The 72,089-nt window shown below is 38.1% G+C and overlaps 2 protein-coding genes across 5 annotated transcripts; both read right to left on the bottom strand.

Moving 5' to 3' along the window:
• Positions 1–18,558: 18,558 nt before the first annotated feature.
• On the bottom strand, positions 18,559–19,870 carry LOC110617857 (nucleolar and coiled-body phosphoprotein 1-like). Its single transcript, XM_021760863.1, has 2 exons — positions 19,813–19,870; positions 18,559–19,433 (listed from the first exon to the last, which is right to left on the bottom strand). The coding sequence occupies exons 1-2, from the start codon at positions 19,868–19,870 to the stop codon at positions 18,559–18,561; spliced, it is 933 nt and encodes a 310-aa protein (XP_021616555.1).
• A 6,138-nt stretch (positions 19,871–26,008) lies between these two features.
• LOC110616897 (N-alpha-acetyltransferase 35, NatC auxiliary subunit) lies at positions 26,009–39,172 on the bottom strand. 4 transcript variants are annotated; one of them, XM_021759414.2, is made up of 16 exons: positions 38,944–39,171; positions 38,180–38,247; positions 37,642–37,797; positions 36,713–36,880; positions 36,323–36,503; positions 34,705–34,784; positions 33,601–33,873; positions 33,359–33,502; positions 31,941–32,075; positions 31,545–31,643; positions 31,005–31,061; positions 28,108–28,312; positions 27,584–27,702; positions 27,212–27,280; positions 26,526–26,624; positions 26,009–26,442 (listed from the first exon to the last, which is right to left on the bottom strand). In XM_021759414.2, exons 1-16 carry the CDS (start codon positions 39,068–39,070, stop codon positions 26,203–26,205), a joined length of 2,220 nt encoding a protein of 739 aa, XP_021615106.1. In that variant the 5' UTR covers positions 39,071–39,171; the 3' UTR covers positions 26,009–26,202. The 4 variants fall into 4 exon arrangements, with proteins under 4 accessions (XP_021615106.1, XP_021615107.1, XP_021615108.1 ...); XM_021759415.2 differs by having other exon boundaries at positions 36,353–36,503; XM_021759416.2 differs by having other exon boundaries at positions 37,642–37,772; positions 38,944–38,994.
• Positions 39,173–72,089: the final 32,917 nt, after the last annotated feature.

Here is a 72,089-nt window from a genome sequence, read left to right as displayed (position 1 = left end):
CTTCCAAACAAGAGATCAAGTGATCCTAACGTGGAGATATGGAGAAATCTCCTCACAACTCTCCAAACTTCAAAACTTGGTTCTTTTGCTCAAAACTCTCAAAACCTTCAAAAACACATGAAAACTCTTCAAAACCTTACGAGATTTGAGCAAGATCATGAAAGTCAACGAGGGAGGGTGTTGGACTCACCTCTGGCTGAAGATGGAAGCAAAATATCATCCTTCCACCGACTTAGCGCCCTTTTATAGGTGGCTGGCCAGACCACCTTCGGCGGCCAAACGTGAATCCGAAACCATGCAAGGTTCGGTGGCCGAAAGTCACCTTCGGCGGCCGAACTTGCCATTTTCTCCCTTCACTCTTTTCTTTCACAAACTCATTTTCCTTTATCCTTAACACCTGAAAACAAGTCAAAATACATTAGAAAACATATAGATTACCCTTCTCGAGGGTTTCGACACCAGGGATTCCGATGCCGGACTCGAGCCGGGTATTACAAAAGCAGCCGACTCGTTTATAAAGAATCTTCACTAGCTGATAGGTCGGAAATTCAGTGCGTGGAAATCTGCTAGATTGTAATTATTCTTGATAACTTTCTTATGGAGCGGTGAAGTTATAAGGGTGAGTCTTATTCGACTTGAAACAGACCTATCATGAAGCATCTAGTCTCTCTCTTTGAATTTGGATACCATAGTCATCCGAATCTTTTTTTTTATGAGTGAAACTGCGTATTAATTTATTATATTCTTATTGTATGGCCCAATTTTATGATATCTGCATACTTTGAGTGAATCTCATCAATTACATTCAAATAAAAATATTGAACTAATTCATTTAAAATTTAAATATTTAAAATAAAATATAAAATCATATAAATATTGACATTTTCAGTCATTTAATTATATAATAATAATAATAATAACTATATAATAATAATAATAATAATATCAATATCGTATATCATGTTAGTTAAATTATCAAATTGTCATATAAATGATTAAATTTATAAATTTATAAATAAATTAAAATTGCACTAAAACCTAAAAATTAGGCTTAAATTAAAATTTTAAAAATATTAAATTAAAATATAAATACACACAATTATTAGAATTTTTGAATCAATTCGTCTTATAATTTGTACTTAGCATATAACAAAAATTAATGATATAAAAAATGAAGGAATATTTACTAGCTCTATTTTCTCCAATTTTGTAGCTTAGCTTTTGGAATCTCATTTGCAAGAAGAGAAATAAATGCAAAATTGTATTTATATGAATTATTATTGATAATGAAAAGGCATACAAGTCTTAAGGTTACTCGTTGTTTTTATGAAAACTTGAACAACAATAGAAAGTGAAAGTCCCTTGGAATCATGTAATAATGGCATTGCCAACCAAACATAAAAGAGTAAAGGACACAAATTTTGTATTTTTTTTTTCTTATTAGTATCTTGTTTTCTGTAATATTACCAAACTGCTCTTATAGTTTTTTTAAAACAAATTTTCACTTACCCATATTCTTTTATTTTTTGCAAATATTATTATTCTAGTTTATTGATTTTAAAAAATATATAAATGAGTTGCACTCTAAATCATATGATTGGATAGTTAAAATAAATTTAGATCAATGGATCTGATCACACGATGGTGGATAAAGATATGGCGTGATGACAACAAACATGTCTGAATCTATGAATGACATGATGAAAGGATTTCAAGCGTTACCTATAACGGCAATGGTTGAGAAAATATTCTTCTAATGTGTCTATTATTTTGATACGCGACGAATAATATTTTTTTATCAGCAAATCAAGGGATTTGTTTTCACTTAGACTTGCAGTGAAACTCTTCGTGCTAATGCAATTAAAGCGAACAAATATAGAGTGAGAAAGTTCAACAGTCAAATAATGGTTGGTTTGTGAAATAATTACTGTTCGGGGTAGGTAAAAGCAAGTGGTTAAATTTATAGATCAAACGTACACATGTGGCAAATTTCAAGAGACGAGGATATAATGTTCACATAATATTGCTGCATGCATATCCCATTCAACTGAATATGAGCAGTTTGTCTCTGATTATTATAAATTGGAGCGTACCATTCAATATTATGCATACACATTCTATCCTTTTAAACATCCTGACTATTGGCTTGCAGTAGATGAAGTTCTCTTTGTGCCTGATATTTTTATAACAAGAAAAAAAGAACGACTGAAGTCTTTTAGAATTTATAATGAAATGGACTGGAGGTTGAGCAAAATAAAAAAAAAAAATTTAGAGTCCATTGTTCAATATGTGGTGGGACAGGGCATAATACTAAAACCTGTGTGGGTTGGGAAGCAAATAGATAAATGTTGATATTTATACTTATAGTCAATTGTGTTTTTTATATTTATTATAAACGTAATGTATTATTTAGTGTTTATTTATTTTTATTGGTGTATTATATTTATGTTTAATTGCAAGCTCATTATCATATGTATATGTTAATATGGCCGATCGCATTATTAAAAAGAATAAGTCACACAAGGCATTAAGATCAAGTACATCTAAGAGTAGTTCAATTACAATAGTCGAAAAGTACATTAATCTTAATGGCATAACATAGCATAGAAAAAAAAGACCATTTATAAATGCGCCAGATTACTCATGCCTTAATAATCCTGATAATGCACCACATATTTTTATTTCTATTCAAATTCGTTACAAGATTTTGGACAAGTAATTGTATCCGACATTGAACCTCCATGGGGGAGACTATGGGAGATACGTTGTGAGCTGGAAGCATACCGTAAATTTCATGATTTGTCCGTACCTAAAGTTAGATATGCTAACTTACAAAGATATTCTATTGATGATATAGAAAAAGATAAAAACTTAGTTAATTAGAGAGATAAATATCATGGAGAGAAGACTCGAAGAATATTATCAAAGGCATTGTCCTTGTTTTAATATTTACAACAGTCTTACTCAAGACTCATGCGGTAACTGAAAATGCTGGGGATGTTTCTGATTTTAGTGATAACGATAATTGTGACTTTGTAAAATTTTTGCCTAATTCTTTACCTTCGTATTATTAGTACTAAAATCTTGATTATCTTCAATTCCCTCGAGCTATCAGGGAAAGCCCATCCTGCAAATTTATTAGCAAACTCCTCCCAGGTTAAACTGTCCAATCTTGGGTCCACATAGTTTTTAAACCACTCACGGGCCTTTTTGCATTTGAGTGTGAACCCCGCCATCTGAATGGCTCTACTGTCATCAGCCCCTAACTCATCTGTAATCATTTTCAAGTATTCAAATGGGTCATCTCCCGTTTTGAACTTGGGAGCATCCAGCTTCAGGTAGTCTGTCATTTTAACTCTGCTCCCTCCAGATGAGCTAGGTTTAGGTATTTGGACTTCAGGAGCTACAGGTTCAGGGGGTGGTGGAGGAGGTGCAACATTCCCTTGATTAGGGTTTGTTACATTTGGATAGAAAGGTGAGGGTGGATACATTGGGTATTGGGGGTATGGTGGATAGAAAGGAGGGTAAGGCATGAAAGAGGGGTAAGGGCTAGGGTAATCCGATGTACCTCCCATCGAATACCCGGGGCCCTGTGGAAAGGGTTGATATTGGGGTGGTTGAGCAAACCCTGAGGCCTGAGTGCCTCCTTGAGATTCTCCCATGCCCTCCTCAGACATGCTTACACCTAAGCTTCCATCCCTTCTGTAACAGCCCGGACGTGAACCCCGGCACTGTTACCGTTCACACCCAGGGCTATCCCTCGCCTGGCCTCTTGCCACCTCGGGCTTTCCACTGGCGTATGAACAGCTCTTAACATCCCTTCACCCTCACGGGTTCCAGGCAGGATTTGTCCCTCGGGGGAGCCATTACGGCCCGCCCTAGCCCGAGTGGATTTGGCCCAATTCCTTCCTCTGGGAATTTGGTCGCCTCCCCCACTGCTCGAACCCTTGACCTCCCACTTTAAGGGAATAGTCTGGTGAGAGTGAGTACCAATTGTTCCAACTCTCACCAGACTATTCCCTTAAAGTGGGAGGTCAAGGGTTCGAGCAGTGGGGGAGGCGACCAAATTCCCAGAGGAAGGAATTGGGCCAAATCCACTCGGGCTAGGGCGGGCCGTAATGGCTCCCCCGAGGGACAAATCCTGCCTGGAACCCGTGAGGGTGAAGGGATGTTAAGAGCTGTTCATACGCCAGTGGAAAGCCCGAGGTGGCAAGAGGCCAGGCGAGGGATAGCCCTGGGTGTGAACGGTAACAGTGCCGGGGTTCACGTCCGGGCTGTTACATAAAAAGGCGCCTTTTTATGTAACAGCCCGGCCCGTACGCACGGCACTGTTACCACTCACGGCCCAGGGCTATCCCTCGCCTGGCCTCTTGCCACCTCGGGCTTTCCACTGGCGTCGTGAGCAGCTCTTAACATCCTCTCACCCTCACGGGCTCTTGAGGCAGGATTTGTCCCTCGGGGGAGCCACTACGGCCCACCCTAGCCCAAGGGTTTTGGCTTATGGCACTTTTCCACCATAAGTCGCCTCCCCCACTACTCGAACCCTTGACCTCCCACTTTAAGGGAATAGTCTGGTGAGAGTGAGTACCAATTGTTCCAATAGAGGAACATTCGGGGACGAATGTTCTTAAGGGGGGGAGAATGTAATACCCGGCTAGACCCCGGTATCGGAATTCCTACGTTCCGGCGGATTTTCCGTTGGAAGTCGGGATTCGAGGATGTCGGAGCTTGCCCTAAGGGTATAAGAAAGGTTTTTAAGATGTTTTTAAGTGTTTTTATCATGTTTGCATGTTTTGAGTTAAGAAAATTGAGTTTTGAAATGAAAAGGCCAAGGGGACAAAAGCCAGGTTCGGCCGCCGAAGGTGAAGTTCGGCCGCCGAAAGTTGCATGGTTTCGCATGCACGTTAGGCCGCCGAAGGAAGGGTCGGTTGGCCACTACAAAAGCCCCTTTTGCCCGAGACTTGAGTGTTAAACACTCTGTTTTTGGGTCAAAGGTAGGTTCAAGCTCTCCTTGGTGTGATTTCTCATGTTTTCCTCAAATCTTGCATGTTTTAACTTGATTTGAGCTTTGTTTTAGAGATTTGAGCAAAAGGAAGCAAAGTTGAGCACTTGGAGAGTTTGAGTGAGTTTTTCCCCATCTCCAAGCTTGGATCATCAATCCTCTAGTTCTGCAAGAGGTAAGCATGGATCCTCACCTCCCCTTATGTTTAAAGCAAGTTTTAGAAGTTTTGGAGAGGTTTATGGCATGTTTTGGGGTATAAGCATGAGTTTGAGCATATGTTGCTCATATGCGTTTTGTTGTGGTTTTTGGGGCTTGAACTAGTTTTTAGGCCTCTATATGCATGAGTTATGTTATATGTTAGTTGAGAAGTGTTGGTATGCATGTTATGGGTGTTTGCTAGGAGTTTGGAGGCTGAGAGCATGAGATGTGCTCGGATTCTACCTTTCTGGAGAATCCAGGTTCGGCCGCCGAAGCAAGGTTCGGCCGCCGAACCCCTTGTGGAGGCAGTTTCGGCTGCCAAACCTTGCCCCCGAAAGCTAGGCTTTTGGGTGAGAAAGAGACTTTCGGCCGCCGAAAGAGGAAGTTCGGCCGCCGAAAGTGCATGAGTTTCGTCTCTGGACGAGACTTTCGGCCGCCGAAGGTGCCGCCGAACATGCATGAGTTTCGTCTCTGGAGGGAGGTTTCGGCCGCCGAACCAGCCGCCGAAAGTGCCCAGTCCAGCCTTCTTTTGCCCATTTTCCATGCATGCCTATGATGTTTTAGAGGGGTTTTGGGGAGATAATAAGAGGTATGTGTAAGTAAGTTTGGTCCTCATTTGAGTCCACCTGTGTAGGTACGGACCCGAGAGACCAAGGAGGCCCACAGAGTTAGGGTTTCAGAGACTGCTCAGCAGTTGACAGAGGTGAGTGGAACAGAACTTTATTTTAACAGTTACGAACTGTTTTAGCATGATTCATGCATCATTCATGCCATGTTTATGTAGGATGCTTTGCATTAGTACTCACCAAGTTGATGCATTGCATTATTACTTGTATATGTGGTTTGGACCGAGGCGATCTCAATAGCCCATAAGTCTGTCATTATTGTATGGCCTGTGTGAGCTCCTTTGGGGCCGGGCATTTATCTTGGATGAGTCCTGTGTGAGCCCTTATAGGGTCGGGCACCATGAGTAGTTAGTGAAAGACCTGTGTGAGCTCCTTTGGGGGCCGGGCACTGACAGAGGGAGTTTTGGGATCATGTCCAATCCGAGATGTGAAATGTTTGTGCAGTGATCGCATCATATGACAGCATGTTTTAAATGTGAATTTTATAGATTCCGCTCACTGGGCTTTAGCAGCTCATCCCTCTCCCTAACCCCATTTTACAGGGCCTCAGAGAAGAGAAAGAGAAAGAGATAGCAAGGGTAAAAGGCATATGTAATAGTATAGAGTAGTGGACATGATAATGATGTACAGTACACAGTTTATGTTATGTAGAGAAATGATGTAATAGTAAGATATGTGCTGAGTTATAGAATTGTGCTTGGCCCTAGTGCTTGTTATTCCTTTATACATGATCCTTTTATGTTATGTATGTTTGAGATAATGTTGTTATGAGAGCGAGGCTTGGTGCATGGTAGTATCTCTATCTCTGTAGTTACTGTATGGTACCATAGTAGGTATCACTCTTCGAGTGCATACAGACAGAGCATGCATAGTCCAGGCTTAGTCGATTCAGTGATATAGATAGTCAAGCAAAGACAAAGAAAATAATAGAGAAGAGTAAGTAACAGTTTTAAGCTTAAGTATGCTCATGTATGGGTTTTATCAGGTACTTAGAGTTGACAGTAGGCTTACTACGGGTCCCGGCGGCCTTAAGCCGATCTGGATCCTAGTGCCGGTGATGGTCCGGTAAGCGGGCTGTTACAGATTGGTATCAGAGCATAGGGCCTCTAAAGTACGGTGTGCTGAGCTAAGATGCTCAGGGATTAGAGATATCTCACATCGGAAAGAGGTTGTTTTAGAGGGCAAGCACAATAGGAAGATCATGTCCACTAGGATAGGATGTTGAGTCCTGTCTTGCTGTGTTATGCCATGACTTTATGCATGTGCATTTAATGATATGCTATGATATGTTATGTTATGAGTTGCGGGTTCATGTTGTTACATGGATCCTATGATGCTAAAGTTTATGTTATGTTTTCAGAAGCTAAGATGAGAGGAACCCGTCGATCAGCTAGATTGACTGGAGCTCCGCCCGAGAATGAGGGTATGGAAGGGCGTCCCCCTGCTTTGCCTAGAGCTATGTCCCAAAGGGTAGGCAGAGAAAGATCATCAAGGGACCCTAGAAGGTCTTTTGATGAAAGCAGGAGGGAGACAGAACAGAGAAGAAGATCTAGTGATACAAGGGAAGAGATGGATGTGGATCCAAGAAGGGATGGAGGGTTAGGTGTTGGCACTATGGAGGAGGATGTGGGATCATCACAGGGAGGCGGTCAGGCCTCGGGGTATGGTTATCCACCCCACTATCAGCCCTACCCACAGGGCCCAGGATATTCGATGGGAGGTACATCGGATTATCCTAGTTTTCACCCATATCCCACATATATGCCTTATCCACCGTATTACCCCCCATATCCACCATATCCCATGTATCCACCCTCACCTTTTTACCCCAGTCCAGCATACTCTACACCAGAAAGTTCTGCACCTCCCCCACCACCACCAGTGGTACAACCAGAAGCCCCAGTTATCCAAACACCTCAACCTGGCCCATCTGTGAGGAGCAAGGTAAAGATGACTGATTACCTAAAGTTAGATGCTCCTAAATATCAATCAGGAGATGATCCGTTTGAGTATATTAAAGCAGTCAAGATGATAGCAGATGAGCTAGGGGCAGATGATACCAGAGCTATTCAGATGGCAGGGTTCACGTTAAAATGTAAGAAGGCGAAGGAATGGTTTGGCGTCTATGTGGACCCTAGGTTGGATAACATGTCTTGGGAGGAGTTTGCTAATGAGTTTGCCGGATGGGCATTTCCAGATAGTTCGAAAGAGCTAAAGATGATAGAGTTTGAGCAGCTCAAGCAGACAGAGGATATGAGTATTGATGAGTTTACTGACAGGTTTCTGGAGTTGCTGCGGTATGCAGGACAGGCCTATGATACGGAACAGAAAAAGGCTAGGAGGTATGCTATGAAACTGCATTCCAGGTATTCCTCTTTGATCCATGCAGCCGAGAGGGAGAGTTTCCACACCGTGGTGGATTTAGCACGAAGAATGGAGGCTAGTGCCATTATACAGGGTACAGTGAAACAGCAGCCGGCACAGTCTTCTGGTTCTAAGACCCCAGGTAGGGGTAAGTCAGATCCCTCTTCACAGGGTGCAGCAACTTCCAGTGGGAAGAAGTGGAGTGGTTCCACGCAGAAGTCGAAGAAGAATAAGTTCTGGAATAAGATTAAAACAGGTCTGGGATTAGGCAGTGGCATGAGTTCAGGTTCAGAGGTTCCAGTGTGTAATAGGTGCGGGAAAGCGCACAGAGGAGTTTGTCGCTTTGGGATTACAGGATGTTACAGGTGTGGCCAGGAGGGACACATGGCTCGTGAGTGCCCTCAGGCATCTTTCACGGCACCATCCCATCAGACAGCTCCAGCTAGCATGCCACAGCCACCAGTTTCAGGTATGACGCAGGGCAGAGGCAGAGGGAGAGGGTCAGCCTCTTCATCTGCGGGTCCCCGAGGTGGAGGTCCGTCAGCTCCGGCGCGGATTTTCACGATGACACAGCAGGAGGCAAACACTTCTAACACCGTGGTGTCAGGTAATCTCCTCATTGGGTGTTCTGAGGTGTATACTTTGTTAGACCCTGGTGCTTCGCATTCCTTTGTTGCTCCCAGAGCCATAGAGAGGGTGGGTTTGATGACGTCTGGGTTAGAGTGTCCCCTATGGGTCAGTGGTCCTAAGTGTGATCCATCGTTGGCAGAGACAGTCTGTCGACATAGTCCAGTATTTATAGATGGTAGATGCCTTCCAGCTGACCTTGTGGTTCTAGAGTTGACAGATTTTGACGTCATTCTAGGGATGGATTGGCTATCTGCATATGGTGCTACCTTGGACTGCAGAGACAAGGTAGTTCAGTTCAGAGATGAGGATGGATCTGAGTTTGTCTTCAGAGGAGACAGGAGGGGCACGCCTAGAGGTCTGATATCAGCCCTACAGGCTCGTAGGTTGCTCAGGAGGGGATGTCAGGGGTATCTAGCTCATGTGAGAGAGCTAGACAGTCAGGTTAGGGACCCCAGTTCAGTGCCCGTAGTCAGAGAGTTCCCAGATGTGTTTCCAGATGAGCTTCCAGGACTACCACCTGATAGGGAAATAGAGTTCGAGATCGAGTTAGTGCCTGGTACCAGACCGATCTCTATTCCTCCCTACAGGATGGCACCAGCAGAGCTTAAGGAGTTGAAAGAGCAGCTACAGGAGTTGGTAGATAAGGGTTTCATCCGTCCAAGTACCTCACCCTGGGGTGCTCCAGTGTTGTTTGTCAAGAAAAAGGATGGATCCCTTAGACTTTGTATCGACTACAGGCAGTTGAACAAAGTCACTACCAAGAATAAGTATCCTCTACCCAGGATCGATGATCTATTCGACCAGCTAGCAGGAGCAGGTTGTTTTTCTAAGATAGATCTGAGATCGGGCTATCATCAGCTGAGAATCAGGGAAGAGGATGTACCTAAGACAGCTTTCAGGACCAGATATGGGCATTATGAGTTCTTAGTGATGCCGTTCGGGTTGACTAACGCCCCTGCAGCATTCATGGATCTCATGAACCGAGTTTTCAGAGAATACCTGGATCACTTTGTTATTGTCTTCATAGATGATATCTTGGTGTATTCCAGGAATGTAGAGGAGCATGCCCATCATCTGAGGATAGTCCTGCAGACCTTGAGAGAGCATGGTTTATATGCCAAGTTCTCCAAGTGTGAGTTCTGGCTAAGGAGCATTTCATTCTTGGGGCATGTAGTGTCAGATCAAGGTATAGCAGTGGACCCCAAAAAGATAGAAGCTGTAGCCAATTGGCCTAGACCCACCACAGTGACAGAGGTCAAGAGTTTCTTGGGTTTGGCAGGCTACTACAGGAGGTTCGTTCAGGACTTCTCTAAGATAGCGGCTCCTATGACCAGATTAACCAGAAAGAACCAGAGAGTCACATGGTCTGACCAATGTGAAGAGAGCTTTGAAGAGTTAAAGAGAAGATTAACTTCAGCACCGGTGTTAGCTCTGCCTACTAGTGATGAAGACTTCACAGTGTTCTGTGATGCGTCCCGAGTGGGATTGGGTTGTGTGTTAATGCAGAATGACAGAGTAATAGCTTATGCTTCTAGACAGCTGAAGAAGCACGAGCTGAACTATCCAACACACGATCTTGAGATGGCAGCTATTATATTTGCACTCAAGATGTGGAGGCATTACCTCTATGGGGTGAAATGTGAGATCTTTACCGATCATAAGAGCCTACAGCACATCCTGAGTCAGAGAGAGTTAAACTTGAGGCAGAGACGGTGGGTAGAATTGCTTAGTGATTATGATTGCAGGATCCAGTATCATCCGGGAAAGGCAAATGTTGTAGCCGATGCCTTAAGCCGGAAATCACTAGGCAGTTTATCTCACATTATCGCAGAAAGGAGGCCGGTGGTGAAGGACTTCTACAGGTTAGTTGAGGAAGGGCTACAGTTAGAGTTAACTGGTACAGGTGTTTTGATTGCACAGATGAAAGTTACACCCGTGTTTCTGGAGCAAGTGGCTCAGAAACAACATGAGGATCCAGCGTTGATCAAGATTGCCAGGACTGTTCAGTCAGGCAAGAGCGAAGAGTTCAGATTCGACGACCAAGGGGTTCTCCGATACGGGCATAGACTATGTGTACCAGACGACATCAGTTTGAAAGGAGACATTATGAGGGAAGCTCATAATGCGAGATATAGCATTCACCCTGGAGCCACCAAGATGTATCAAGATTTGAAGAAAGTGTATTGGTGGCCAGCAATGAAGAGAGAAGTGGCACAGTTTGTGTCAGCCTGCGAGATATGTCAAAGAGTGAAGCTAGAGCACCAGAAGCCGGCTGGAATGCTTAACCCACTGCCGATTCCAGAATGGAAATGGGAGAATATAGCCATGGATTTTGTAGTGGGGTTACCGGCGACGTCCAACAGACTAGACTCTATATGGGTGATTGTGGATAGACTGACTAAATCTGCTCACTTCATTCCTGTCAGGAGTGGCTACTCTGTGGACAAGCTAGCGCAGGTATATGTTGAGGAAGTTGTGAGGTTACATGGGGCTCCTGTTTCTATAGTGTCTGACAGAGGACCCCAGTTTACCTCCAGGTTTTGGCGAAGTCTGCAAGAGGCTATGGGCACAAGATTAGACTTTAGCACTGCTTTCCATCCACAGACTGACGGACAGTCAGAGAGGACCATCCAGACCATAGAAGATATGCTTCGAATGTGTGTGCTAGATTTTGGCGAATCTTGGAGGCAACATCTACCCTTAGTGGAGTTTGCCTACAACAATAGTCATCATGCTAGCATAGGGATGGCCCCATATGAAGCTCTGTATGGGAGGAAGTGCAGGTCACCAGTTTGTTGGGAAGAGGTTGGAGAAGGGTCCCTAGCAGGGCCTGAGTTAGTAGAGATCACGAACAGGGTGGTACCCATCATCAGAGAGAGGCTCAAGACTGCTGTTAGTCGGCAGAAGAGCTATGCAGACATTCGCAGAAAGCACATAGAGTTTGAGGAGGGGGATCTGGTCTTGTTGAAGGTGTCTCCAATGAAAGGGGTGGTTCGTTTTGGGAGGAAAGGTAAACTGGCTCCGCGGTACATTGGACCTTTTGAGATTTTGCAGAAGGTCGGAAATGTGTCGTATAAGCTTGATTTGCCTAGGTCTATGGAAAGAATCCATCCAGTCTTCCATGTTTCGATGCTAAGAAAGTTTGTGTCAGATCCGAATAAGGTTCTCAGCGAACCAGATGTGGAGATCCTAGGTGATCTCACGTATGTAGAACAACCAGTGCGGATCATTGACACCCAGATCAGAAAGCTAAGGAACAAGGAGATCCCGATGGTAAAAGTCCTCTGGAACCACCATCATATCGAAGAGTGCACCTGGGAGACAAGGGAGTCTATGCTCCGACAGTACCCCCATCTCTTTTGAGGTTAGTTCGAGTTTCTTTTGTTCTTCATGTACCTTATGTTATGTTTGGAGTATGTTTGAGTTCGAGAGGAACATTCGGGGACGAATGTTCTTAAGGGGGGGAGAATGTAATACCCGGCTAGACCCCGGTATCGGAATTCCTACGTTCCGGCGGATTTTCCGTTGGAAGTCGGGATTCGAGGATGTCGGAGCTTGCCCTAAGGGTATAAGAAAGGTTTTTAAGATGTTTTTAAGTGTTTTTATCATGTTTGCATGTTTTGAGTTAAGAAAATTGAGTTTTGAAATGAAAAGGCCAAGGGGACAAAAGCCAGGTTCGGCCGCCGAAGGTGAAGTTCGGCCGCCGAAAGTTGCATGGTTTCGCATGCACGTTAGGCCGCCGAAGGAAGGGTCGGTTGGCCACTACAAAAGCCCCTTTTGCCCGAGACTTGAGTGTTAAACACTCTGTTTTTGGGTCAAAGGTAGGTTCAAGCTCTCCTTGGTGTGATTTCTCATGTTTTCCTCAAATCTTGCATGTTTTAACTTGATTTGAGCTTTGTTTTAGAGATTTGAGCAAAAGGAAGCAAAGTTGAGCACTTGGAGAGTTTGAGTGAGTTTTTCCCCATCTCCAAGCTTGGATCATCAATCCTCTAGTTCTGCAAGAGGTAAGCATGGATCCTCACCTCCCCTTATGTTTAAAGCAAGTTTTAGAAGTTTTGGAGAGGTTTATGGCATGTTTTGGGGTATAAGCATGAGTTTGAGCATATGTTGCTCATATGCGTTTTGTTGTGGTTTTTGGGGCTTGAACTAGTTTTTAGGCCTCTATATGCATGAGTTATGTTATATGTTAGTTGAGAAGTGTTGGTATGCATGTTATGGGTGTTTGCTAGGAGTTTGGAGGCTGAGAGCATGAGATGTGCTCGGATTCTACCTTTCTGGAGAATCCAGGTTCGGCCGCCGAAGCAAGGTTCGGCCGCCGAACCCCTTGTGGAGGCAGTTTCGGCTGCCAAACCTTGCCCCCGAAAGCTAGGCTTTTGGGTGAGAAAGAGACTTTCGGCCGCCGAAAGAGGAAGTTCGGCCGCCGAAAGTGCATGAGTTTCGTCTCTGGACGAGACTTTCGGCCGCCGAAGGTGCCGCCGAACATGCATGAGTTTCGTCTCTGGAGGGAGGTTTCGGCCGCCGAACCAGCCGCCGAAAGTGCCCAGTCCAGCCTTCTTTTGCCCATTTTCCATGCATGCCTATGATGTTTTAGAGGGGTTTTGGGGAGATAATAAGAGGTATGTGTAAGTAAGTTTGGTCCTCATTTGAGTCCACCTGTGTAGGTACGGACCCGAGAGACCAAGGAGGCCCACAGAGTTAGGGTTTCAGAGACTGCTCAGCAGTTGACAGAGGTGAGTGGAACAGAACTTTATTTTAACAGTTACGAACTGTTTTAGCATGATTCATGCATCATTCATGCCATGTTTATGTAGGATGCTTTGCATTAGTACTCACCAAGTTGATGCATTGCATTATTACTTGTATATGTGGTTTGGACCGAGGCGATCTCAATAGCCCATAAGTCTGTCATTATTGTATGGCCTGTGTGAGCTCCTTTGGGGCCGGGCATTTATCTTGGATGAGTCCTGTGTGAGCCCTTATAGGGTCGGGCACCATGAGTAGTTAGTGAAAGACCTGTGTGAGCTCCTTTGGGGGCCGGGCACTGACAGAGGGAGTTTTGGGATCATGTCCAATCCGAGATGTGAAATGTTTGTGCAGTGATCGCATCATATGACAGCATGTTTTAAATGTGAATTTTATAGATTCCGCTCACTGGGCTTTAGCAGCTCATCCCTCTCCCTAACCCCATTTTACAGGGCCTCAGAGAAGAGAAAGAGAAAGAGATAGCAAGGGTAAAAGGCATATGTAATAGTATAGAGTAGTGGACATGATAATGATGTACAGTACACAGTTTATGTTATGTAGAGAAATGATGTAATAGTAAGATATGTGCTGAGTTATAGAATTGTGCTTGGCCCTAGTGCTTGTTATTCCTTTATACATGATCCTTTTATGTTATGTATGTTTGAGATAATGTTGTTATGAGAGCGAGGCTTGGTGCATGGTAGTATCTCTATCTCTGTAGTTACTGTATGGTACCATAGTAGGTATCACTCTTCGAGTGCATACAGACAGAGCATGCATAGTCCAGGCTTAGTCGATTCAGTGATATAGATAGTCAAGCAAAGACAAAGAAAATAATAGAGAAGAGTAAGTAACAGTTTTAAGCTTAAGTATGCTCATGTATGGGTTTTATCAGGTACTTAGAGTTGACAGTAGGCTTACTACGGGTCCCGGCGGCCTTAAGCCGATCTGGATCCTAGTGCCGGTGATGGTCCGGTAAGCGGGCTGTTACACCTTCTCTACTCAACATCCATTTCATCCCCCTCAGCTGACACTCCTCCCTGAACTGCTCCCCTTCTGCTTGCATCAAAAGACCTTCTAGGGTTCCTTGACACTCTCTCCCTACTAGACCTGCAGGACATTGCCCTTGGCAATGCAGGTGGACGGGCATCCATGCCCTCATTTTCTGGCGGGACTCCAGTTAATCGTGCAGATCGACGAGTGCCTCTCATTCTGCTTACTAAAAAATAATACACATCACATACATACATAACATTAATGCACATACATAGAATCATGGCATTTCAGATCATCATTCAAGACAGGACTCTACATTCTATCCTAGTGGACATGATTTTCCTATTGTGCTTGCCCTTCTAAAACATCTATGAGCCCGATACACTCTAGGTCTGACCATATGAACCTAGGGCTCTGATACCAATCTGTAACGATCCGAAATCGGACCGCTACCGGCACTAGAATCCAGATCGACTTAAGGTCGCCGGGACCCATAGCAAGCCTAACATATAACCTGTCACACCTGATAAATCCCATACATGAACATACAAATACATAAAAACTTTAAACTTTTTCATTCACCAAGCTTAACCTGTGCATGCACTAAAACTGAATACATAAAAGTTCCCATACTAGAGCCCTCATCAAATGCTCTAATTGGGTCAACATTACATTAATCAAGCTTGGTTTACATCTCATCTCATTAGTAAAACATTTCACAATGAACATAAACAAAGGGATTTACCATAAACTCTAGGGTCAAGCACAATACTAATCCTCAATACAACTGTACAATAACTTATATTACATTACATTATTCCTCATGTCCACAACTAACTATTACATACAAATAACTTTACTCTTGCCGACTTCCTGGTCCATCCCGAACCTGCAAACCTGGGGGTTAAGGGAAAGGGTGGAGCTACTAGAGCCCAGTGAGCAGAATAGTAAAACATTATATTAAAACATATGCTTTCATGGAATGCATCACATCACAAACAATTCACATCAAGGATGGACTTATCACCAATAGCCCTCTACATAATCCAATCATGCCAGGGGCGTAGTGCAGGCCACACCTGGTCTTTCTCTTACACATAACATATCATAACATATCCAATCGTGCCGGGGGCGTAGTGCAGGCCACACCCGGACTTTCTCTTACATTGTGTCAGGGGCGTAGTGCAGGCCACACCTGGACTTCCATATCATATCATAGCATATCATATTGAGGACTAATGGGTCATCCAATATCCATCCACATCAACATCATAGTATGCAATGCAACATATTCATGGATTCTAATGCAAACAACCTAGTATATAACATGGCATTCATGATGCATGAACATGCTTCAAAACTGATTTAATTTGAAACATAAAGATCCATTCTACTCACCTCAGGCTGACTCTGAACAGACTCTGAAGCAGCTAGCTCACTGCTGGGGTCCTCGGTTCCTCGAGTCCGAACCTACACAGGTGGACTCAAAATGAGGGACCAAACATACACTAACATAACTCCAAACTACCCCCCAAACCCCCCCCTAAAACACCTTAAAACAATCATAGAAAACATGCAAAGGAAGGTTGAACAGGGCACTTTCGGCGGCGGGTTCGGCGGCCGAAAGTCCCTCCAGAGCCGAAAGTCAGCAACCTTCGGGGGCAGGTTCAGCAGCCGAAAGTCCCCTCCAGAGCCGAAAGTCCAAACTTTCGGGGGCAGGGTTTGGCAGCCAGAACTGCCTCCCCAGGCAGGATCGGCGGCCGAACATGGCTTCGGCTGCCGAACCTAAGTTCTTCCAGAATGGCAGAACTCAGCCTCTCATGCACATTTTGCCTCCCAAACTCATGCACAACACTCCCAAACATGCATAAACATGTACACAAGCATTTAGGGGCTTAAAACTAACCTATACTCCAACAACATCACATATAGCATGCAATAAACATACATTTCATCATTCAACTCACATAAACCCTAACATTTAATAACTAGTCTAAACATGCATCAATACCCCTTAAAACCCCTCAAAACTTGCTCAAAACATCAAAGACGTGAGGATCGACGCTTACCTCTTGAAGATCGAGAGAAGACGTGACCCAACTTAGAGATTTGGGGAAAATGAGTTCTGGAGGTCTCCAAGCTTCACAACTTCGATTTGAGCTAAAAATCTTCAAAACCAAGTTAAAACTTGTTAAAACTTGAAGGATTTGAGGAGAAGACACAAGATTGACAAAAGGGGTGGCGGAGACTCACCTTGCCCGAAATTAGAGAGAGAAAACTCGCCCATTTTCGGACAGGGGGCCTTTTATAAGTGGCTGGCCAGACCACCTTCGGAAACGAAAAGTGCCTCCGCAACTCCACCATGTTCGGCGGCCGAACCTGGGTTTCTCCTCCAAAACCTTTTGTTTCAAAACTCAATTTTCCTTTACCAATAAAACCATAAAACAAGTAAAAACATTATAGAAAACCCTTATTTTACCCTTCTAGAGAGTTTCGACATCCGAGATTCCGTCGGACGGTAGGAATTCTGATGCCGGAGTCTAGCCGGGTATTACATCGAGAGCAAAAAGGCAAAAGCGTAACATAAATACAAAAGGGAACAAAACACTATTTTATTCAGTCATCTAAAATTATAGGAGGAAAGATTGTCCTTAGAGGACTAACATCAGTAACTACATCGCTACTCCTGCTTACATCATCTACAGAACTATCCCTAGGGAGTCTAGCACCCACAGACTCCTGTTCCCCAGTACCCACAAAGGGCACAATTTCACCCCCCGAAGGCCCGACGTCTTCTCCCTGAGGCCCAATATCTTCTCCAGCATCTTCCTCTCAAGGTCCAATTGTCGTAAGAGGAGCTCCTTTAGGTAAAAGGTTTTCATCCTCCCCATAACGCACCTCCTCACCATCAGAATCTACCTCAGGAGCTCGGAGGCGAGTCAATGGGGTGGAGGAGGCATCCCTAGCCTCCTTTAGACCCTGGTTGAATCCGGTGGTGAACATGCAGAAGGCTTTGCTCCATATCCCTCTCTTCATCGCGTCAGAAGCTTTGAAAGCTACAAGCTGCGCTTCAAAGGCCTCCTTAATTTTGGCCTTCAACTCAGGAGAGTCCTTATAGCCATGGAGACGATCTTCACAGGCCCGCTCGATTTCAGCTTTCAACTCCGAAGAGTCCTTATATTCCTGTAAACACTTCTGGCAGGCCTGATCGATCTCTGCTTTCAGCTCAGTAGACTCTTTATACTCCCGCAGGCGTTCCTCGCACGCCAATCGGACCTTGTCTTTAGTTAACTTAGCGTCCTCGAGAAGGGCAGAGCACCTCCCCTCTAAGACCTTAATCTCCTGACAAAGCTGCTGATTCCGAAGCTTCAGCCCATCTGCAGTCAAAGTCAGGCTCTTCAGATCCTCGGTGCGTTTGCTCAGCTCCTGCTTGAGAATAATGACCCGGGCTAAGGCCTCCTCCTTCTGGGATTTCACCGTCTCGAAATGGACCTGAGAAAAATCGCGATCTGTCTTGGCTATCTCACGTTCACGCCAGGCCTCATCCCTTTGGGCCATAGCTTCATCCCTTTCCTGCCGAGCTTCTTTTAGAGAGGATAGCTGAACTAAAACCTCATCACAACGGGACTCTGCCACAACTGCCCTCTCGTTGGCCCTATTAACAGCATCCTAGGTCCAGACCAATTCATCCTCGAGGTCCTTCAAGCGACCTTGAGCTGCAGCAAGCTGGCCCCAAGCATCACCAGTAGCCATGAGATTTTCCTCGCGGCGGGCCTCCTCAATCTGGCTATCTACGGTGCTTTGGAGAGACGGTCACGGGCGTCGATCTCCATGAAGACACCCGTCACCTGGTGGAAAGAAAAACTATTAAAATAGAAAACAATGAGAATAAACTACAACCTAAAACTATTAAAATAGAAAAACTATTAGAATAGAAAGCATCTCCCTGACTATGTCCCCGAGCTCCTCCCGAGTCCGAGAACGGAACGCCATTTGCTCTCAGTTAGAGCTAGCTAAAAGGCCAGTAAGGGCAAGCAGACGCGGGTCCAAAGCCTCAGTGATATCCCCAAACATCCTCTCCCGCAATAACTCTACGACAGGGCTCGCTAGAGACTGGTGGGAGATGTCTTCTGCATTCAAAACCTCATTGTTGGGGGCAGAAAACAATGGCTCCACAGAAGTCTTCGCCTTCTCGAGGGGAGGCAGGGCTGAAGCCGGTTGTTTGGAAGCCCGAGCCTTCTTTGGAGCTGGAGGCACCGCAGGAGCTTCTGAGGAAGAGGCTCGCTTGCCAGTAGCCCCCTTGATAGCTATATCACTATCGTCCGAGGTCTTCTTCCGGGGAGAAGCTGCGGGAATAGACTTGGACTTGGCCCCCTCCTTAGAGGCACCCTTACTAACAGGTGCGACCTCAGCTCCAATTATGGGGGCAGCCTCGCTTGCTAGGGCGACCTCACCTTCACTCTGAAGATCCCCCTCTTTGGTGGGAATGACCTCACCTTCACCCTGAAGAGCCCCCTCTTCGGTGGGAACGACCTCAATCTTCTCCCTAGGAGCACCCTCGGAAGCAGGAGCGAGGGCCCGTTTGGATTTAGAGACTTTGGGAGATCGGGGAGAGGAGCTGGGCCTGCTGCGGCCGGAAGACTTGGAGGCCCTAGAACTTGGATCCTCGGAGCTCGGCTTAGGGGTGTGAGAGGAAACTGGGGCAAGAGGAATGGTTCGGCCTACCGATTTGGGAGAAATGACCTGGGCGACCTCCCGAGTCATATCAGCTACTGACTGTCCAGCCCGAAAGGCATCTAGAGCAGCCCTCATGCTCTCTCGAGACAAAACAAAGTTTTTTAGGGGTTTGATCTTATCCATGGGAGCCTCAGAAGCTACAAGAAACAAAAACAAAACGAGTGAAAAAAGCATTCAACAAGAATTAAAAATGAAAACCAAAAACAAAATGGCTAAAACAGAGTAAAATACCCGTGTCCTTTCAGTCTTGAAGACTGGACACGAACATGCATTTCTCGACATCATACTTCTGCTCAACAGAAGTCAGTCGAAGAAAGCCGATCTGTTCAGAGAGGCTCAGCTGTGGGAGATCATTGCAACCTAGAGGGACATCCCTCTAAGGGAGGTCCACCTGCCAAGACAGTTCGGGGCCCCCTTCAGCTCTACCACAGCAAACCCCTCTGCCCAGCCTTTGATTGAGTCTTTATGACCCGAGAAAATGGACAGCCCTCCTCGAGGGGGCAAAGTAATAAAAACCTTGAACCGCCTGGACCAGCCAGAAAAAGGTAACAAACAAACGAGCTGTGGGTGCCATACCCCAGCTCAGACTGATGGACTCAAAGGAATACATAAAAAGAATCGAATTAGGAGCAAGCATCCGAGGGGTTATTCCGAAATACCGGAAGACTTCGACAAAGAAGAGTGAAAAGGGAAAAGTTAGGCCATACTCGCGCTGTTTGACAAATAAAACTAAATTGTGGTCTTTTTTAGGGTCGATTAGACCAGGAGGAGGAGGATCGGGAAGGACGATCCTCTCATTACGAAGGAGAGCCCGGATACGAAAGAGAGGTGTATCCAGGTACTCACGGGAAAAGAAATTTCTCAGGGTAGAAGATGTAACATTAGACTATAGATTCGTGACATCGGAAAGTTTTGAGCTATCCATGGCAGTATGAAAAATGTACCTTAAAGACGATTGGGGCAGAAGAACAAGACGGACAGAGCATGCAGAAGGAAGAAGGAAGGTAAGGGTTCTGTGAAAATTGGGAGAGTTTGAATTTTGAAAACAGTAAAGAGAAAAAGAGACGTTTTGATGGGAACCGCCCTCGGGCCACACGGTCAGAATAGGTTCTCGATATTTATCCCATCATCACTTATGCAATAACTACTGAGGAGGTAAAGGGGCAATTGATAACCACTAGGCCTCACACCCACCTAGGCTGAGTCGGGGCCCACAAAAGCAGATCAGGCCTTGAGATCAGAACACTCCTAGGTGGGCCTACCCAGCGGCTTCGGCCCGAAGTCCAGTCTGAATGATAGGCCGGGTCGTTTGTAAGCCCGAGCCCGGTAAGAAGGAAGCCGGTCCGATGATAGGACATGGGGAGAAACGAGCAGGTTCCGTCCCTTCGCAGCCCTGTCCACGCGCGCCGGAGGGAATTAAATGGCCGCCTGACGTGAGGCAGACGTTTGATGCTTTTGTACATACGGGTCTGTATGATAGAGACAGGTGGTACTATAGTTGTGAGACAGACAAAGGGAAAAGAATAAAGGGAGGAGGGCACTTTCCCCATACTCAAGCTTACACACACGTACTAGAAACCCTGTTCTCTGGATCTCAGAACATCAACATAGATCTAAAAATTTTAATTAAAATTAAAAAATAATTAATTAAAATTATAAAATTACATAAATAATTGCCTAAAATATATAATTCACTTTTAATAATATGGGTTCCACATTAATTTTTTTTTTTTTACTGATTAAGTAGCTATATTAGTATATTTCATTCTCTTTTTATTATTTTCACTAAAATTATAACTAAATTTTTTAATTTAACTAAAATTATAAAAAAAATTGGTTAAAATTGAAAATCGCACAAAGATTTAACTAAAAAGTATAATTTATTTTTATTTTTATTTTATTTATATATTTTGCTTATTATTTATATACTATAACAGAAGTAAACTTTGATGATAAAGCTTAGTGACTAGTATTTAAAATTTAAGGGAGATAATTATGAAAAAAATATATATTTTTTTTTTTATAATTTTTGCTAATTATCATTATAACAACTATTAGTTAATAACGGTCAATAACTACCAGTAGAATTTAAGTGTCAAGTTGATAAAACAATTAAAACGGTAGCTGCCCTGTTATTTAGGTATTTGTACAGCTTTGAATGGTTGGGTAGGTCCCATAGTATTTTTATTATTATTATTATTAAAGATTGGATAGATTTTATTGATTATATAAAATTTATTAAGACCTGAAAAATGAGAACAACTACAGTCCAACCACATTAATCAGCATATACCAATCCCAAGCACATTAATTAGCAGATACAAGTTCAAAAGGGTCTATACTCTGAAAAAAAGTCCGATTTGTAGAAAATCCTGGAGACCCGAAGCAGTCTCTCTAATTCAGCTCAAATCCGACTAAAGAAAAAAAAGCAGGAGTTGATTATTGGAAGATCAGACCACCACTATTGATATCAAATAAGATAAAAACTCTCGCTACAAACAATGAAAAATCGACTTAAAAATATTCACTCAGAATTAGAGAAGACAAACTGTTATAAACTAAAATTTTCAAATAAAAAAAGAAAAGACCATAAACATATAAATCTAAACCGACCTAAAAATAAAGGAAAATCTTTGAACTCAATACCACAGGAGAATATTCAAACAATATAAAATGGTAAATATAGTTTGACTCTTCGACATTTCATTTGTACCTTTTAGTCTTTATAACTTTGCGAGTCACTGCTGACTGTCGACCATATATACCTCTTCTTTATTCTCGCTGAATCAAATTGAGAGAAAAATAAGATTTAAAAATTTTCAGAGACTTATATTAACACAACAAGAATTAACAATACAACATCAAAAAAATATTAATAAAATTTTCACCATAAAATACTATTATAGAGAAGACTAAAAATATATATATTTACAATTACACTTAATAATGAGGAGAAAGATTTAGGGTGGACACTATTTGATTTAAACCGAAAAAATTGATTAAACTAAATTAATTTGAAAATTCAATTCAGTTTTTTATTCATTTCGATTCGATTTTTAATTTAAAAAATTTTGATTATTTTAATTCGATTCGATTTTAATCAGAAAAAATTAAAAAAATCAAATCGAACTAATTAGTGATAATAGTATATTATTTTTAGTAATATAAAGATATTAGATTATAATTAAGATTAAAATATTTTAATTAAATTTTTAAAAGACTAAAAACGAGATATAAAAATAAAAAATTTATTAAAAATTTAAATCGATCAAATTAAATTGAATCAAATCGGATCAGATCGATTCATTTGAATTTTATAAATATTAAAATTTTAATTTTTAATTTATTTAATTTAATTTAATTTTAAATTAAATCGGTAAAATGGTGGTTAATCAGGTAAGGATAAGGAGCCCTTCTCCTGTTCAGAGAGGTTGATAGAGCAACAATGACAAAAACCTAAAGCCTAGAAGAGGAGATGCTCTTTAAAACCTAAAGCCTAGAAGAGGAGATGCTCTTTAGAGAAAAAATCTCTGAGACTAATCACTAGGTCCCATAGTACCTAGTGGCAAAGTTGGAGATGTGTATCAAACTATGGAGCACATGAATTCCCCTGTACTGTGATACACGGAATGCTAGCTCTAGTTGAGCGCTGATAATTGTGGGGTCCAACAATGTTCTTACATTATATTAGCCCTGGATCACTTTTTGGACGTACAAGATTTGTCAACGTTGTCTTGAGTGCAAATTTAGCAGCATTATTACATCCTACAAAAAACATTTTTGACTTTTTCTTTTAGTGGTAATTTATTATATAGTTTTTTTTTCAAATTTATTATATTGTTCAGGTTTAATAAAAATTATGTCTTAGTTTCTACCATTTTAATAAAAAATAATTTATTTTTTTACGGCTTTATTCTATTAACAAAACAGACTTTTGTTTACAACAATTTATTCCTTTAAATATCTTTTTATAAAAATTTAGTTCATTTAATTTTAATAATTTAATTTATTTCTAAAAAGAAAAACAATAGAACAAACAAAAGGTCCTGAAGTAATAAAACCAAACAAATGCTACATATATTAATTTGGTATATATACATATAAGGGGACAGTATTTTATACTTAAAAACATTATAATATAATACATTTAATTCATAATTTTTTAGAGGATTAATACATCATTTTAGAGAAAATTTAATGTGATTTTAAATAATATTTTATTTTTAAATTAGTTAAGTGTATATATTAAAGAGTGAAAATATTTAATTAATCGGTTTTAATTTTTTTAAATTATCTATAATATAATAAAAACTCTCCGAAATAAAACTGAATTGGTGATTGGTCAATCTGGAAAAGAAATGAAGTGAGGTGAAAATGAATAAATGTAATAAATTATTTTGAGTTTAAAATGAGTGTAAAAATATATATTTTAAACTCCGTATATATTTATTTTTATACTAAAAAAATGTTAGAGTTAGTCATTAAATCTTTTAGAAATTCGACTGTCACTAACTAATGAATAATAAATTCTGTGTATTTGCTTTTTATACTAAAAAAAGGTTGGAGTTAGTCATCAAATTTTTTAGAAATTTTACCGTTGTCGATTAATGAATAAAATAATTTCACAATTATAAACATAATATAAATCTGCTAAATTATATTCACTGATGATAACTATCCACGATGATTCAACCTGTTTATGAAAGGGCGAGTTTGGTTAAAAAAACTAAGTGTTACGATGTTTTAGTCTTATTTTTTTATGGGTGAAATCTCTGTGACCATGTGTCAGCTTATTAGACCCTTGTCACATGATCTTATTTTACGGTTATACAGTTCGTGCTTTATTTTATATCATTATTATATCGTATCAGTTTATATCAAGGGAAGGGATATTATTATTATTATTATTAAATTTATGACAAAATGACAACTAATTTGGTATAAATAAATAGTGAGACATTTATAAGATAATAACTTAATTCGATTTTATTTTTTTTAAGATATAAAAAATTTTAAATTTGAGTCTATAATTATTTATATGAAATATTTATTTTTATAGTGAATGAGGTAAAATGTTATCTCTATTATTGGATTATAGTGTCTCTTTCATATGAAAAAAAGATATATTTATAAAATAAAATTATTAGTGAAAACAGCGTCAGCTGAATATAAGATAGACAAATCTCTTGAGTATATGATATGGAAATGGAAAATGGAGGATTAGGGTTGAATCTTCTTTTCTTCCTAATTTTTTTGTTCAAACTTGGATCAACAAGTCTCCGTCAAGCCACCTTCTGGCAACGTTAAGAAAAATCTGCTCATTAGATAAAAGTATTTTTCTTTTCTTAATTATGTAAAATATTAATATTTTTTAATTCTATTTTAAAAACTGTATTGTTTAATCCCTTATATTTTTATTTAATTACGTAGTTAATCCTTTCATTCACTTTATTATTAGTGTAATATGAAATATAAAAAATACCTTGGATTTTTTCATAACTTGCAAACATCCTTCACAAACTGGTAAAAAAACCTTAATAGTACAAAAATTTTAAAAAGACATTTTTAAAATTCAAGATGGACAACTAAAGTACACTTTCAAATGTAAAGAGACGAACATTAATTTTAACATAGTCAAGAACCAATTGGATAATTCACCGTAGAATAAAATGTTGTATTGGTATTGGAATAATTTTCCATGCTCTAGAAGCTAGTGGACAGGACAGATAGCACATCAACAAATTGTCTACTCTTGCCGAACATAGATTCTGTTTTGGGCTGGAAGGCTTAGGACACATTAACAGTTCAAACATATAATCGACAATTTGGAATATAAACAAGGACACCCACCATTATTGAAATAGTAGTGTAGTATGCTGGTTAAGAGGCTGTAGAAATGAAAGACTACGAGACAAGCCAATACTGCCACCAGAACAACTCACTCCATCATAAACTTGGTGATTGAAACCTAGGGGCACCAAGCTAAAAAATACATGCATTGAAAAGAAAAAGATGAAACTAAAAGCTCCGACCTCACTTAAAAAGAAAAAAATAAAAATAAAAATAGGGTATAAATAAATCAAATTATTTATAAATTATTTAAAATTTGACTTATTTTTTAAAGCAGTCAAATTAAAACTCAATTTTTAAGTTATTTAATAAATAATTTAAGTTTGAACTTATGAACTTGACTCAAATTCACGTACAGACTTGCAAACTCACTTGTTTAATACTTGTAAATGAACTCACTAAACAGGCTTACAAACTCCCTCGTTTAATAGACTTATAAATCAAGTCACTAAACAGGTTGAACTCAATGTTATAAAAAAATTAAATTCAAATTTGAACCTAAGTAAATTTTATAAGCAAAATCTAAACCTGTTTTACTTAATTCTGCTTAGTTAGTTCAATTATACTCCAAGAGCTTGTAGCTAATTAGCTTACTAAGATTTAAGAATTTATTGTTTACAAATTTACAATATACATAATTGTTTTAATTAAATTATTCAGTTTAAACTTATTAATTTTAAATTAAAAAATATTATAATTATAAATAATTAAACTATTCGTGATTCAAACTTGATAAAAAGCTCATGTATACTAAATGAATCAACTTCAAACTTATTATTATTCAACTCGAAATGCTTTAAAAAATTTTGATAAATCAAACTTGAACTGAACTCATATTCATTCGGTTCATTTACAACACAGGTGAGCAAACCAACCAACAAATACTGCTTTTTATTGATTTTTTTTTTTTTTCATTTCAATTTATGGAATTCATATGAACAATATTTGAGAAAATTAAATGAAAACAATTACAAATGTTACAGTTTGCTATACTGCCCGACTAAAATGCCAACATGTAAGGGGTTTCAAAATTGGTGGTATCTTTGAAAGAAACCTTCAAGATCTCTTAACAATGGCAGTAGCGAAGCAAGGATGGTGGATGAACTCGAGAGAAACCTTCAAGGATGGGTCAAGGGCTCCTACCTGGCAAATGACATTTAAGGCAACACTATTGTGTTCAGCAACCAGCTCCAATTTGCGAAGTTCAGCTAATCTGTCTGGGTCATTGGAAAAGCTACTTTTGATCTCCTTAGCAATCTTCTGAGCATCCTTGAAATAATTATACACAACTATGGTCTAGAGACAGATACATTAGTTGGCCTTTGCACAAGGAAAGATCGTGGAAACTATATGCAGTCAAATGTCAAGAGGCTACTCACAGAAAAACGAGCATAGGCCGTAGATTCCTTAAAAGATGGATATGAAACATGATCAGGAATGCAAGCTTTCTGTAGCAGCTCAAAATGTTGTATGAATCTCTGGAACAAATAGTACATGCTGTCAGACAAGCAATACTGAGATATGGGTAACTCTCATGAAGTCCCTCAACTTTATCATATTTTCAATTAATCACTCTACTTTAATTTCTTTCTTAACACTCATTTAACTTTGATTTAAGTATCAATAAAATCCCTCTACCCTGCTATCGCAAAAAAATAATAAATTTATGAGAGAAATTAGAGGAATAAAATAGAAATATATTTTTTTAATTCTTATTAACCTGAAAACCTACAATAATAGGTAAAATAGAGTTTTATGATATCAAATCAAAGTTGAAGGAGTTTTAAGAAATAAATTGAGTTGAATTATCAAATTGAAAACACATTTAAAGTTGAGGGACTGCGTATGAAAATTGTCCCTGAGACATAGCACGTTAACTTCCAAAAGGGAAATGGTTTGATTGGTCAAAGATGAATTAGACCAATTGTTCTGCCCCAGTAATTAAATGACCCATTGACAGCATATACCAATTACTTTTAAAAGGACCAATCATCTAGTTAATGAATCCAATTTGATGTTATTCGCGACACTTCACTAAGAGAAAAATAAACAGTATGCATTCTACCTCGTGCTCAGAATTAAACGGGCTTGGACTCTGTAAAATCATCAGCTCATTCTTCAAAGCAGCAAGCAGCTGGAAAGATGGAACAAATCCTTAAGAGCAATTGAGATGACAATGACGAAGCAACAAGAAAAAAATGCATAACATGAAGAATGGACAGCATCTCTTTTTCACATTCACCACATAGAAAAGCTCAATCAGTAAATATGGAAAACTCCTAAAAATCTACAACATATATTGGTTAAAAACCAACTACAATCCCAAAGCATATGAAATAGCTGGTGTGCAATTATGCCCACAACATTCTAATTATGTATTTGTCATAGCCTGTCAGACAATCAGGTAGTGGGTTGTATAAGGGGATGGCATAATTACCACTGTGAGCCCTTCAGCTAGATACATCTGGCACTGAAGAAACAAGACTGCAGGTGGAATCCGACTTTCTCTTGCCAGATCCTTTGGAGAATCTTTTCTCTTCTTTCCCTTCCGTTTAGCTGATTAAAAGATGTAAATGAATGAAACAAATTGGTGCCATAAGTATTGATAGAAAAAAATCACACATAGATTTGTTATTTTTCCAACACAGTCAAACTACAAAGGAACTGGCCAAGGAGTGAAATCCCTTTGGCATAAATCAGTCAAAGGATTAACAAAACTATGAGTCATATTCCAGACTTATTGAAGAAGCATGATATCCATGCATAGAATCAATGCGAGAGAAAGCTTTCTTTGAACTTTTCCTTTTTATCTTCCTCTGAGGTTCTATTCTCAGGAAAAAGTAAAACCAACAAAGAAGTAATTCAGTAAACTTGAATTTATTTGTTTTCAAATTTCACTTATATCATAATTCATTAGCAGCTAACCACTATCATCACAAATCAAAAAGTAGGTATACCTACCAGTGCCATCAGCCGCTGACATCTTAATTTGTGTTTTCTCTGAAAGCTTGATCAAGATAACATACAAATACCAGTATACCATGCAATATTCACCAGGGGCATAGAGATCTAATTCAAAACCCAGAATGAGAAATCGGTGAGCAATCCAGTAAGTTTGCTCCTCAATCCAAACAAGGATCTGCTTAAATATTCTCACAGATGCACTCTGCAAAATCAGCAAGTTTATCTCAAACCACCCACGAAAGAGCATCAAAGGAAAAAGGACATATAGTGAATGGAAAATTAAACGAGGAAAGACCCCCCCTCAAAAAAAAATCTTAGGGCGTAAAGCATAAACCTGACTAATAACCAGTTATATCCATGATCAAGAATATCAAACTGATAACAAATCCACAATCCATTGTAAACATATCATCCTTGGCATATACATTGCGACACTCTTTTGGCTCTGCCACAACTCAACAGCAAACAGAGGAAAGGGAAAAGAAAGTAGAAGAAAGAACAGAAGGGGAAGAAGAAGAAGTGAGGCAGGCGAGAAATCAAAGAGAGAGGGAAAAAAGATTTGTATTGATTAATCTAGGATATTATGCATTACGACTCAAGTCTCCATATTTATACTAATATTCCTAGCATTACCCTCCTCATGAAGATCATACTTGTCCTTAAGGATGAACTCAAGAATGAACTGAGCCTGCTGCTCATACATGTCATCTTTTTCATTACTCCTGGAGCTTGGCATTGTAATTTCTAGAAGGCAACTCGGTCATTTTCACAAACACCTTCATGGCAGAGGTAATCACTGATAAACACTCATTTCTTCCTTTTCTCCATATTTCCTGCTGCTCATACATGTCATCTTTTTCATTACTCCTGGAGCTTGGCATTGTAATTTCTAGAAGGCAACTCGGTCATTTTCACAAACACCTTCATGGCAGAGGTAATCACTGATAAACACTCATTTCTTCCTTTTCTCCATATTTCAAACCTCTCTTCCTCAAAGATCACAGGATTATTCAACTGCAATTCCAAATCACAGCTATCAGAAGACTACCATCTGCGTGAATTTCTTCCTTCCACTGTTACTTGCATTTATTTCTTTACTCAAGAAGAGCTCCATCTCTTGGAGTAGAATCAAATTTATCCAACAACTCCATGATTAATCTCTGGAATTTCAGCAGATTGACAGGGAGCAATTATATCACCATCTTGCATCTGAAAAGAAGAATTCAATTTAAGGGCAGAAACTTGATCCTCTTTGCCTTCACAGTCTTGATCTTCTTCAAGATGGAAACAACCAAAATTTGCAGAACCTTCTTTGTTAATAACAAGACCATTATCCATGGAAATTGTAACATTTTTTTTAAGAATGGAAGAATCTAACTTTGCGAACCCTTCTTTGTCGACAGCAATGGCAAGACCCAATTCTTGAGCTAGTAATTTGAACAATAGATCCATTTTCTGCGAGAATGTCTGTTGGGTTTGTTCTGTGCTGATATGCTGTTTCTATTGTGCTTCTTGATTCTGGTAAAACGCTCCATTAGCTTCATGAGAATTGATCCCACAGGTCCTATTGCTTGGAAGCTTCTTACTTTAAACCATGCTAGCAAAACAAAAAGAAAGAGCAGGGATATAGAATGCGAAGGACGATAAAAGAAGATAAGGAAGCAAGAGGCAACCCTACGATTGTACTGCTTTGGTGCCAACTGTTGTGACTCCGCCACAACTCAACAGGAAACAGAGGAAAGGGGAGAAGAAAGTAGAAGACAGGAAGGGGAGAGGGATGGAGGAACAGAAGGGGAAGAAGAAAGGAGACAGGGGAGAGAGAGAAGATTTGTATTGATTAATCTTGGATACCCTGAATTACAACTCACTCTATAATTACTCCAATAATCCCAACAGACACCCGTGGACAAAGTTGCATCTTCCTTTTGGAAAGTTTTGTCTAAGCAAACCTTGCAGTGACACTGACAAGTTTAATGTAGACAGTCTTTCAGCAATTGGCTAAAACTAATTAGGAGGAGGATGAGTTATAACACTCCAAATAACTAGTTTCCTTTAACCATGTGCGCTTGGTCCCTTTCCAATTATACTCCCAATTACAATATTCTTATTCACTATTTTTGATGCATACAAAACCTTGATATCATGCAGTGATTTATCATAATGGTTAATTTCCATACATTCTGTTTCAAATAAATGTTCTATTCACAAGGATAAATGATGATTTTGACATTTGTTTCCTCAAGGAATTAAAGATATCACTGGTAATTCTATTATCTAACATATTCTTCAATGTATTCATTTAGAGAAACTATATATCCTCACTACCTTCCCTTGACACATTAAGATTGGTTTCCCCAACTCTTTTCCATCTTAATGCATATGCACATGCATGTGTAAATTAGAACGATTTAGATGAGTCCTTCATTTGATCTTAAATATTTTATAATTTATATCAATCATGTTCACTATATTTCTGGTTTAAAGGTGGATGTTCTGTATTATAGGCAAGCATGGGAATAAGAATAAAGCAGGGAAGGGCAGGAATGACATGATAATGTAGAAAAGTCAGCAGAGGTTGGCTGGGGTTTGGAAGGGAAGTAATCAAGAGTTGGTTATTCAGTTACAGCCAACTCACAGAAGGACAATAGAAATAAATAGAACAGTGTAGTTTTTGTATTTCTCAATAATGAAAAATCAATGATACCTGTCTCTTCACTCTAAATTGTCTCTTCTTCTCTCTTCTTTCACTTTCTTCTCTCTATTCTATCTCTATTTTTTTCTAACTGTTTGTTAGGGTTTCTATCCTAAAAGTGGAATGACACTTTTCTTGATATGTTAGCTTATTAGAAGTGAAATAAATAAATAAATCAAACACCCAAAAAAGTGCAACATACCTCGTTGTTTGAATTGTTTGAGACTTCTCTATACTCCTTTGTAAAAGCAAGTTCTAGCTGTTAGCCAACAGATGAAATGAATGTTAGTCAGATATCAAGCAGATATGTTTGCTTACATGTTACAATGACTCAACAGGTATAGAATTCACTAAGTTGCAAAAACAGTGTTAAAGAGTTAAACAAGAAAAGCACTTGGGATAGGTGATCCACTGGAGTCTGGAGGACATTTTACCAGCAATACCACCACTAAAAACATAGCATCACAAACATGAACTTGGCTGAAATGAAAACACGGTAACATCCCCCTGTCCTCTTTAACATATAAATAAATCTCAAGAGGATAAGGAAAAGATATAGCTAACATTAAATCAGATGCAGCAGAGCTTGAGAAATTTGAAAAAGATGCTACCCATCAGAAATTGCAGATCATATACACAATAATAGCTGCTGTTGCGACCAGTTAGCTTTTTCTTTAATTCTTTGATACAAATGCAAAAGTACAGACAGAAAAGCTCCTTGTTTGAGGGAGATTTAAACCACCTGTACGTAAATAACACGCCAATCCTGCAAAATTTTCCCAAGTTTACGCCTCTGCCATGCAGCATTTGTACAAAGAATTTTGAGCATATTGATTACCAGCTGCATTACACAAAATGGCGCACACATTAGATGGAGTATCCAAAAAGCTGCCCTCCCCATTCTACATCACGCAAACCAGTGAAACCTGTACTTAAAAGAATGCATCATCTGCCATGAACTTCCATCAAAGCTGGGATATCGAAGCATTGAAGCATAAAAACGGTGCTCCTATTGACTTACCAAATTAATTCAGCTGATACAACAGCTAAACGAATAAATTTACAACATTCCAAGAACAGCAAGGGATGGAGGTCAGGTGCAGTCAAAGCCTTTGATAAAAGATAATAATGTCTTTACCTGTCCTAGTTGTATAATATATTCATTCTTCTGAATATCATGGTTCTTTGCAGCTTCAGGCAAGCCTGCAGCTCTAGTAATGACAGAAAAAATAGGATCCCGCCCATACAGCTTCCCATCTTGAACCAGCAGAAGCTGCATATAAGTTATCAACATTGGAGTGCGTAAAATCTCTACTAAAAAAAAATTGTAAGGCAAACAAGTAAAGCTGAACTGTTTATCAAAGATAATTAGAGAATCATTGCTGTCTGAAAGCACTTACAACATATCAATAAGATAATAAACTATAGAGTGTCCGGGTCCGTGTGTGTGTGTGCAATTTGGCACCGAGATTTGTCAACAACCACAGGTTGGTCCCAATTTGAAACAATTTACTCCTCTAGGTTCCATTCTGTCAACAAAATGTCATCCATTCACACTGAGCATAAATTGCCATTAATGAAATTCTAAATGACAAACTTACCCCCAACTCTTCATTCTCTACACCCCGTCACTCCTTACACCACTCTCCCTCCCCCCCCCCCCCAAATCCCGCCATTAACAAGTCCATCAACCAAATTCAAATCCTTCCCAATGCAAGTTCACTTTGATGACAAAATCAAAATATCTGAACCCAAATGAAATCAGTTCAAACCTAAAATTGCAAGACCATGGGCATTGCTCCCTCTCTCTGCCTACCAATTTCAACTTAAGCATCAATTTGTTTATTTTCTTCTCCACACATACAAACAACTCTAAAATAAGCGCTCATAGTTGAAGGGACTTGCCTAAAGAAGAAAAATGCCTGCTGGGGATGAGAAGGCATGGAGTGGCAAGCAACAATGAGGGAGGTGAAGGGAAGAGAAGCCCATAATGGTTTGAAAGGTTCCCATTTCACTCTGACACATTCAAAGGCCAGGATGAGAAAATATAACGATAGATAACAAACAGGAATTAGATAGGAAAGATGATGAGAAAGAGATTGGAGATTATGATTTCCCTGTTGAAAGAGGAATTTGGTTTGAACCAAGAGAAACCACAACTACTAGGAGACAAAAGAGAGAGAGTTCTAGGTTTCATGTCTATATGGTTCCATCGGTGTCAAGATCACAGAAGAAGACCACTCCACTCTCCTCCTGGTCTCTCTTTTTCTATTGCTTTGTACTGATGACTTTTCTCTCAGACCAATGCACTGCATAATTGAGAGAAGAAAGATAAGTGCATTTTTGAATTTATAATTTTTATACCTTTTTCATTTATTCTTTTGTTTGACTATTGGTAAATCTAATGACAGAATGAACTATAGAATCAAACTTGGGGGATGCAATTGTTTCAAATTGAGATATAAGGACCAAACTGTGGTGTTATACATATATACAGTATGGAAAAATGGGAAACAATTGCAAGCGTAAGGGAAAAAAGAAAGAAAAGGCAAAAACCTGGAGATGTGCTCTTGCAACCAAATCAGGCTGAGACTTTTGAAACTGAACCAGAAAGTGCAAAAGAACTTCCAAAGATGGGTCCAACATGAAGGAACATATCAAATCTAGATCTTGAAGAAGTTTTTCGAAGTACTCAATTGCCTGATAGACAAAGAAAGAATAACTCAATAATGTAATAGCATACAAAGAAGCTTGCCACTATATATATATATATATATAAAAAAAAAAAAAGTTGTCACCTTTATCCAACTAAGAAGTTTAATTGAGCGAGGTGGAGTGGGGGCAGAAATTCTACAGTTTAAACTAGTGTCGAACCCAACTGGTTGACAACCAGATGCAGTTGTTCTATCTTCCATGCCATCTTCACAAGTCCCAGAAGCATTTGACAAAAGGAATTCTGCTGATTTATAAATTGATTCCAGCTCTGATATGCAGGTGGCTATATGTTTTCTAGCCAACTCCATACCTCTACCTTGTGGTCGCTTCATACAGGTGAGAACATGAAAAAAATGCTGAAAGCAAAGGAAGAAAAATGGTAAAAACATAACTAGACAAACATCATAAACATAAACACATAATGCAATAAAGTAAGCAAACAGATGGCAAATGGAAAAACCAAATACATTTTGACTTATTTGCTAAAGTGGATGCAATTGCTAAAACAAACATACCCTGAGAGGGAAGAGAAAATCAGTGACATATAAGATTACTTACACAAACAGGAAAAAGTAGGACAGATACGTAGCAAAATCCATTATTCCAATCATCAATAAAGATTTCTCATGCCATAAAAACAGGAGGTGACAAGAGAAAAAGAAAAGGCAAAGGTATTGACAGGTGATTGTTACTTCAAATTCTACATACACAAAGAATGAATGGTTTCCTCAATCTAAGTGGCAGATTAAGATATCAAACTAATGCAAAGGAGGAACAAAGTGAAAAGGAAAGACAATATTTCAAAGAAGTCTTCTGACCTCCCCCCTTCCAAAAAAATATATATATATATTTATATATATACACACATATATTTATGTATATTAGAAATAACAAGAGTATATTATATCCTCATATCACTCTAATTTTTGGCATTGATGCAGGGTTAAAACCCCTAAATATGATCACATACTGAAGTAAGTAGTAGCCAATGTATGAACTGTGGTGGTGACAATGGAAAAAGAAATAAATAAAGTAGTAAGTGGTGGACTGTGGTGGCGACAAAGGAAAAATAAATAAATAAAGGAGTGGTGTAGCAAACAAAAATACTGAAAGGAAGGGGGGAAAGGAAAGCACAGGCAAGAGTCCATATAATCCAGAGCACTTAAAGAGCAAACACAGGATAAGACCTTACGAAAGCGTATGCGGCACAACAATGCTTTGCAATAGCCTTCCTCCAGATCAGGATTAGCTTGTAATGGCTCTATATCTGTTTCAACAATATAACAACATTTAACCAAAACAAAATGCATATCATAATGTCAATTGGCATCAGTCCACAATCACAAGCTGCTAATACAACCCGAAGAAAAAAAAAAGACAGAATTTATCCATCAATAACATTAGCCTCGTAGATAATAATAATAATATATTCATTTAGCACTAACCTCATGAATAATGAAGATGAGTCATAAAAAGTAGTCAAGAAGGCTTATGTAAAATGATATGCTCACAAGCTACAAAGAGATCTGTATTCAAATCATAAAAATAACTCAAGCAGTAAGAAACTTTGAGCCTCATCATGTACAAGGCTTTCTTCATAGCGGTACCAGGGAGGGTCAGTTGTAATGGGAAATGTAGGCACTTCTATCAGCATCTGGGATAAAATTACTCAATGAGTGCTATACTATGACCTTGATTATATGATGCCTAAAAATTTTGAAGGATAATTGTCAAATACAAGTCAATACCCTTTTTAATGACAATAATTAAAGGATATCACGTGGACTTTTGGATCTTAAATTAAAGAATTCTCCCTTGCAGTGTGCCTTTCTGGTGGATGCCTATTCAAACATTACATTATCTTTGACCTATTGCATGACACTAATCACTTGCAACAGAAAATTTTAGGATGGCAAATGGCTAACTCCCTTGATATTGCTAATCAACAATTAGGCTAACTGCAATGGCTCAAATTGCCTCAAGTGAGTCCTTGGAGGAAAGAGATTCTCACAGCCTAAGTACACAGAGTTTATATTTCTTCAATGGCACTCAAAATGTAAATGCTTCCCTGTTTCTAAAGATACCTTGGACAGAAATATTTCGGTGCATAGACATATTAACAATTTATGGTAAAAAAAAGACGTCTTCAATGACTGAAGGAACCATTCGATATAGAGGCTTTTCTTTTTTTTTTTTTAAATTTATTAGCTTGTTGAATATATCAGAACCTCAAACATATAAAGGGAGTTTAAGTGTCAAAAACAATTTTCAGCTTTCCGTTTTCCATTTTCTAAGAGAGCTCCAATAATCTTTTTTTATGAAAAATGGAAAACATGTTCACCTATAAATAATAGAAAACAGTTTTTCTAATTTAAAAAAATTTAAAAAATCATATTATTCATAATTAAAAAAAATAATTCTAAAGTACATTTAAAAACTATTTTATTTGAAAATTTTAATGAGTGGTACTTATTTATTTTATAATAATAAATTATTTTGTCATTTTAACTAAAATTTTCCAAAATAATCATTTAAATTTAATTACGAAATAACGTATAATATAAATTTGGTGATAAAAAGTCATCCCATTTGGAAAACAGATGGAAATAAAGCTTCTATTATAAAATAAAACAATGGGAAACAAATTTTTCATCATTTTCGAAGTCGTAGTTAAATTCTCCATTTGGAAAAATAGCATGTGAAGCAGATACTTCGTTTTTTAGTTAAAGTTTTCTAATTCAAGGTTTTTGGTTACAAGTTGGCCTCTCAAAGTTATCAATTGAAACTAAAGACCAGATTGAATACCATTAAATTTGAGCATATTGAAATAAATACCCTCTAATACTTTTCTTTTGGATGACGGGGCTTTACAAGCACGCAATTGGCGAGAAATATTTTCTTCAACGGCATTTAACAAGGATAAGCACTTATCATCTCCATGCACATTAAGAGGAAGACCATAAGCCATTATAAAAAGATCTTCTTCCTGCCAGTGAAACAAATAAAGTGAATGGTGAACTATAAGAACTTTTCATCAGAACATAATTTGAAAACAGAATTTTAAGTTACATCCTTTGCCACAAGGGTGTACACAAAGTTTCATATTAAGATATCAATCATATAAAAATATGTTAAAACTGAACATAATTATCTGATAAAATAAACTGAGGCCAAAGAGCTGTTGGAATACTTTACTTCATGTGTGCGTGCATCTGATACAACTGAAACAACTGCTTTGCATGTTGCACGAATGACTTTGCAAAAGGAATCCAATAAGGTATGTGATGCTGTCCTCTCAGGCCTCAAAAGATAGATGCAAGAAAAGACAGTTTGTGCCAAAGAGTGACCCTTGTGCCATGTTGCCTGCCATGGAGACAGACGTTCAGAAATAATCTTTTTATTCTTTATAGGTAAGTATTAACTTAATATCCGTCCACTCTTTCACCAAACGAGCCAAGAAAGATCCATAGGCATTAATAATTTGCACATCCAGAATCCAAGAACACAAGAAAAAGGGAACAGCCATAGAAAATAGACAAGAGAAGACATGGCATGGCTGATGGCACACATGCATATGCTTCCATTTCCGCAAATTGGCATATGAACTTGAATAAAATTAATGTATCTAGCATTTTTAGAAGTCTTCCTTTCATTTCTTTCTCTATTTTTCTGTAATTAATAAATAAACTTACTTTTGCTTCAAAATGTGAGTTACTGAATATTAACAACAATAATACGAGGTTTTTTCATTAAAAAAATTCACTTTTCATAAATGAGATAAATGGGTGTTAAAAAAAGTAGAATAAAGTGTTAAAACGGAAGAATAAGTAGCCTTTTAGAACCATATTACTTGTACATTATTAATATGAAGATGGCAATAGACAGGGTTTCCACGATTAAAAAAGAATTGCCACATGACACTGATGCAACCTCCAAATTTTGCAAGTTTGCTTTTCCTCTTTTTTCTTTTGTTTATCCATTTATCAGTTCTAGTCAAATGGTAAAAACAAAATTTTAATATCCATTAACGTCACCCTGTGTCTCTCACAACACAAAAGCGCTGTTTAACAACAAATGCCAGTCATATAGGATAAACTTCATGCTGGAAACAATATTATTAATACCTCACATGCCAATAGATAGTCCATGATATCAATGGTGCATTGAACATCAGTGGTTTTATCAAAGCTAATAGGAATTGGAGCAGCACCATCTTCGATTGCTTCGTCAACAGAACAGTATCTACTGATGATACCTGAATCCATCTTTGGGTCCATTATCTAACAGAAACAATGAACACTAAGACTTAAGTCAAAGATCAATAACTTACCATTAATTAGAAGGAAAAAAGAACATACAGATAGCAAAACTTAAGTCTTTTACCAATACATAGAGAAAGTAAAAAAACAGGGAAAACCCAAGTCAACAATGTGTATATTAGAAATAAACAAAAAATTACATTGAGACCACGTGGAAGATTGTACCACCACAAGGGGAGGGGGATAATTAACCTTCCAATGTAGCTTTTTTATTCAGGCAGCAGTGAAAATGCACATGTGCAAAAGAAAGGTTAATCATTTGTTATCATAGTCATAATAGTTTATTATCACGTATTTATAGAGATTTAATACTCACTGATAGGGTTTTGAAAAGTAGGAATACCTCTAAAGCAGACATGGCAGCGAAAAGATTAAAATTCTCTCCATGAATGAGCTCTCCATCTCTTAGTTCTGTAACCAAACATTAGAACAAAGAAGGTGAATCATCAACAACTTAACATTAAAAACCTCCATCAGAGCAGATGAACTACAAAATTTCAGTTGGCAGTAATTAACTAGGAATATCAGAGCAGAATTCATAGGGAAAAAATCCATATCAACATGAAAGGTGATTAATCAAAAGCACAAGCCTCTACATAATGTACCACCTAAAGAAAAATGGATTACAACACAATGAAAGGAAGCAAACTTTAATCATCTGTTAGGAATCCAGAATTTCGCAAGAATTGAATTCTTTTCTAGCAATTTTCTTATTTGAATAAAAGAATTCAATTCTTCTTAAATTAAATTTTTTTCATTTTAAAAGAAGTTGAAATCTTGCATGATTTTGTAAGAATTCATTTGAAATTCTGTTTTTTTGCAAAATTAATAACCAGAGGTAACAAAACCCAACAAGTAGAATGACCATTTAGAGCAGACTAACTTTTCTTAATCCGCTTAATATCTTAAACTAATTTTTTTCACAAACAAATTTGCAGCTTTACACTTTACACCATCAAATTATGGTAGTTTCTAATTATGTAAAGTAGAAAACTACTTAGCTCACTCCCTAGTTCTGCTCACCATTTTCCTTTTCATGAAAAAAAAAACTCCATAACAATAAGATTGATGATTAAAAAGAGGAAAAATCAAAAGCAGATCATCAACCTCTACATGCGGCTTCAAGGAGAGGTGAAGCATCTGCCCAGACAGTGTTTTCAGTTGCTGGAATGGAAGAGGTGGGTTGTGGTGCGTGCCGGTCCATGGATGCTTTCTCTGAGATTTCGCAATCCATCTAAGGCTCAGAGAGAGACGGAGAGAAAGCAGATGCTAGATTCTTTGCTTCGATTCTAAGACCAAAGCCACTGCTGAGTGACTCTGCACGTGAAATAGTGAAAAGAGGGTTTAGGGTATTTTACTTGGGTCGGATCCTGCTCTGGACGTGGTTATGGATGGGCCTAATCGTGAACCAGGCCGATTTGGAGCTGCCTAGATCAACAGTTCACTGAACTGGTTCAATCTAGGACCGGTACCGGTTAAAATAGGGATCAATTTTGGTCTTTTTTAAGAATCGGAGTAGCGGTTTGATCTGTCAATTTGGGTAGAATTTATATGCAGTATGGGTGATTTCATATAACGTCCTCAAAACGCCAAATTCATAAGGACCAAAATGTATATATAGATAAATCTTACAAAACTATGACTACTAAGGCGTCTTAATAAAAACAAGACTCTCAATTATGCTCACATATTTTCTATAAATGAATTTTTTATAAATAGATCGGATACTCGGTGAATTCGATTTATATTAAAAATATTTAAATTTATTTTAAATTTGATTAAAAATTAATATAAATTAATTGAATTCATTTTAAAGTAGATTATTATTATCTAAATAAAATTTAAATTCATTTAATTTTATATATTTTAATTAATAATTTATATAAAAATATTTTTTATTAATAATTTTTATTTAAAAAATTTAATATTTCTAAAAAATATTTTAATTTTTAAATAAAATATATAAAATTTTTTAAAAAAGTAAAAGGATTCAAGTGAGCTCATTGGATAACACCTTTAGGTCATTTTTAGAGGTATAAATAAATAAAATTATTTGTGAATTATTTAAGATTTGGATCAATAAGAGCTCATTTGAACTCGACTCATCTTTTAAACGAGTCAAATTTGAGATTTATTTAGTAAATGAGTGGAATTTGAACTCTACAATTTTAAATTCATTAAAAATTATGAAATCAACTCATTTCTAAATTCATGAACAAGTTCACGAACTATCAGGCTCATTAAATAGGCTCATGAACAAGTTCGTTAAGTAGTTTAAGCTCAATATTATAGGAGAATTGAACATAAACTCAAACTTGCATAAATTTTCATGCGTCAAGTCTAAACCATCCAAAACTCAGTCCTATTCAATTTTATTACACGTCTAAAAGCTTATAAAAATTCAGCTCGTTAAAATTCATGAATTTGGTTTTATAAGTTTTACAAGATAGTTTACATATATATTTTATTAAAATAACTAATTTTAAATTTATTAATTTTAAATTAAAATTTATTGTATTATAAATAAATTGAATCGTTGAACAACGGTTTCAAATTAGGTTTGATAAAAGTTTGGTTTATTTTAATTTATTAATAAACTTATTTGCTAAACGAACGAAGAGTAAATTTATTAATATTTAACTTGAATTCAAAATGAATAAAACTCAACCTCAATTTAAATTAAAAAAATTTAGACAAACTAAACATAAACCCTTTAAAACTCGCTCGCCTTAATTCATTTTACTAACCCTAACAATTTTCCATTTTCAATAACATCATTTTTCAATTCATGTCCGAAGTTGGCAAGCGCTTAATTTGAATTCACTTCGCAGCCCATCAGAATAGTAGGGGCTTCTGCTACCTGAAACCTTAGGAATTTGCAATATGTTAACAAGATTTCTCCTTTATGGCCTTTTTTGAACAATTCATTTTATAAAAAATAAATAAATAAATAAATTTAACATATTATGCATTATTTTTATTTCTTTTAAATTTTTTTTGAAATTTAAAAAAATAAGTTATTAATCAGTTGAATTAAAATTTTGATTTTAAGAGATAAGTGTTCTCAAAAACACATTCCCAAACCTGTGAAATCATCACCACTCAGTTGAGAATATACAGAGAATTGGTGAATGAATTTAGTCATATATAAGTTTTGACTTTAATTTTTTTTTTTTGAAGAACTTTTAATATTTGAGAATATACAGAGAATTGGTGATTGAATATGAAGAGAATTTGTTATATTATAAGTAATATAGATTTTTAATTAAATTAAAAATTATTTTAATTAAAATATTATAAATATTTCCCTATCAAACAATTTCCGTTACTCTAGAGTCACTAATTTTTATTTATCCTGCGTTCCACTTTTTTTAATCATTATACATTCCCGTTATTTTAATTTTTTTTATATATTTTTTTATTTTTTATTTTTAAAGTACTTTTAAAAAATATATTATTTTTTAATATATATTAATTTAAGTATTTAATTATTATAATTCAAATTTTTAGTTAATAACTGACGTTTTCTTTTATTAAAATATCAAAATTTTAATTTTATAAAATATATAAATATTTTGATTGAATAATTTATAAATAGCAACTAAATAGATGCTTTTAATGAAATAAGAAGAAACAAAACAAAATAAGAAGCTATTAAGAATTCACTATCAATTAAATAAAAAATTACAAATATATGAAAGTAGGAAAAAAATAAAATTTTGCTTCTTTTTGTTAAAGTACAATTCATAATTCTTATATTTTCTATAAATATATAAATTTAATTATATGAATAATTAATATTGTAGAATGATAATATTTGTTGTATTTCATAATAGAGATTACAATCTATTTATACATGAGAGAGGGTATCTAAATAGGAAGAAAAATCAAGTCTATGATTATACAATCCCTAGGATTAAGCAACTGACCCATCTATCAATATTTACTTCCTATCTTAACATATTTACTTTCTATAACTTATAACACTCCCCCTCAAGTTGGATCATAAATGTTAATCATGCCCAACTTGTTACATATATAATCGACTCGAGTCCCATTTAGAGCTTTAGTGAAAATATCTCCTAATTGTTCTCCAGTTCGGATATGTTCTGTTGATATTATCTTTTGTTGAACCTTTTCACGAATAAAATGACAATCAATCTCGATGTGTTTGGTCCTCTCGTGAAATACTGGATTGGAGGCAATGTGGATAGCTGCTTGATTATCACACCACAACTTAGCAGACACCGAATTTGAAAACCCAACTTCTTCCAACAGTTGACGTACCCACAAGATTTCACAAACGGCTTGTGCCATGGCTCGATATTCAGATTCAGCACTAGAACGGGAGACCACATTTTGCTTCTTACTTTTCCATGAGACCAAGTTACCTCCCACAAAAACACAATACCCAGTAGTTGACCTCCTATCAACTTTCGAGCCTGCCCAATCAGCATCAGAAAAACATTCAATATTTGAGTGCCCATGGTTACCATAGAATAGGCCTCGCCCTGGGGCCCCTTTAAGGTAACAAAGAATCTGTCCCAGAGCATCCCACTGGGCAATAGTAGGAGAGGACATAAACTGACTTACCACACTCACTGAATATGCAATATCAGGACGAGTCACAGTCAAATAATTCAGCTTACCAACTAATCTTCTGTATCTTCCAGGATCTGCAAATGGCTCACTGTCTTCTGTGGTAAGTTGAAGGTTAGGAGTCATTGGGGTACTACAAGGCTTAGCACCCAATTTTCCTGTTTCTGCCAACAAATCAAGAACATATTTTCTTTGAGATAAGAAAATGCCTTTCTTACACCGCATAACTTCAATTCCCAAGAAATATTTCAAGGAACCCAAATCCTTTGTATGAAACTGTGTTTTAAGAAATTCTTTTAGGGATGTGATGTCAGCAATGTCACTTCCTGTAATAACGATATCATCCACATATACTACAAGCAGAATTACTCCACTATCAGAATTTCTATAAAACACTGAGTGATCACACTTACTCATTTTCATTCCAAATTGTTGGACCACCTCACTAAACCTGCCAAACCATGCTCGAGGACTCTATTTCAAGCCATAAAGGGATTTTCGAAGTCTACAAACCTTACCTGACTCCCCTTGAGCAACAAAACCAGGTGGTTGCTCAATATAAACCTCCTCCTGAAGATCACCATGAAGAAAAGCATTTTTAATATCCAGTTGATGCAAGGGCCAATCATGAGTAGCCGCCAAGGAAATAAACAATCGGACAGATGCGAGCTTGGCAACTGGAGAGAATGTATCAGAATAGTCAACTCCATAAGTTTGTGCATAACCTTTGGCCACTAAACGGGCCTTGAGGCGAGCAATAGATCCATCAGGGTTTACTTTTACTGCAAACACCCATTTGCACCCAATAGCCCACTTTCCTGGGGGCAAGGACATCAACTCCCAAGTACCATTAGTGTCAAGGGCCATCATTTCCTCTTCCATTGCAGCACGCCAACCAGGATGGGACAAAGCCTCAATAACAGTTTTGAGAATTGAAATAGAATCTAAAGCAGTGACAAAACAACGAGAAGAGGAGGATAATTGATCATAAGAGACACAGGATGAAATAGGATAAGTGCAAGTACGTTTACCTTTGCGAAGAGCAATGGGCAAATCCAAATCAGACGGTGAAGGATCAGTGGGAGCAGGATCTGTCGACGAAGAAGCAGGTAGCGAAACGGAGTCAGAGTCCTCTAAGCGTCTGGAATACACATGAAAGATGGGAGGGCGACCTGGCACATGAGCGAAAGGTGTAGGAGTAGTCTGAGGAGACAAAGAGCGAACAGTGTATAACAAGAGGTCATCTTCCTCCCCCTCGGTGTTATAAACAGATGATGGCGGAAAAAATGGAGTGGACTCAAAGAATGTTACATCCGCAGACACAAGATACAGATTCAGATCAGGAGAAAAATAACGATACCCTTTCTGACGTCGAGAGTAGCCAAGGAAGACACATTTGAGTGATTTAGGATCCAATTTAGTAACCTGTGGACGAACATCACGAACAAAACATGTACAACCAAACATACGTGGCTCAATAGGAAACAAAGATTTAGTGGGAAACAAAATGTTATAAGGGATATCACCATGAAGGATGGAGGAAGGCATGCGATTGATCAAAAAACAAGCAGTGGATACAGCATCAGCCCAAAAACATTTAGGTACCTTCATTTGGAATAAGAGAGCTCTGGCTACTTCAAGAAGATGTCGATTTTTTCTTTCAGCAACTCCATTTTGTGAAGGAGTAGCAACACAAGATGACTGATGAAGAATCCCTTTTTGTAACAAATAAGATTGAAATTCCCCAGAGAGATACTCTTTAGCATTATCACTTTGCAATATACGGATGGAAGTATTGAATTGGGTTTGGATTTCAGCATAAAATGCACAAAAAACAGAAAATAATTATGAACGACTCTTCATTAAAAATAACCAAGTAGTACGAGAGAAATCATCAACAAAAGTAACAAAATACTTAAAGCCAGACTTAGACACAACAGGACAAGGACCCCAAACATCTGAATGTACTAACTCAAAGGGAGACGAAGCCCGTTTATTGACTCGAGGCAGTGTAGGTAAACGATGATGTTTGGCAAATTGACAAGACTCACAATCTAGAGTAGACAAAGAATGAAACTGTGGATATAACTTCTTTAAAACTGAGAGAGAAGGATGCCCCAAACGACAATGAACATCAAAAGGTGTTAAACACGTGGAGCATACCAGAGATCGAGGAGATCGAGGTAGTTGCTGATCCAAGACGTAAAGACCCTCTGACTCACTCCCTCTACCAATAATCTGCTCCGTCGAAAGATCCTGAAAAACACAGTGATCAGGAAAGAATGAGACACAACAATTCAATGCACGAGTGAGTTTACTAACGGAAAGCAAATTAAATGCGAACTTAGGGAGACATAACACAGAGGATATAGAAAGAGAAGGGGTTAAGTTGACATGACCAGAACCAATGACAGAAGATTTAGTGCCATCAGCAAGAGTAACATAAGAAGGCGATGTACGAGACTCAAGATTGGACAAAATGGTAGAATTACCTGACATATGATCGGTAGCACCAGAATCAATAACCCATTTTGAGGATGAAGACACAAGACATGTAGTAGAGTTACCTGACTCGGCAATTGCAGTGATAGAGGAGGAATTAGAGGATTTTAGAGATGCCTGGTATTGGACGAATTGTGCATACTCATCTGCAGATATCAAAATTCCTTGATTGGAAGATCCATTCAATTTGTGTTCCGTGATTTTAGTCATCATAGGAATCACATCAGTTACGGTGGTGGTTTTCACTTCAACCATGACAACAAACCCAAAACGACAGCAACAAAAGAAACACAGAATCAGAAAACAGTACCCCGCGTGAACAGTACCACGTGAACAGTACCGATGAACAGTACCACGTGAACAGTACCACATGAACAGTACTCGTGAACAGTGTCGATGAACAGTACCCGTGAACAGTTCCGATGAACAGTACCGATAAAAACACCTCCCCCAAAACCCGAACGGCAAATAAACCTCAGATCTGACAAGGGAACGATGTGGCGGCTCCAGCGATGGTGAGATCCAAATATTACCCGTTATGGGTAACCCAAATAAACAGAGCCCTAAGTCTCCAAAAAAAAATTTTTTTTTTTCTTAAAAAAAACTTTGACGGGAGAGAAAAATTAAATCTCTACGAGAAAGACTCTGATACCATGTAGAATGATAATATTTGTTGTATTTCATAATAGAGATTACAATCTATTTATACATGAGAGAGGGTATCTAAATAGGAAGGAAAATCAAGTCTATGATTATACAATCCCTAGGATTAAGCAACTGACCCATCTATCAATATTTACTTCCTATCTTAACATATTTACTTTCTATAACTTATAACAAATATATTTTCAATATAAATTTATTGGTAGATTTAATATTTTTAAAATAAATAAGAATTAATCAAAATAATTTTTTAAAAATAATTTAATATCTTTTAATCAAATAATTATAATTTATAATCAAACTTAATAGTAGGATGACAATTACAATTTTGTTTAAGAAGAAAGGAGAAAACTATATTTTTTTGTTCTTCGGTGAAAATTATAATTTTATAGACTTTCTCGATTGGTTGGATATATTTTTCTTTATACATTAATTTAAAAATAGTTGAATTTAATTGTGTGATTATATATTAAAAATGAGTTTGTTGTATTTAAGCTTTGAAGACTGTATTGGTATTTTTTTTATATAATTTATATACATTGGTGAGATTTTATTGTGACATGTTAGTTGTTTAATGTGAATTAACTAACTTTTTGAGTTATTAATTTTAAGGATTGTGGGTAGTTTCGTGTGAGTTTTCTATAGAATGATTAATATGTACATGCTTGAGGACAAGCCTGATCTAAGTGTGTGAGAATTGATAATATATATATTTGTATAGTTTTAATGGTAAAAAACACTTAGATTTTAAGTTTGATTCTACTTAAAACAAATTGATTTGTTTAAGTATTGGTTGCCAAGCTTTTAATAATATCTTCTAAAAACATAATTGAGTTTAATGAAGATGTTTGTTGCTGCTAAGTTTGTCTAGGCTGATAGTTTTGATAATTTTGTTACTTATAGCTAAAATTTGGATAGTTTCTCCATCCTGAGTTATATATATTTGAATAAGAATCGTGCTTCTTTTGTGGATGACCTGGAAACCCATTTACAGTATCTCCACATTGATCATCTTCTTGAAGTGAAGGGCACATATCGGTGGGATGACCCATATTAGCGCAAATTCTACAAGTCTCGACTTATTGTGACATTTCTATAACAAGTTTCAACCAAAGTGATTAGATGAGAGAGTCTAGATTCAATAGAAGAATTACTTACCTCATAAACTCTCGTGTGAGAGTCCTATAGAGGTACAAATCGCTGTGAGTTTGTTGCCATAGTGGATATCAACTTTCTAGCCTCTCAAGGCATCTTCTTCAATATCGCACCTCCACTTGCAGCATCCATCATGCGTCTTTCCATGGTTATGAGTCCCTCATAGAAAGGGAGTATGAGTTATTTATCTAAAATGTTATGTCTAGGGCAGCTTGCACATAGGTGTTTAAATCTCTCCCAATAATCATGGAAAGTTTCTATATCCTTTTACTTGGTTTCAAATATTTTTCTTCTAATTGTAGATACTTTAGAAGCGAGAAAAAATTCATCCAAAAATAACCAATCTTTTGCATCGTCAGCTAGGGAGAAAGGAAAGGCTCTTAGCTTGATTTGCTCTTTTGAAACTCTTTGTGGTCTCATGCTAGAGTATGCCACAATAGAATTCCTTCAAGTGTCTATGAGAATCTTCCTTTTCACATCCTCTAAAAGTAGAGAGGAAATGAATTAATTATGACTTCAGCACAAGGGTTGCATTTAGTGCAAGGTAGGTAATGCAAAGTGGTTAGGGTTTATCAGCATTGTCATCATCTTCTATTGCTTGCTCATCAGCCATCTTTTCTTCCACATCAGATTCACTAAAAGAATCGTCCAGGTCAAATGCTATTTCCACCGTTTCTCCAACCCATAAACCACCAATGCCCATCATCCATACAACCGTCGATAGCCAACTGCAACCACTCACTAGATCTCTACACTCCACTTCTTCTTCTTCTAATACAAACAATACCTCTCCCAAATCTCCACAAAATAACCTAGCAATTGTGAATGTTTATCTTACAGATACAAGATCAAGAATTGGGAGAGGTAAGCATCACTTACCTCTAACTCAGTCCCAATTACATGATAACCTTAAATGTACAAGCAAAAAGGAAAAAGAAAGGTATGTCAAAGTTTCATCCCTTTTCATAGTACAAGGTAAAATATTACATGCCTCTATTGTGCAATAACTTGATTTGAATGTGGATGTCTTGATTGAAAACATTGGTTGGGTGAATTTCTTTGCTATAAATTGCCCCATTTACTATGAACTAATATGAGAATTTTATTCCATATTTTCTACTACATCCGTCACTAATAGCACACTAAACACTGCTGGAGTTATAAAATTTAGACTATTGGGTCAAAGATTTGCCTATTCTATCACAGAATTTAATAAAGCATTTGGCTTGATTGATGATGAATATACTCAATTTGAAGCTACTTGAATGCCTACACTAACATCTGTAATTATTTTAACCTGCAATCAGTGCATGAAACACTCACACACCACCCACCAAAGCCTTTTAAACCTGCCAAATATAGTGATTCTTACTTATAATCATATGCTTTAGTCTACCTTCACCGTTTGCTTGCATACTCCTTTTCAGGAAGGAAGGACTCCCTAGGAATCCTATCTAAAATTGAGTTATTTTTCCTATGGTGCATGACTAAAAATTAAAAAAAAATTATTTTGGGCTATTTCATAGCTTCACAGTTATGCACTGCCATTAACCGCAATAGACAATGATATTAAGACACATAGTCATACACATAACTTTATATCAAGGTCTAATTGATTTGACATATAATGATTTGCACAAAACTTGTGACCTGTTGCCCTTGGATTTCATAACTCTTGATGATATGGGATTGTTGTGTAAAAATGGTATTGTGTTTTCTATTTGTCCTTAAAGTCCCATCATCCCTCAGCTAGACCATTTGTTCAAGAAAAGGGTTGTATGCTCTGCACCTGTTACCCCTACTCTAATAATGGCTATCCCACACTTTGATGCACAACACCCTTTCCAAGCTCTAAATGCTAGAATTGATCAAATGGAAAGTCGCTTTGAAAGCATCTTGAAACATATTGCTACCCTCTTGGAGCACGTTTGTACCCCCTTGGCATGCCTAGCAAATAAAATAACTGATATGCAGGCCACAATACACTCTACACATCAGCAGTGATAGTAATTGGCCATCGCAACCTCCCTCACCACCAAGAAGTATTTTAAACTCTTCTTTATTTATTTATACTTTGATTCAAGTGTGGGGAAGGGCTACTAAGAGATAATAGAAATGTTTGTTGCTTGGCTTGATTTACATCACAATTCCTTGAACCGCTTACCTCTTCAATCACATTGAGGACTATGTGATTTAAGTGTGGGGGAAGATTGTAAGAAGCATGATGTGCTGTCCATTTTTATTTATTTCTGTAACATCCTCAAACACATAGCTAGAGCAGTGACATCCCTAGGTAGGGCTAGGCTATTTCACTACTAGAGTAAGTGGCCTTAGGGAATGTGCTAGCATAACTCTAAACTGCTAATAACTGAATCATAGAAAACTCAAATAAAGAAACAGACGTATTCAGAAATAAAGCAGACAGTGTGATTAGCGAGTCGGGAACGAGTCACTTTCGAAAGGTGCTTAGGGTTTTCCGACGTGCTTGCTTGAGGTGCTTGTTTATATTCATCATGCTTGCTTAAGTAAAAAGGACTTCTAAAGGATAAAAGCATATTTTAGTAGGTCAATCTATGATTATTGAAAGTTTAAAAAACTAACTTGAAACATGGTAAAAAGTTTAGTGGGTTAAAGTGTAAATATGGAAAGTTAAAACATAAAAGTCAAATTTTACTTTCCATGTGTCACCTAACTAAGGAAAGGAGAAATGAAAAAGAAAATTAAAAAAGAAAAAGGGATTTTCTTCTTTCTTCCTCCACCATTGCCGTAGCTCACCCATTGAAAAAAAAACCAAAGCTTTGTTTTGTCTTCCTTCCACCAAAGCCAAGCCAAACCTCACCAAAACAACTTCTTCCTTTAACCAAAATCTATCCTAAGATCAAGAGCTAAAGGAACAGCCATATAGTGAAAGAATTGAAGAAGAAAGGTTTAGGGTTCCATATACACCAAGCTTGAAAAATCCAAGGTAAGCTTAGAAAGGTGAAGGAAATAACATCTTCTCATTTCTTCATGCATGAATTTTCATTATAGAGCTTTAATTTATTCAATCCTTTTCTAAGACATAAATCTACCTAGGTGAAGGAACATCAAAGGGAAAGGAGATAGCTAGAGATTAGAAGAGGAAAAGAAAGAAGGAATCCAAGAAAGGTTTGGTGTTTGTATGATTTTTCTGTTTTCCTTTGATTCTGCCATGAATAAGTGAAATTAGGGGTTGATTTTACTTGCTGAAAATGTTGTTTTGATTGTATAAATATGTTATATGAATTGTAAAATGATGTTTGAAAGGCTTAGAGTAAAGAAATTTAACATGAGAGCTAAAAGTGCAAATCTGGCAGAATAGGTTGTAACAGGACAGCTTGTGTTGATATTCTTATAACTTATTGTGTGGTTATTGACATTAGGCCTAAGAGATACCAAATGAAAGCTAAGACAAAGAGCTAAAACTTTCATGAATTGACCAAATTCTGAATCTGTAGGTAAGATGATGAAAATTTGACGTGAATCGAAACTGGATACAGAGTTAGTGCATCCGGAACAGTGTGTATTGATTATACTATAACTAATTATGTACTCAGTGAAATTTGTTAATACCAGTGCCAAATGAATCCTAAGAAGTATACCTAAAACTTTGTAGAAGACACTTAAGCTTGAATTTGTATGGAAATGTATGAATCTGATAATTTTTGTGATACTATAAACAGGTACTAATACTGGACTGATTAAGACCTGATTGAGCAGCTTGTAAAGAAAAATTCATAACTTAAGTTAGGATGATCAGAATTGCATGAATCATACCTTGTTGGAAAGATAAGACATAAATGTACATTTCTTATGAAGAAAATGAAGTTAAATTATAACGCTAAACTACTTGAAAAGTTGATGCAATATATGGCAGAATGTAGTTTTCTACATTAAAATGCTAAGTCAATAAAGTTTTGCACTATTTGCCATGAGTTTTCCATATTGTAAATCTTGGCATATGATATATGTAACTTGGAAAATGAATTCAAATAGCTTCAAATGGCATGCATTTTACATTGATACATTGAATTAATAGTGCTTGGCCCTGGTAAACGTAATAGGAGTCGAGGTTAGTATAAGGGTATGGCATGCCATATAAACATACAGAGTTCGCAGTACTGCTACCGATACATGATCTATATTTGAGGTTACATATCTGATACCTCATAAGCATGGCCACAGAGCTCTGCTATCACAGATTTGGCCTCTGAGCCTACCGTTCGGCACCCTGTGCCTACCGTTATAACTCCTTATCTACCTAGTCGATCCTACTATGTGTTTATAAGGGCTAAAATCTTAGTTAAGATTGATACTTGATTTTGTGAACTTATTAGTGAGTGTTAATATGTTTGCATCTATTACATGCACTAAGCTGTGGTGATTTGCTATGAATAGAAAATGTGCAATAAAGGAAAAAGAAGATGTTTTTATTCTGATTATCTGTAAACGTGAACTTGTTTACGCTATTTTGTTATTTGTTGTTATCACCCACTGAGCATTAGCTCAGCGTGTTGGTTTTTACCTCACGCAGGTTGTAGATAAAGTAGGCACGCGAAGTTCATCAAAGGTCTACATCAGATATCAAGGCCATTATCATAGCTGGTTCTTTTGAGTCTTTGAGTCATAGTACAGTTTTATTTTGGCATGTACATATTAAATAGAGTGAGTTGTAAAGATTATGTAATAAAAAATAGTAAGATATCAAATGACAGTTGTTAGTGTAATTATAAGTGTGATGTTCATATGTATTACAGGTTAAAGTGCTAATGAAACAGAGGAAATTCTGCCGAAAAATTTTGGTTTAGAAATCTCACATTTATTTTAATCACTTGATGACAGTTACATGCATTACCTAAAAACTTGGTATTTACAGATAAAAGAAATTGTTTAGTCCTGATATATCTAAAAAGGTATAGTTTGTGACATTCCTTGCTCTATCTACTCTTTGATAGGGTAAGGGGTGTTACAATTAGTGGTATCAGAGCAAAGGTTTAGGCGATTCTAGGTCATAGTATGTAGGTGTATATGTGTCATATATGTACATGCCAAAATGAGTTACAGCTATGATATGGTTCTGATGTAAATCTCTTCTTTGTGTCTTTAGGTCATATAAAAGATGTCATCTGAGTCACAGAGAGCAGCAGATGAAGAGGTAGAGAGTCATGCTCCCTCTGAGGCAGCTGCACCTGCTGCTGCTCCTCCACCTGCTGCTGCTGGCGGACCAGGGCAGGATGCATTGTTTCAGCAAATAGCTGAGTTGATTAGGAGGGGTACACAAAATGTACCAGAGGTACCACCACCACCACCTGTAGCAGTCCAGGTTCCCCCACCCGTGGTAGCTAGGCCTCCAATAGAAAAACTCAGAAAGTATGGTGCAACAGAATGTAGAGGTAAAAAGGAAGATGATCCTTCAGCTGCAGAATTCTGGTTAGAAAGTACAGAAAGGGTTTTACAGCAGCTACAGTGTTCACCAGTAGAGAGCTTGATGTGTGCAGTATCATTGCTAAAAGATGAAGCGTATCGATGATGGACAACTTTAACACAGATGGTTCGACCAGAGCGCCAGACTTGGGAATTCTTTTTGTCAGAGTTTAAAAAGAAGTATGTTGGGGCCTTATATATAGAGGAGAGAAGGAGGGAGTTCTTATACCTCAGACAGGGTAGGCTTACAGTAACTGAGTACGAGCGAGAATTTGTCCGACTTAGTAAGTATGCTACGGAGATAGTTCCTACAGAGGAAGAGAGATGTAGACGCTTTGAGCAGGGATTACATGCTGATATCAGGATGTACCTCACAGCTATGCATATCAAGGAACTTTCAGTTTTAGTAGAGACGGCCCACAGCCTAGAACGAATTAAAGAAGAAGAGCAAAGTAGAAAGCAAAAAAGGCAACAGAAAAGGAGCCAGAGCCAGTATCAGGGACAATCCTCTATATCTCAGACAAGTAGTAAGAGACATAGGGAATTTCAGCAGATAGGGCAGAGAGGACTACCTAGGCAGAGTCAGAGACCGGGGCAGAGTTCAGTAGTGAGGTCTGGACAGCAGACTACTTCAGTATCCAGTACAGGAGGACCAGGCAGAGGGTTGCCACCAGTATGTGAGCATTGTGGCAGGAGACATGGTGGAGTATGTAGGAGATTGACTGGGGCTTGCTACTTATGTGGAAGCTCAGACCACTTTATGAGGGATTGTCCTAGAGGCCAGTCAGTGCAGCCTATACAGACAGAAAGATCTTTGCCGACAGGGTCTCGAGGCAGAGGTAGAGGTAGAGGTGAATCTAGCAGTGCTCAGAGTCACAGAGTATCAGAGACAGTAGATAGACCAGACACTAGAGCACCTGCCAGGGCATATGCTATTCGTGCAAGGGAAGACCAGGACAAACCAGATGTTATTGCTGGTAAATTTTCTATCTTTGGCAAACATATTTATGCATTAATTGATCCTGGTTCCACACATTCATACACCAGCATACCCATCAATAATGAGAAGGGAATTGAAGTAGAACCTTTAGAGCATGACATAGCAGTGACCAATCCCTTAGGACATCTTGTGATTGTGAATAGAGTTTACAGAGATTGTCCTATATGTGTGCAAGGTCATACCTTTTTAGGTGACCTGATAGAGTTACCTTTTAGAGAGTTTGATGTGATTTTGGGCATGGATTGGTTGTCGAGACATCATGTCATAGTTGATTGTAAGTTAAAGCGAGTCACACTCAAAACATTAGAGGGTTCTGAGGTTATAGTTGTGGGTGAGAGGTCAGATTACCTCTCTGATGTCATATCTGTCACTACAGCTAGGAGGTTGATTAGAAAAGGCTGTACAGCTTATCTAGCCAGTGTGACTGAAACTAAGAAGGAAGGTCCTAGTGTGTCAAACCTACCCACAGTATGTCATTTTCCAGATGTATTTCCTGAAGAGTTGCCAGGGTTACCACCAGAAAGGGAAGTGGATTTTGCTATAGAAGTTGTGCCAGGCACTGCACCTATTTCAATTGCTCCGTACAGAATGGCTCCTACAGAATTGAAAGAGTTGAAAATACAGTTACAAGAATTACTTGATAAGGGCTTTATTCAACCTAGTGTTTCACCATGGGGTGCACCAGTGTTGTTTGTGAAAAAGAAAGATGGATCTCTTCGATTGTGCATTGATTACAGACAATTGAATAAGGTAACTATAAAGAATAAATATCCACTGCCCAGAATAGATGATTTGTTTGATCAGTTGAAAGGGGCCAGTATTTTCTCTAAGATAGATTTGAGATCGGGTTACCATCAGTTGAGAGTTAAAGGGGCAGATGTGCCGAAGACTGCATTCAGGACACGATATGGACATTATGAGTTCCTGGTTATGCCATTCGGGCTAACAAATGCACCTGCATCATTCATGGATCTAATGAACCGTATCTTCCATCCATATTTAGACCAGTTTGTTGTAGTATTCATTGATGATATTTTGGTATACTCTAAAACTAGGGAAGATCATGACAGACATTTGAGGATAGTATTACAGACTCTGAGGGAAAAGCAACTTTATGCTAAGTTCAGTAAATGTGATTTTTGGCTCAATGAAATAACATTTTTGGGACATGTTGTATCAGCAGAGGGAATCAGGGTAGATCCACAGAAGATTAAAGCTGTACTGGAATGGAAGCCACCAAAGAATGTTGCAGAGATCAGGAGTTTCTTGGGTCTAGCTGGGTACTACAGACGGTTTGTGAAAGGGTTTTCACTTATAGCAGCTCCATTGACTAAATTACTACATAAGAATGTTAAGTATGTGTGGGATGATAGATGTCAGGCAAGCTTTGACAGATTGAAGACTATGCTCACTGAAGCACCAATACTTACACAACCTATTTCTGGCAAGGAATTTATAATATACAGTGATGCTTCTCACAATGGACTTGGATGTGTTTTGATGCAAGAAGGTCAAGTGATTGCCTATGCTTCTAGACAACTGAAGCCACATGAGAAGAACTATCCTACCCATGATCTAGAGCTGGCTGCCATAGTTTTTGCACTAAAGATATGGAGACATTACTTATATGGTGAGAAATGTTACATTTATACAGATCATAAAAGTCTGAAATACTTGCCCACACAGAAAGAGCTAAACTTGAGACAGAGAAGATGGCTAGAGTTACTGAAAGATTATGATTGCATTATAGATTATCACCCAGGCAAAGCTAATTTGGTAGCAGATGCACTCAGCAGGAAATCCTTATTTGCATTAAGAGCAATGAATGCGCGGTTGACTATAGCAGATGATGGAGCTATTGTAGCAGAATTAAAAGTTAGACCCAACTTACTGCAACAAATTAAAGAAGCACAGAAAGAAGATACAAAGATAGCCTTATGGACTAGACAAGTACACGAGGGGAAGAAGCAGAAGCATGTGATAAGTGATGATGGTTACTTGTACTATGGTGCCAGAATATGTGTACCTAACATTGGAGAGCTAAAACAGAGTATTCTTACAGAGGCACACAATAGTCCATATGTTATGAATCCAGGTAGCACTAAGATGTATCAAGATCTGAAGGCGCATTATTGGTGGCCGGGTATGAAAAGAAATATAGTTGAATTTGTAACAAAATGTTTGACGTGTCAACGGGTAAAAGCAGAGCATCAAGTTCCATCAGGGTTATTGCAGCCTATCGCTATACCAGAATGGAAATGGGATAGAATTACCATGAATTTTGTCACAGGATTGCCACTCACACCAAGGAAGAAAGATGCCATCTGGGTAATAGTTGACAAGTTAACTAAATCAGCGCATTTCTTGCCAATCAGAATGGATTATACATTAGAAAAGTATGCAGAATTGTACATTACTGAAATTGTGAGACTGCATGGTGTTCCTATCTCTATCATATCAGACAGAGATCCAAGATTCACATCCAGATTCTGGGAAAAACTACATGAAGCTCTAGGGACAAGATTGAATTTTAGTACAGCTTTTCATCCTCAGACAGATGGCCAGTCAGAAAGAGTACTTCAAGTTTTGGAAGATATGCTCAGAAGTTGTACAATTGAATTTGAAGGAAGCTGGGAAAGATATCTCCCACTAGTGGAATTTGCTTACAACAATAGTTATCAGGCTAGTATTAAAATGGCCCCTTATGAAGCATTGTATGGCAGAAAATGTAGAACTCCATTATGCTGGACAGAACTTAGTGAAGCTAAACTTGTAGGTCCAGAGTTGGTAAGACAGACTGAGGAGAAGGTGAAGATTATCAAAGAAAGATTGAAAGCTGCAACAGATAGGCAAAAATCCTATGCAGATTTGAGAAGAAAGGATATAGAATTTGCTGTTGGAGACAAAGTGTTTTTAAAAGTTTCTCCATGGAAGAAAGTGTTAAGATTTGGCAAGAAAGGTAAGCTAAGCCCTCGGTTTATTGGTCCATATGAAATAATTGAGCGTGTGGGTCCAGTAGCCTACAGGCTAGCTTTACCTCCAGAGTTAGACAGAATACACAATGTCTTTCATGTATCCATGTTAAGAAGATACAGATCTGATCCTTCACATGTTATCCCAGCTGAAACCATTGATGTACAATCTGACCTAACTTATGAAGAGGAACCAGTGAAAATTTTAGCAAGGGAAATGAAAGAATTACGAAACAAGAAGATTCCCTTAGTTAAAGTGTTGTGGAGAAATCACAATGCAGAAGAAGCTACATGGGAGAGTGAAGAAGTGATGAGGCAACAATATCCACAGCTATTTAAAGCAGGTAAAATTTCGAGGACGAAATTTCTTAAGAGGGGAAGAGTTGTAACATCCTCAAACACATAGCTAGAGCAGTGACATCCCTAGGTAGGGCTAGGCTATTTCACTACTAGAGTAAGTGGCCTTAGGGAATGTGCTAGCATAACTCTAAACTGCTAATAACTGAATCATAGAAAACTCAAATAAAGAAACAGACGTATTCAGAAATAAAGCAGACAGTGTGATTAGCGAGTCGGGAACGAGTCACTTTCGAAAGGTGCTTAGGGTTTTTCGACGTGCTTGCTTGAGGTGCTTGTTTATATTCATCATGCTTGCTTAAGTAAAAAGGACTTCTAAAGGATAAAAGCATATTTTAGTAGGTCAATCTATGATTATTGAAAGTTTAAAAAACTAACTTGAAACATGGTAAAAAGTTTAGTGGGTTAAAGTGTAAATATGGAAAGTTAAAACATAAAAGTCAAATTTTACTTTCCATGTGTCACCTAACTAAGGAAAGGAGAAATGAAAAAGAAAATTAAAAAAGAAAAAGGGATTTTCTTCTTTCTTCCTCCACCATTGCCGTAGCTCACCCATTGAAAAAAAAACCAAAGCTTTGTTTTGTCTTCCTTCCACCAAAGCCAAGCCAAACCTCACCAAAACAACTTCTTCCTTTAACCAAAATCTATCCTAAGATCAAGAGCTAAAGGAACAGCCATATAGTGAAAGAATTGAAGAAGAAAGGTTTAGGGTTCCATATACACCAAGCTTGAAAAATCCAAGGTAAGCTTAGAAAGGTGAAGGAAATAACATCTTCTCATTTCTTCATGCATGAATTTTCATTATAGAGCTTTAATTTATTCAATCCTTTCCTAAGACATAAATCTACCTAGGTGAAGGAACATCAAAGGGAAAGGAGATAGCTAGAGATTAGAAGAGGAAAAGAAAGAAGGAATCCAAGAAAGGTTTGGTGTTTGTATGATTTTTCTGTTTTCCTTTGATTCTGCCATGAATAAGTGAAATTAGGGGTTGATTTTACTTGCTGGAAATGTTGTTTTGATTGTATAAATATGTTATATGAATTGTAAAATGATGTTTGAAAGGCTTAGAGTAAAGAAATTTAACATGAGAGCTAAAAGTGCAAATCTGGCAGAATAGGTTGTAACAGGACAGCTTGTGTTGATATTCTTATAACTTATTGTGTGGTTATTGACATTAGGCCTAAGAGATACCAAATGAAAGCTAAGACAAAGAGCTAAAACTTTCATGAATTGACCAAATTCTGAATCTGTAGGTAAGATGATGAAAATTTGACGTGAATCGAAACTGGATACAGAGTTAGTGCATCCGGAACAGTGTGTATTGATTATACTATAACTAATTATGTACTCAGTGAAATTTGTTAATACTAGTGCCAAATGAATCCTAAGAAGTATACCTAAAACTTTGTAGAAGACACTTAAGCTTGAATTTGTATGGAAATGTATGAATCTGATAATTTTTGTGATACTATAAACAGGTACTAATACTGGACTGATTAAGACCTGATTGAGCAGCTTGTAAAGAAAAATTCATAACTTAAGTTAGGATGATCAGAATTGCATGAATCATACCTTGTTGGAAAGATAAGACATAAATGTACATTTCTTATGAAGAAAATGAAGTTAAATTATAACGCTAAACTACTTGAAAAGTTGATGCAATATATGGCAGAATGTAGTTTTCTACATTAAAATGCTAAGTCAATAAAGTTTTGCACTATTTGCCATGAGTTTTCCATATTGTAAATCTTGGCATATGATATATGTAACTTGGAAAATGAATTCAAATAGCTTCAAATGGCATGCATTTTACATTGATACATTGAATTAATAGTGCTTGGCCCTGGTAAACGTAATAGGAGTCGAGGTTAGTATAAGGGTATGGCATGCCATATAAACATACAGAGTTCGCAGTACTGCTACCGATACATGATCTATATTTGAGGTTACATATCTGATACCTCATAAGCATGGCCACAGAGCTCTGCTATCACAGATTTGGCCTCTGAGCCTACCGTTCGGCACCCTGTGCCTACCGTTATAACTCCTTATCTACCTAGTCGATCCTACTATGTGTTTATAAGGGCTAAAATCTTAGTTAAGATTGATACTTGATTTTGTGAACTTATTAGTGAGTGTTAATATGTTTGCATCTATTACATGCACTAAGCTGTGGTGATTTGCTATGAATAGAAAATGTGCAATAAAGGAAAAAGAAGATGTTTTTATTCTGATTATCTGTAAACGTGAACTTGTTTACGCTATTTTGTTATTTGTTGTTATCACCCACTGAGCATTAGCTCAGCGTGTTGGTTTTTACCTCACGCAGGTTGTAGATAAAGTAGGCACGCGAAGTTCATCAAAGGTCTACATCAGATATCAAGGCCATTATCATAGCTGGTTCTTTTGAGTCTTTGAGTCATAGTACAGTTTTATTTTGGCATGTACATATTAAATAGAGTGAGTTGTAAAGATTATGTAATAAAAAATAGTAAGATATCAAATGACAGTTGTTAGTGTAATTATAAGTGTGATGTTCATATGTATTACAGGTTAAAGTGCTAATGAAACAGAGGAAATTCTGCCGAAAAATTTTGGTTTAGAAATCTCACATTTATTTTAATCACTTGATGACAGTTACATGCATTACCTAAAAACTTGGTATTTACAGATAAAAGAAATTGTTTAGTCCTGATATATCTAAAAAGGTATAGTTTGTGACATTCCTTGCTCTATCTACTCTTTGATAGGGTAAGGGGTGTTACAATTTCACCTTAGTTTATTATTCTTAGTTTTATTGTTTTACTGTTTTACCTTAGCTTACATATTCTGTTTTATCTTAGCTTACATATTCTGTTTTGTTTGAGTTCTAGATCTTATGTTTATTAGAAATAGCATGTCCAGTTTATGTTTCTTGTTTATATTTGATCTTTTGCTAGCATATTTAGGGTGGCCACAGAATAATCTAAGGAAGTGTGACTTTTATAGTTAAACTAATTACGATGGGTAACTAGTACAAATGACTTTCTCCTATATTTTTATGCAAATCATTAGTAATTCTAGCATTTGTCTCTATGGATTATAATGTGCAAACTTATATTTAAATAAATTGGAATTGCTTGTTAAAAGAACCATTAGCGCATTTTGAAACTCTACTTTAACTTGCTTTGGTGAGTCTCAATGAAAAATAATATCCCAAGGAACTCAGTTTATAAAAAAAGGGAATAAATTGAGTAGTTCACCAATATTAGCTAGTTGAAGTAGTACGACATTTGTTCCCCTTATGTAACAGCCCGGCCCTTTCTCGCACGGCACTGTTACCACTCACGGCCCAGGGCTATCCCTCGCCTGGCCTCTTGCCACCTCGGGCTTTCCACTGGCGTCGTGAGCAGCTCTTAACATCCCTTCACCCTCACGGGTTCCGGGCAGGATTTGTCCCTCGGGGGAGCCATTACGGCCCGCCCTAGCCCGAGTGGATTTGGCCCAATTCCTTCCTCTGGGAATTAGATTGCCTCCCCCACTGCTCGAACCCTTGACCTCCCACTCACTCTCACCAGACTATTCCCTTAAAGTGGGAGGTCAAGGGTTCGAGCAGTGGGGGAGGCGACCTAATTCCCAGAGGAAGGAATTGGGCCAAATCCACTCGGGCTAGGGCGGGCCGTAATGGCTCCCCCGAGGGACAAATCCTGCCCGGAACCCGTGAGGGTGAAGGGATGTTAAGAGCTGCTCACGACGCCAGTGGAAAGCCCGAGGTGGCAAGAGGCCAGGCGAGGGATAGCCCTGGGCCGTGAGTGGTAACAGTGCCGTGCGTACGGGCCGGGCTGTTACACCTTAAGTAAGAGATATATCTTGTGGATGGAGGAAGCTTATGATTGGGAGAATTATACCTTCTAGGGTCGGTCAATAATTTGAAACATACTACTAATGAAATAATTTACCATCACCAGTTAGTTTGGGTGGTTCAGGCCCATTCACCTTAAGCAAGAAATATCCCTTATGGATGGAAAAAAAAAACTAGTGTTGGGAGAATACACCTTCATAGGAATCAATAAAAATCTCGAACCAAGACAATCAAATATATATATGTATAAGAAAAAAATAATAAATAGGAAAGAAGAAAACTTTCCCATTCACCTTAAGCAAGAAATGTCCCTTATGGATGGAAAAAACTAGTGTTGGGAGAATACACCTTCATAGAAATCAATAAAAATCTCGAACCAAGACAATCAAATATATATATGTATAAGAAAAAAATAAATAAATAGGAAAGAAGAAAACTGGATTTCTTTGTTCCTTAGTGAAAATTACAATTTTAAAGACTTTCTTGGTTGGTTGGATACATGTTTCTTTATGCATTAACTTAAAAATTATTGAACTTAATTGTGTGATCACATGTTAAAAATGAGTTTGTTGCATTTCAGTTTTGAAAACTGTATTGGTATTTTTTTTATGATTTGTATACATAGGTGAGATCTTGTTGTGATATGTTAGTTGTTTAATGTGAATTAGCTTAACTCTTTGAGCCATTGATTTTAAGAATTGAGAGTAACTTCCTGTGAGTTTTCAATAGAATGATTAATGAGAACATGCTTAAGGACAAGCCTGATGTAAATGTGGGGAAATTGATAATATATATATTTGTGTAGTTTTAATATTCTAAAACACTTAGATTTTGAGTTTGATTATACTTAAAACAAGTTGATTTGTTTGAGTTTTGATATATTGGTAGATTAACCAAGGATTGGAGAATAATAAGAGAAAAATTATATTTAAACTTTATATTTTGAAATTAAAAAGAGTCATGGGTATAACCAAGTTCACAAGAGGATAAGAAAATAGAGTCGTGGTTGAATTCCAACTCTCATACATACTTTGTTATGGACAATGTTATAGGTATAACATAATTGACGAGAAGAATTAGAGTTCAATTCCAAATCTGAACATGTGTAGCTAAATCTTCTTTTCAGTTAAAGGATAATTGAAGTTTCAGTTTATTTGGTTGTGAGATTTATGTGATTTTATTAATTTTGTTAACAGCCAATGGTTCTTTTAACAAGTTAAAGTGGTTGACTATCTATGGTTATATGGAGGTTGGGTGTTGATGGTTTATGGGTTGGAGAAATGGTGTTGCTGTGGTATTACACATTGGCTGTTTGCAACGATAATGCTGTCGTGCAACTCTAGTGGGTAGTTCATCATCCTTGCAGGGAGTTGAAGCAATTGTTCGTGGCGGTGGAGATGAGGCAGCAATGTGGTGTGCATTGCAAGATGGATTGGGCGTTGAAGCTATGTCACGATCTGGTTGATTCGCGTTGTGGTTGTCTGCGACTGCTAATGGAGATCCATGGCGCGATGAATTTCATCCGATGAAGGTCTTCACTCGTCGGCCATCGATGGAGGACGTGGTAATAGGAAAAAGAACATTATTAGGGTTGTATAATTGTAAAGAGTAAAAAGCAAAATTTAAAAAAAAAAAAAAAATCCCTTATCTTATTAACTCTTTCACCAAAACACATTGTTTTGGATATGAGACAAGAGCTCAAACCTTTAAAAACTTAAAATTATAAATGGTGATGTATCAGATCAGATGATTGGAGGAGAAAACTTAAAATAAAATAAAATAAAACAAAAATGAAGTAAAATAAAAATTCGAACAAGAGGGTGGTCTGATTTTGTAAGTGTTGGGTTTGGTTATAAGTATAACAAAAAACACAAATATTTTCCTGTGAGTATTATAAGTGAAATAAGTACTCTCAAAGCACAATTCTCGGGGAGATATAGTACCACCAGAAAGGCGCTCGGTATTTTTACTGTATGTAAATAATACTATTTAAGTAATAATTAAATAATTAAATTGAAAATAAAGTAAGTTAATTAGGATGGTAAAAAAATTAATAAAAAAAATCAATTTATGATTTAATCGGTATTATTGAAATTAACCGGTATTATTGAAAAAGATGAAGGTTATAAAGAACATAACATAAATATTAATTTTGATCAAATGTGAGTGTGACAAATGTGTAAGATAGAAAATCTATGAGTTAATGCAAATAGAAAGAACTTCCGGTAAAATATAAAAAAATTAGATATTTTATAAAGAATTAATTTTAGCTAATGGATATATGACACTTGACTTAATTCTAGCTACACCTTCCTTAATGAAAGTCTAGAAAATTCAAAATAGTGAGAGAAACTCCATCTTCTTCCCATTTCTTCTCCCTACCGAAACTAGAAGGGAGAAATTTCTCTATATTTTTCTTCTTCATTTCTTCACAAATTTCTTCTAAATTTCTATCCAAAATCAATTACCCATTACACCCAAACCCTTATAAGTGTTTCTTATCATTTTTTTTATCTAGTTTTCATGGAGATATGAGATTTATTGGGTTTGTTTAATTATTATTTATGAAGAACGATTTGAAGAGGGATCAGGAAATTCAAAGGGAAAGGAAAAAGAAAAGGGAAAAGGGGAAGGAAAGGAAGAATTAAAGAGAATTTTTGGTAGCAAAAAGGTTTGTCCTCAACATTTTTTTGAATTAACTTTGAATTTTTCAATTATTTGAGATTTGAACATTAAACATCTATATAAATTTGAATTAAATAAATTATATTTGTGTTGATTGAGTTAATTAATGGATGAATAATGGACTAATTTAATAAAAATAAATCTTAAGATTATTTATCTTAAATGGCCAAAATTTAAAGTATTATATTGAATGTGAATCTTCCTTCTTTTCATGTTAAATTGTAAATAGAAAATTATGAGACTAGATTAAAGTATTACAAATAGATATTAAATAAATATTTTTATAAATGAGAATGAGGAGAGGTTAAACTTTTGAATTAATAGAAATTTTGACAAGTTATAAAAGATAAAATTATAAGTTGTGAAATTAAGATAAAGTAATTGAGTTGTAAATTGAATGATATATTGAGTGTGATGATTTGAAGAAATTTTTGGATTAAATGAAAATTTTAAATAAGATTATAAGGATTGAATATAAATTTAAAAGTAAAGTGAAATTTAATAAATTTATATGATGAAAAATGATGTTTAATGTAAATGTTAAGAGTTAAATGTAAATTAGCTAGTGTAAAAATAAATTTGTGAAATTAAAATAATTTATAAATTTAAGTATAAACAAGTTATTGTTAAATGATAAAAACGATTAGTTTTATTGTTATTAAATAAATATAAAAATAATAATAATAGTTTAAAAATAAAAAAATATATAAATTAAAAAATAATAATAAGTAATAAATAATAAAAATTTTAAAAGGCACGAATGGTAGAAATGTGAATTTAGAGTATATTAATAAATTTTTACATTAAATAAATTATTTGTTAAAGATTTAATAAGTTTAATAAGATTATAAATAAAGAGAAGAGTATTAAAAAAATTATAATAGTTGAATCAGAAAAAAATATATAAAAGGTATATTAATGTATATCTTATATTTTAAAGATTTTTAATAAAATTAAAAAAAAATTGCATATATATATATATAATGAAGCATATATGGTCCAAATATTTAAGGGTAATTGTATTTAAATAATTTAAGAATTTCCAAAACATATGCAAATCATGGATAGGATAGAAATTTGCATATGTATAAAATGACATCCATGAGACATGTCATATGTAATACAGAATAAATAAACATATTGAAAAAAAAAAAGGAGATTTATAATTTAGTTTCTAAATATTGCCATTATTAACAAGTCAGTCCCTGTATTTTTAGAAATCTATTAAAATGTCTTTATGTTTTCTTTCTGTCAACGAAATAGTCCTTTTGTTCTCTTTTCCATTAAAATTAGATAAATGAGAAGAGATAAAAATTTTAAAATTCAATTTTACCCTCAAATAAAACCCTTTATTTAGTTATTGGATATTGTTATTAATGACCTCTGAGTTCACCTCACCCCAGTCTAGGGCCAGGCCCATGAAAATAGCCCATTACTTAGAGATCCTCAAGCCACTCACGCCAACTGGGTCTAGTCCGTTCAGCCTCACAACCGGGTTTATCTGGCTTTCTCCACCAGGCCGGCCTCGTCTTCACTACACCTTGGGCCGATCCCATTTGGGCCCTGCTTTATTCCTATTCTCCGGTCCAGCCCAAAACCCGAAGGAGGATTCATCCATCCGCCTTGCAGACACGCCTATCCGCGCCCAGAGAGAATCAGAGGCCGTTGCGCATGGGGCAGAGATTTGATTCTCTCGTATGTCCGTATCAGCGTAGCAGGGACATGTGGTCTAATGATACTCGTTCCGTTGGCACGTCACTAGCAGACAAAAAGAAACCTATAAAAGGAGAAATACTCTCTTCTAGGTTTAAACTTTTTCAGTTTTATAGAATACCGTGTAAAACCCTATTTTCTGGATCTCAGATTATCAATTGGCGCCGTCTGTGGGAAACGAGGGAGATCTTTTCATCACCGGAGTTTCACTTTTAACAAAACCCACTGAGATCCACTGTAACAGCCCGGAAATCGCCACCCTTCTGTAACGGCCCGAACCGCCACCGGCACTAGGATCCAGATCGGCTTAAGGCCGCCGGGACCCGTAGTAAGCCAAAAACATCCTGTAAACTCTTGGTATAATCCCATACATGATCACTACTTTGTAAAACGTTAAAACACTCTCAGGTTTAACCTGAGCAAATTCTGTAACTGAAAACTTCTCTTTTCTCTTTTTTACCAAACTTAACTCGTGCATGCACTTACTCATAACTTAACCCCACTCTGGAGTCCACAAGAGCGGCTCCAATGGAATACATTAAGCTTGGCTACTTATGAAAACATCATGAAAACATTTTACACATCATGCTTAAATTCCTGAACACATATGTTTAAAAGAGTTGACTCATAAAGATCATGTGTGACCCATAAAGGGATTACCAACACTAGGCAAAGCACACTTCTATATGTCATCTCATGTACTTTTCCTAACTTTACTCTAATTCCATAACCCATGCTCTTCTCCATACATAACCTTTGTATACCTCATGTTCATACTTCATAACCATGCATATACGTATCATATTCATATATCATGTCCATATATCATGTCCACAACTAAGCTAGACAAACATATATACATATCTTGCTCGCTACATCAATCTTATATTACTTACATAGCATAAAATCTCTTAATCGTTACACATATACATCAAGCCTATACAGGCCACTCTATCAAAACCTAACTATGCTATTACAACCAAACACGGCAACCCATGTTTAGACTCTGATATCTCCATATCTCACTCTGACTGTACTCTGGCCCTGCAAAACTGGGATTAGGGGAGAAGGATGAGCTACTAAAGCCCAGTGAGTAGAACAATAAAACATGCTCTCATGGAATGCATCATAACACAATCATCTCACTACATGGAATGGATAGGATCGAAAACCCCACACATAAGCTATGTCCGGCCCAAAGGCTCGTGGGACTTCAGTGCACACATAAGCTATGCCCGGCCCGAAGGCTCGCGGGACTTCAGTACATACATAACGTCGTTGGGTTATCGAATCCAACCTATGTCCGTTCCCTAACTTCACAGATCAATCAAATGCATCATCTTCGTGATTTCTAATGCATACACCCTATGTACATTATGATGCATGAATAATGTCATGAACATTTGATAATTAAATGCTTAATGAAGTTCCACTCACCTGAAACCAAGCAGTGGCTAACTCTGGGCCAACTCTCACACTGAAGCTAAACACCTCGCCTCAGGTCTGATCCTACACAAAAGGACTCACATGAGGTGCCAAACAACTCTAACATAACTCTAAAACATCTCCCCAAAGACCCCCTAAAAGATCCTAAAACAATCACATAAAGAAGGCTGGACAGGGCACTTTCGGCGGCAGGTTCGGCGGCCGAAACCCCACTCCAGAGATGAAACTCATGCATGTTCGGCGGCACCTTCGGCGGCCGAAGGTCGCGTCCAGAGATGAAACTCACACTCTTTCGGCGGCCGAACTCCCTCTTTCGGCGGCCGAAAGTCTCTTTCTAAACCGAAAGCCTAGCTTTCGGGGGCAAGCTTTGGCAGCCGAAACTGCCTCCACAAGGGGTTCGGCGGCTGAACCTTCCTTCGGCGGCCGAACCTGGTTTTGTCCAGGGGACAGAACCTTGCTCTGTTTCATGCAAACTTTTCCCAAAAACCTACAACATGCATATAACCTTTGAAAACCATGCATAAACCTCTAAACATGCCTAAAGGGGCCTAAAACAACTTAAAACTCTAACACACAACATCACATAAGCACATATAGCAAACAAAGACATAAAGGGTACATAAAACCTTCCTATGCACAACCATGCACACATGCTTCAAAACCCCCAAAACTCTCCATAAAACTTGCTTAAAACATCATAACACACAAGGATCAACACTTACCTCTTGAAGAACTAGAGTTGGTGTGATCCTAACGTCCAAATATAGAGAATCCAAGCTCCTAAAGCTTCAAACTCCTCAACCTTGCTCAAAGCTCACAACTCTTCAAAACAAGGATAAAACTCACTAAAAACCATGAAAGAACTCGTGAAAACCATGAAATCATAACAAGGAGGACATGAGCTCACCTTGGGTGGGAAGAGGAAGAAACCTTACCTCTTGAACCGACCTAAGGGGCTTATATAGGTGGCTTGGTCAACCACTTTCGGCAGCCAAACTTGCACCCGCAACTCAGCTAACTTCGGCGGCCGAAACCAGCTTTCGGGGGCGCAAACTCTACCACCTTCGGCGGCCGAACATTTCCTTCGGCGGCCGAACCTCTGTTTTTCCTCCTTGGTCTTTTCTCTTCAAAACTCATCTCCTTGACTTTCCAAAACCATAAAACCCTTAAAACATTTTAGAAAACTCTTCCTAAAATCATGCAACACTTATAACTCTTAAGAAACCTTTTTAGCAAACTTCATTTTACCCTTGTTATACCCCTCAAAAGAATCCGACACCCGAGATTCCACCGGACGGTAGGAATTCCGATGCCTGAATGAGCCGAGTATTACATCCACGATGGCTAATCACAATGAAAGCAACCTTAACATCCCAAATGACTTGAGCTCTGCCCAAGAGGGGCAGCAGTTCTCCTTTTCTAGCCCTACAACACTAAACAACCAAACACCCATTCCTCTCAATCCCTCACCAAGTTTGGCAGGGAATGCTCCCACCGCTACCTTATCCAACCAGGACCTTCAAACCATGGCCCTCCAACTACAGAACACCGCCCACTGGTTAGGACAGATAATGCAACAAAGGGGTCTGAGCACCCCGATGAACACACTCCCAGTGGTAGAAGAACCCCAAACCAATGAGCCCCAACCTATCCCCGACCGCCTTCAAACCAGTAGCCGTGGTGCCGGGGAAAGAGAAAGAAGAGCCGGAGAAGAGGAAGAGCCGGAGGCCCGAATCCACAGAAGGAGGGTGAGGGAGATGATAGCAAATGATGAGGCTGACAACTGTTCCGTCGGGGTAACCAAGTGGACCAGAAGTGAAGCAGAAGAGGAGGAATATCGCCTGGAGAAGAAGTCCAGGCCGGAAGATGAGGATGTGGACCAGAAGCTGCAGAAGTTGAGAGAGCAGCTTTTGGCCGAGCTGGGAAAGAAGGATCAAAGCCAAACCTTCCTGCCCACTTCTTCGCCTTTCTCGAAGTGGGTCCAGCAAGAGACTGTCCCTAAGAAGTTTATGATGCCATCAATGGCAGCTTATGACGGAGCGGGTAACCCGAGGGAGCACGTCATGAACTACAAGACCTTCATGGAACTACAAACTTTATCAGATGCCTTAATGTGTAAGGTATTCCCAACGACGCTCTCAGGGCCAGCGCGAGCGTGGTTCAACAGCCTGGAAACCGGAAGCATTGGAAGTTTTGGAGATCTGGCCACTCATTTCATCAGCCAGTTCAATGCCGGGGTGCCAGCGGACAGGAAGACGAGCTATCTGGAAATAATAAGGCAGAGAAGGGAGGAATCGCTTAGAGAATATGTAGCGCGTTTCAATACGGAAGCCTTACAGATCCCCGAGCTCGATGAAGGAAGGGCGGTGGAGGCCATGCAAAAGGGGACGACCTCTGCCGAGTTTTTCGGCTCATTATGTAGGAAGCCTCCGACCTCACTGGCCGAGCTGATGAAGAGGGCTGAGAAGTATATAAGGCAGGACGACGCTTTGGTAACAAGCCGATTCGCCAGGGGAGTGGCAGGCAAGGAGAAAGCCTCGGAGGAGAGGAGACCAGAGAAGCATGAAAAGAAACATGGCAAAAGGTCTGAGCCTTACAGATAGCCCTGGGAGCGAAGGGACCAAAGACCTCTTCCCCCTCGGGTCTCAGAGCAGAGACCACTCCCTTCATGGGTTCCGGAGAAGCCGACCCCACTTAATGCCTCTAGAGCCGAAGTGCTCGTAGCTGTCCAAGACAAAGAATTCTTGCAATGGCCCAAACCCCTGAAATCGGAAGCCGACCAGCGAAATCCGGACAAATACTGTCAGTTCCATCGTACTCATGGTCACAACACCAACAACTGTTTCTAGTTGATTGCAGAAATCGAGAGGTTGATAAAGAGAGGGCACCTGAAGAACTTTGTAAAGAAACCGGAAGGACAGAGACCTCAACCCAATCCGGCAGTCCAAACGCCGAGAAGAACAGGAGCTAACACTGTGAATGATGGGTCCAGTGGAACCATCAATATGATCGTAGGAGGCACAGGAGGTCGGATGAGCCGAAGGGGGAGAAAGAGAAGCCGAGAGGGAGAAAACAGCAGTGCTAAGGTCATGCAGATCGTCGAACACTCTTCAGCGACCATCATTTTCTCCTCGGAGGATGCTCAGGGTGTTCAGATGCCTCATGATGACGCCCTTGTCATTGAAGCTGTCATTCACAACTACCGGGTAAAGAAGATCTTGGTGGATGACGGAAGCAAAGTGAACCTGCTACCTTACCGAGTCTTCTGGCAGATGGAAATTCCTGAAGAACAGTTGGTTCAGGATTAGGCCCCGATTAAAGGAATTGGAGGAACACCAGTGACGGTAGAAGGGAAAGTAAAGCTAGCCATTACTTTGGGTGAGGCCCCAAGGACTCGCACCCATTATGCTGTGTTCCTGGTGGCTAAACTCCCCTTGAGCTATAATGTGATCCTAGGAAGGCCTGTACTGTTTGACTTTGAAGCCGTCACCAGTATCAGATATCTGGCGATGAAGTTCCCAACAGAAGCAGGGGTGGGGATAGTTCGGGGAAGCCAGGAGGAAGCAAGAGCAGTATACCTGGCTACGGTGGCAGAGCCGAGCCCAACAGAGGAAGGGCTGGATCCGGAAGTCTTAGAGGTCAGGGATGAGAAAACAGAGGCTAGGATGGAGCCAGTAGGGGAACTGGAGACTCTTCCCTTGTCAGAGGTGGAAACAGATAAAGTCTTCAGTCTCAATGCCGGCCTCACATAAGAGCAGAAAACCGAGGTTATGACCCTGGTCCGAAGTCACGCGCCAAGCTTCGCCTAAAAGCCTTCGGACATGCCCGGAATTGATCCCGAAGTAATGACACATAAGCTGAACGTCCTCCCCGAAGCCAGACCAGTAAAGTAGAAGAAGAGGGTGGTAGGAAGGGAAAAGCAGCAGGCTACCAGGTAGGGGTAAGCAGAATCCGGTTCAAACTGAAAAAACTGACCGAATCTAACCGATTTGAAAATTTGGTTCGGTTTTTTATACATTTCGGTTCGGTTCGATTTTAAATTTTAGAAATTTTAGTTATTTCGGTTCGGTTCGGTTTTGATCAGAAAAAACCGAAAAAACCAAACCGAACCAATTAGGGATAATAATATGTTTTTTCAATAATATAGAGAAATTAAATTATATTAAAATTAAAATATTTTAATTAAATTTTAAAATACTAAAAATAAAGTGTAAAAAATTTAAAAAATATTAAAAATTGAAACCGATCAAACCGAACTGAATCAGACCGGTTCGGTTCGATTCGGTTTTTGACCAAAATCGGTTCGGTTCGGTTTTCATAAAAACTAAAATTTCGATTTTCGGTTTATTCGGTTCGGTTCGATTTTGAACAGAACCGACCGAATGCTCACCCCTACTACCAGGGAGGAAGTGCAGAAGCTAGAAGAGGCAGGCTTCATTAGGGAAGTCATGTACCCGCAGTGGTTAGCTAATCCTGTACTAGTCAAAAAAGCCAATGGTAAATATAGGATGTGCATAAATTTCACTGACTTGAATCAGGCTTGCCCAAAAGACTGTTATCCCCTCCCTGATATTAATAAAATGGTCGATTCTACGGCCGGTTTTGATTATATGTCGTCTTTGGACGCAATGTCTGGTTATCATCAAATTCCAATGGATAGGTCGGATGAAGAAAAGACCTCGTTTATAACAGAAGATGGAACCTATTGTTATAGAGCCATGCTTTTCGGATTGAAAAACGCTGGGGCAACTTACCAAAGACTGATGAACAAAATCTTCAAAGAACAGATCGGCAGAAATGTAGAAGTTTATATAGACGATATGGTGGTCAAAAGCCTAACTTTCCAACAGCACGTGGCAGATTTGAAGGAGGTGTTCGGAGTATTAGACCAATACAGAATGAAGCTGAATCCAGCAAAGTGCGCTTTCTTCATCAGAGGAGGAAAATTCTTGGGCTACATGGTGAGCAGGAAAGGCATCGAGCCCAATCCGGAGAAGGTAGAGGCCATATTGAATATGCCAGAACCGACCTGCGTAAGGGATGTCCAGAGACTGACCGGGAGAGTAGTGGCACTTAATCGATTCATGTCAAGGTCGGCAGAAAAGTGTTTACCATTCTTCAAGAAGTTGAGAAAAGTGCCAAACTTCGAATGGACAGAAGACTGTAGAGAAGCCTTCAAAGAACTCAAAAGTTATCTCAGCTCGCCTCATATGCTTAGTAGTCCCATAGAAGGTGAGGAACTTCTGGTATACCTGGCGGCCTCCGAACAAGCAGTCAGCGCCGTATTGGTAAGGGTGGAGGAAAGAGAGCAGAAGCCTATTTTCTATGTCAGCAAGGTGCTCAAAGATGCCGAGATTAGATATTTGAATATTGAGAAGATAGCGTATGCTCTACTGCTGGCAGTCCAGAAGTTTAGGGTTTATCTGGAAAGCCACCAAGGAGTAGTGATGACAGATCAACCATTGAAGAAGATTCTGCATAGACCAGAGACCTCAGGCCGAATGCTAGCATGGTCCCTTGAGATCAGTCCTTATCGCCTAGAGTACCGACCTCGAACAGCTATAAAATCTCAAGCTCTTGCCGACTTCATAGCAGAGTGCACGTTTAGTAAGGAACAAGGAGAATCATCCTCAAAAGTCTCGAGGAAGGAAAGAAAGGAAGAACTCTCCCAAAAGTTCAGCTGGAAGTTATATGTGGATGGGGCTTCAGGCGTCGGAGGCAGCGGTGCGGGAATAATGCTTAAGGGGCCTGGAGAATTTAAGGTTTGTTACGCCCTACGCTTAGGATTCAAGGCCTCCAATAATGTGGCGGAGTATGAAACCCTGATAAACGGAATGATGGTGGCAATGGAGGTAGGGGCAACCGACCTCGAAGTAAA

This window comes from Manihot esculenta, chromosome 6 (assembly GCF_001659605.2).
Source record: "Manihot esculenta cultivar AM560-2 chromosome 6, M.esculenta_v8, whole genome shotgun sequence".
NCBI lineage: Eukaryota > Viridiplantae > Streptophyta > Magnoliopsida > Malpighiales > Euphorbiaceae > Manihot > Manihot esculenta.
Note: the sequence above shows the minus strand (reverse complement) of the source record. Positions and strands in the feature narration are given on the sequence as shown.

Excerpts from the sequence above, each read along its gene's own strand:
- LOC110616897 (XM_021759414.2), bottom strand. The coding sequence starts at position 39,070 with ATGGATTGCGAAATCTCAGAGAAAGCATCCATGGACCGGCACGCACCA. Across the intron at positions 33,503-33,600 it reads AACTTCTTAGTTGGATAAAG|GCAATTGAGTACTTCGAAAA; the intron begins GTGACAACTTTT and ends TTTGTCTATCAG. Across the intron at positions 32,076-33,358 it reads TTGCAAGAGCACATCTCCAG|CTTCTGCTGGTTCAAGATGG; the intron begins GTTTTTGCCTTT and ends ACTTATATGCAG.
- LOC110617857 (XM_021760863.1), bottom strand. The coding sequence starts at position 19,870 with ATGGCACCCACAGCTCGTTTGTTTGTTACCTTTTTCTGGCTGGTCCAG. Across the intron at positions 19,434-19,812 it reads GCTGGTCCAGGCGGTTCAAG|CTTCTGAGGCTCCCATGGAT; the intron begins GTTTTTATTACT and ends TGTTTCTTGTAG.